The following is a 69,745-nucleotide window of genomic DNA, read 5'->3' on the forward strand; positions in this document are numbered from 1 at the left end:
CTTGGACCAATTGACCATTTGCAAGAATTCACTTGATGATGTGCTTAATGAATGTGAGAGTTGCTGATTTGATTGTGTGAATGCTTGACAACGAGTGTAGGAATAAAAAGAGTAAGGATAGGCCTAGAGAAGCTAGAGTGCAATAAGAGAGTGTGCTAATTTTGGACTATGAGTAAAATCTAGTCGTATGTGTGTTTCTTTTGGCTATGAGCTCCCACTATCAATCATTTTTCCCTATGAGTTCTAGAAAGTTCACTTGTGGACAAGTAAAAGAACAAGTTTGGGGGAGTTGATGTCTTGCATAATTGCATTGTTTCACCCATTCCTTTTCATGCATTTTCATCATGTAGGTTAGATTCTAGCCATGTTTAGGTTGCATTTTGCATACATAAGTCCTTATCAGGTATTGGAGCATCTTATGGAGCTTTTGGAGACATTGGAATGCATTTGGAGCTCAAAAGATGTGAAAAGGAGGATGATTGGACGAGAGGAGCCTGGAGCGACCTGCAGAGGTCGCTGTGAGACCTCGCTCCAGCCGGAGCGACCTTGACGACCAAAGCTAGAGCGACCACTCCAAGTCGCTCGGCTTTACACGGCTCGAAGACGAAGAAAATGCCTCCAGAGCAACCCCTCGCAGCGACCATCCGAGGTCGCTCCCAAGGCCAGAGCGACGTGCTGGAGCGACCTGCGGAGGTCGCTGCGTATTTCTTATTTGCGATTTCTTTTTTATTCAAGGACCTATTTGCAATTACTTATGTCGTTTTGGCACTCTGAAAAACCTAAGTTTAAGACATGTTGTAGCCACTTATGGCTAGATTATCTTTTGTTGAAGAGAAAACCACAAAATACTTTTGGAAAGTTCATCTTTTGGATTCGTTGTTCTCTTGTTATTGATTTCTTATTGATTTCCTGTGTTCGTCTACATGTTTAATCTGAAATCCAGTATGGGTTTAAGGTTTCTCATGAAGATTAGTGAGTAGTTCTCTTTTGAATTCATGGGTTAGGGAGACTAGGGTGATTAGGTTAGATCAAGGATGTTTTTAGTGTAGGTCTATCTCAAGCCTTGCTAGTAGAGTGTTCTTACAGCCTCTTTTGTTCTGATCATTCGAAAGTTGACCTCTAGACATTTTCCACCCAAAAGGTGTTTGTTGAAATGTCCGAGACAACTCTGCTAGGCTCTTAATGCATCTTGCCAAAGATATTTGTTGTTAAGAGTGTTAGGATAGCTAATAAACCTGTTCTTAATGATTGCTTTCATATCATTCAGCCAAAGAGATTTGATGTCTGAGATGTGTTGGCAAATGAGCATTCATCTAGATATAGAGCTTGCTTAGGATTGTGTTTAGGCTTAAGGTCATTTGTTTGATTCGTCATTTGTCATCTTTGTTTGATACTTGATCACCCGAAATCATATTCCCATGCCCATGAGTTCTCTTTCATCATTTTTAAGAAAGTCATTCATTTAATGCGCTTTAGTTCTATCTTGTCATCATAGTTAGTTATTGTTTCTGAAATCATTTTAAATCATTGGTTGCATTTAGATTAAGTAAGTGCTTGCATTCTTAGTGCTTGAAGTCCCTCAGAACTGGTTTGACATATTACTTCCATTTTACTATCATTTGACTTAGGAGTCTCAAAACTCCTAATATCAGTGGTCCAAGCGAAAGTTGAGATATTTTGTCAGAGAAAGGCGATTAGCTTTATATCATCCGCCAAAAAGGCACCGACTTGGATCACTTTGCTAGGATCGGTGTCGTCGATGGAGACTCCGAGCACCTCTTCTGCTTGAGGGAACACCTTCTGTATTGGCTTCGAGACAGAGTTGACATGCGACGTTGGTCGCTGTAGCTTGATGGTTGCGATCAACAGGTCTCAAGCGGCTTGCTGATCTCCTCGAAGAGTACGAATCTTTCGTCGGATCCGGGGAACTTGACGTATTGTGATGGTAGGTTGACGGTATCGCCTTCATCGAATGCAGCCACGGTGTTCTTAGGATTGCGTTGTAGGGGGTTTTGGAGTTGACGACCGAGAATTTGACGGTTTGCGTGATGCCACATGCAAATACTGGAAGGCCAATGGTGCCGATTATGACCTCGGATGATCCATTAAAACATGTAAGGGAGCGAGAGGACGGTTTCATGCTTCATGTATCGACGCCCATCCTGTCGAGGGTGTCTTGGAAGATCAGATCAACGAAACTACTCGTGTCGATAAGAAGCTTGGTGACTTGGCAGTCTCTGATTCCGAGTTTGACTAGGAGGGGCTCGTTGTGTGGTATATGGATACCAAGTGATCTGATGATCATTCTCGGGCCTTGATGGCCACTTACGCGAAGATGTTGCTTAGCGGTGATAGTCTTTAATAGATATGACAAAATCTACGCACGGCGGGGATCCGCCCATAATGACGTTAAGAACAGCGTCTTTCCTGCGGTCGAGCTGATTTCGCAAGTCTGGTTTTTTGGGGTTGAGCTTTTCTCGTAAGTCGACGGGTCGGGGCTTCATAAGGCTCAGGGCGTTTAATCGGCGAGTCTTGGAGAAATTAATCGAGTCGCGAAGATCGGATGTGTGGCTGACGGCGTCCATTGTCGGTTTGTCCTTTCATTTGAGGAGGTTTCTTAGATCGCTTAGCGACTGGCGACTTAGCTGAACGCACAAGTCGGGAGGAGAAGTATGCTTGGCTTCGTCGCACAAGGGTTCCTGCTGTGTCAGAACGACATTGATACGCCTCCTTGCTCGCGGTGACTCGCGATCGCCGGTGTTGCTGGTGGGTCTTGCCAAGACGGTTTCGGCGCGTCGTCGGTTTCTCGGCGACTCCTCATCGCTCGAGGAGTTGCCTTTTTCTAGTGATGTTGGAGTCACTTCTATGGATGCTGCTTGCCTCTCGTTTTGGGGGGCTTTGCCTTGCTTCCTTTGCGTTTTCTTATCTTTATTGTTCTTGCGGGTCCTCTTGCACTCGGCTTCGGCGGTTTGATCTCCAGCTTACCACTTGCAACATAGGAGAGGATTTGCTCGAAGAGTGTCTTGCATTCTCTCGTGTCGTGTGATTTGGCGTTATGGTAGTCGCACCATTTCTCGGCTCCTGTGGGCCTAGAGCTCGCTGGTGCAGAGGCTCCGATGGAATGCCATTGGTTTCTCGGTTGTAAACGTTCCACCCTTTTTCGCGGACTACAGTTTTTGATGCTAGAGAAGTCTCATCGTCGACGATGTACAGGAAATATTTCTTTTGGGTCGCCTTGTCGCTCGACGAGTGTTGACGTGGTTCTTGACGAGTATCCACGTTCTTCAAGCTGGTTTTGTCGGCTGTTGCAGCTTTGGCTGCGTTCAACTTGCCGATGAGAACTTTTGTGTCTAGGACCATGCGGATGAAGTTTTTAGAACAAACGATGGCTTTGGAAAGGGATGTTGTGGGGTTTCTGTAAAGATCATCACAGAAAACGGAGTGGACGTATAGCATGTTCTTGAGAGCCGCGACTGTAACGCTGTCGGGCATGACGACTTTCGAGACGATGGCCTTGAATTTCTCCATGAAACTTCGCAAGCTTTGATCTTTTCCTTGAGAAAGGTTCAACAGGTCTAACACCGTTGCGTCTTCTTCTGTAAACATGATGTAGTTCTTGAGGAAAGCGGATGACAAGTCATGGAAATCCTTGATGGAGTTCTCGGCGAGACCCGTGAACCAGGTGAGAGCCGGTCCTTTTAGACTTTCGACGAAAAGCTGACAGTAGCCGGCGTCCCGCTCTTCGTCGAAAAAGTTTGCTCGGCATACCGCAATGTTAAAGGACGTGATGTGAGTAGTTGGGTCGGTGAGACCCTCTTATGTCGGCTGTCGGAGTTTCTTTATCGGTCTTAGTCGGATGTTAGTTACAGCGAAAGAAAAAGGGGTCCGGAGGGTGTTGGCCAGGACTTGCTCGATTTGCGGTGCGGAGGTGGTGACACAATGTATCTTGGAGTGTATGTCCTGGAGCGATTGTTTAAGTGCGACGACTTCACGAATCATCTGCAGATCTGGATTCGCGGGGGTGAAAGGAGCGGCGTCTGGGTTCAGGGTACTGGAAGGAGCGCCATGATTCGCGGGATCGGCGGTTACCACGGTGTTGAACAGCTGCCTCCAGATGGTAGTAGTCAGTGCATCTGGAGCGCCGGCGAGAGGAGCAAGGAGTGCGGCGATGGCGGCAATTTGCTCCGTGGTTGCCTTCTGGGCAGCGTCTGTCGAGCAAAACGTTCCATAATGGTATCGACGAAAGCGGGTGCTATCGAAATAGATGTTACGGGTGTTGGTTCCGGCGCGTCGTGTTCCTCGCCAGAAGTGGAACCTTCGAGGTTAGGACTCATCTCTACTAACGTTACTTCGCTATGCCCCACGGTGGGCGCCAACTGTTTGATCCGAGTTCAGTCGGAAACTAGTAGAAAGAGAGACGAAACTTATTTGTGGGTTTAACAAAGACGTTTTATTGCAAAGAAAAAGTCTATCGGTTACAAAGGGAGAGTAAACGGTGAGAACAAGCCAGTGCTCGTAGAGCTGGCCGGAAAAAACAATACAAGGTAGCGGATAGAGAGAAATGAAACCCTAGTTCTAGCCGCCTAATGAGTGTGTGAAAGTGTCGATCCCCGTTTCGGTCCTCTCCCCTCTCTTTTTATAGCTCCTCTTCATGATTCGCCTTAATGAAGATGTATCATCATGGGCTTCCGTAATGGGCCGAGCTATAGGACTACTGGGCCGAGCGGTAAGACGCGACGTCTTTGTTCGGCCCATTTGGCGGCCAAGGGCTCTCCGGCTTCGTTGTTCGCCTTAACCCGATTGAATCTTCAATCATTAAGTGGACTGGATCTGTCTATCTAATGGGCCTTGTAGGTGATGGAATATATCCCCCTACAGTAAGTTTCCCCTAGTTCATTTAGACTGGTGCTAACTCCTTTACCTTCGCCTGAAAAGACTTCCATCTACCTTTTAGTTCGCCGAAATTCTCTTCTAAGCCTTCTTCCGAGCAATCATGCGATCTCTTTCCTCTTCTTAGATGTATAACACATTTTTAGAAAGATTTTATAGATTATTAGATTCACTTTACACTTCTAATTATCTTTTTATGAAATCTTTGATCAATTAAATCTCTTTTATGTTTTTCTTTCTATTTGATTTCAATGAAGATATTTCCTAAATCTACACAGAAATGTATTGTCTAAATCCAACAAACAGGCAGTTTTTGGGTTGAATAGTTGGCTTTAAAACAAAACAAAAAGACTAAACGTATGGTAAATTGTTATGCTTAAAAAAAAGTTAAAAGTTAAGACATGTTGAGAGATCTGCGTCGTGGTTATATGTTATATATCATATGATGGTGAGAGAAGGAGCAATTACCAGGACTCGAGATTGGTAAGCATTTTGTTATGGACTTTACTACGGTAGTGATCATGGATGGTGTTGGATCCTGCAAATTGAAACAGTAAGAGTATAAGTAAAGACAGCTAGCGTATAAAAATGAAGGCTCAAACTAAACTGTTGACGTATAAAAGGCTGGTCAGGCTCTAGGAACTGATTAAGTAAAATGGCAGTAGCTCTGTTGAATATCTTGCTCTCTACGATTCGTGATGATGGTTCACGTTTCAAGCTAGACAACGCGCTTATCCAGCTGTGTATGTGATCTTGTTGTCTTGATGTTTATCATCAACCCATTCACTAATCTCCATTTCCTCCTCTTTCCCATCTGTAGACGGTGCCGTGTAAGTAGTCAACGCTCGATGTAGAGTCGGTTTGACCCTCTGCAAGCATTGTCACTGAACATTATGAAGTAATAATCACTGCCAAAAAAGGGGATTCGCGAGTTTAGTTTTGTTGTTCCCTTTTTTACCTCAATGCTGTTTGATATAGAGTTATGAAGAAGAGACACACGTCGCCAGCCAGCGCAAGTTTCAAACTAGCAATCAATCTGAAAGCAATTTAACAGCCTTTAATGGTAATGTGGCAACGTAAAAGGACGACCTGCTCTTTGAGTTTCTTTAACCTCAGAAGTGACACGAGTTCAACTCTCTCTACGCAAATTTCATGGTGCTTAATGTTTCCCCCAGAGTATCTACTTCATGGCTAATGTGTATAAACATAAGCGTGTTTGTCCTTCTCCTGCACAAACAAAAAGACTCTCTCTGTTGGTAATCATATGTTATATATACTTCAAATGGTCACTTTTGACGAAGATCAGATGGCATTTAAACAATAACCTCAATCAATCAATCTCTAAATCATCATGTCAACACGCTTATGTTTATACACAGACTAACATAGTGAACAATATTCCATTAAGTAATATATAATAGTACCTGAAGGCGAGAGAGAGAGAGAGACGGCAATGTTGTTTGGTTGAGTAATAGATTTTGAACCCGTACGAGTCTTTCTCCTGATCCATTCAAGATTGGCAACAGAGCCTAAGAAACCGGAACAATCAATCCTAATAAGAAGAGTGATCGAAATTAAAATGAAAATTTCTAGAAGAAGCTTACGATCTGAAGAGGGATCGGATCGGATCGGGTCTCTAAGAATCAATTACTTTACCCCTTCTTGCCTATACGCCTCTTCACTTTTGGATGTGTTCGCCATTTTCTCGATTCGAATAAACCCTAAGACCGAAGCGACTTTGAGAAATATTATGGAATATATATGGAGAGAGAGAGAGAGAGCGAGAGAGAGAGAGAGAGAGAGACGATGTGGTTAAGATGAAGAAAACCCAAGGAGAGGGGGAGATTTTCGAGCGAAGAACATCACCCAACGCAACGGGGGGAAGAGATAATCATTCTGTAGAAGAAGGAGAGATCTTTATTTTATTTGACCGTGGAGATTAGATGATCGCTTTATTTTTCAACGGTCATGATTAAAACGTTAAAGCAACGGTCACATTTTTAAAAATTACAACAACTCTGTTTGGCGGCCAAGTTTATTTGTACAGTTGTATTTTTTTTTTGTAACCAAAAAAAAAAAAATACAACTGTACAAATAAACTTGTACAACTTTGCATCACATGTCACATAAAAATTTAACAAAATTGCATCATAAATCATGAAGTTGGCAAACTTTGCACTTTAAACCTTCATATTTAGATGAAAAGGGTTTGTTATTGTTTATGAAAGGTCACAATTTAAGATGCCAAAAGGTGTCAAGCAAGAAAGAAAATTTTAAGTGACTGGTTAGATAAATTTGTTAACCTAGTCTGAAAAGATTCAATAGTTAATCTTTTGAAAATATACAATATTTTTAATATTAAAAGGTTCAATGATTAATGGCAAACTTTTGAAAATATACAACTTGTTATTATGGAAAAACTCAATTAAAAGGTTCAATGTGGTTAAGTTTTTTGAAAAGATATAACTCTTCAAAGAATAAACACATATTTTGCTTAATTAAACTATGATGTTATAGTCAAGATGTTAAATAAAATTCTAGCCATTAGATTAAAGATTAAGAATAAACTTCATTGTTTTGATCAGGAAAAAAAAGAATTAACTCCATTGTTAGATTTTATTTTTATTTTTCTATTATAAATGATGACATCATTGTTTAGAAGAAATGAGTTTGCTATTGTTTGTGAAATGTCACAATTTAAGATGCCAAAAGGTGCCAAGTAAGAAAAAGAATTTTTAAGTGACTGTTTGATAGATAAATTTGTTAACCTTGAAATAGTTCGAAAAAAAAAGATAAGTTTGTTAACCTATTATGAAAAGATTCAATAGTTAACATTCATTGTTTAAGATTAAATGAGTTTGCTATTGTTTATGAAATGTCACAAATTAAAATGGCAAAATGTGCCAAGTGAAAAAAAAATATTTAAGTGACTATTAGATAAATTTGTGAACTTATTATGAAAATGTTCAATAGTTAATCTTCTGGGAATATACAATTTTTTTATTATGAAAGAAAACACATGGCCCATAAGCCACATGCTAATGTTTTCCTCCTAACCATCTTGATTGCTCAAGGGTTAATTAGTGCCAAGCAGAGGTAAATAGCTGGTCCAATTAGGAGTTCAAATTAGCGTGACAGTGAATCAATCATCAGATATTAGAAAGTCATGGGGGATGACGTCAGGTTTGTCTTGGTCGGAATGGAGTTTGCCGTAAGACTGTACGACCTTGGCGAATTCAATTTGCCGATGAGTCGCCATGAGAGAATTGTGAGAAAAGTTTCATATGCAAGATCCAATGTAAAATGATTGAGATACACTTGAAGGTGGCACATTCTTTGCTTGTTTTGCAAATCTCTCCCCCACAGTTGCGTTAACTGAGTCTTTCTCAGTGCTCTCCAGTCATTGCTTTCAAAAGATGGAGCATCACAAGTACAAAATGAATGCTCTCATTCTTAAAATGTGACAAGAGATCTTGTCCCATTGCCTTATCAACTTCTGTGGGACGCGAGAGTATCCATTCACTATGGAGGAAAAGCAATAATAGAAGACATGTGCAATGCAAACTTCAGCAAGAGAACTTAGGAAACTACTGGATCGTTAAGTACGGAACTGCTGCCTCTCTCTGCAACAATTGGGAGATCAAAAATATGCTGCTGGATTATCAAGGCGGCTTGCTACACGGTGATCTTTTTATGAGTTTAGAATCAAGGTTGAAAATGTGTTAATTTAAAAACACGATGCACTTGTGGCGAAAAAAGTTTTTTTCTTTTGAATAAATTTAACACATTAAAAAAAAAAGAGATTATCCACTAATGATTTGATCTGCTCAGTTAATGTCCAGGTCAAAAAAGTGTTTATCTGTCTTATTTGAGCATTATGCTTCCCTCTCGGAAAAGCATAAGGTAACAAAAAAAAACCATAATGTCCTTTAAGAGAAAGAGGTTTCATGGCGTGTTTGTACATATATTGATTAGTTTTGTACTACAGCATTTCAGCTGAACCGTTCAGCCCTGATCGCACTCTCAATTCTTCATTCACGTTCCTCTCAAGAGTCCCACTGATTCTCCACAACACCATCTTACTTTCCATTTTCATACCTTTGATTTCATAGAGCCTCCTAAGCAAACCCTTAACAAGTCTGTACTCGCAAGCCTCATACCAGTCCCATTGTTCCTCCACAATGCGTTCAAGAACTCTGAAAGCTCTCCTCACAAGCCCAACTTCCATTCCTCTCTCTACAAGCACTTTCACCGACTCTATCATCTTAACTGCAATCTCCTCAACAAAACCAGCGTGACTCGCTTCATTCACCAAGCGAATCACCACACAAAACCCACCCGTAAACGCCAAAACCCACCTATCGTGATCATCTACCAACACCGCTCTTGGTGGGTTTAGCCTTGAGCTTATCTCCGGAAGAAACCTACTTACAGCAGGAACCACAAAGCCTAGTTTACCATCATCAAACCGCATCGTTAAGCACTGGAAGATATAAACCGCTTTCTCGAATTCGCTTTCCGATGCGATGTAGTCCCATAGGTCGAACCACGGGTCCTCCCCGAAGCCGAACGTCTCCATTGCAACGTGGTAAACCACCTTACCGAGAATCTCGAACGTGTTCTCCGGCATTACTTCTTCCTTAAGGCAACTGATGAGCATCGGCTGGAGTTTCTCGAACTCCGAAACGTCTAAACCCCACTTCCCTGAAGTGTGATCACATAGCAAATCATGAAGTCTTCTCATCGCTATCTCTCTAAACCTATCATCATGTTTAGTTTTCGCAAAGGAACTCAAGATCTCTACTGCGGATAACGTGCACAAGTTAACGTACACGTCATGGTCTTGTCCTAATAATCCATAATCAAGGCTGAGTTTGAAACATGGATTTGGATTAACCAGCTGAGAGATCTTTTCCGCGGTTTCTCGTGCTCCAATCCATTTACACAAGGTTGCGTCTTTCGCAAGAAACTTCAAGAGACGTTCAAGCGCTTCTTTCAGAGACTTTTCCATCCCCATACTCACAAGCTTCTCAGCTGACTTGACGACGGTTTCGAGAATCTCAGATCTTTTCTCTGTATCTGAAACCTGAAGCCCTAGTTTGATAGCAGTTTCTAACCCCAAACTCCAATCATCGTCAGGGTGAAACAACACCTTGTAGACTTCTTCTTGAAGCTTAAGATGGACTATGTTAATGAAATCTCCATGGATTGGCGGCAAATCGACGAAGACGTTGAACGCTTTGAGTGGATCGGTGTAAAGGAGGGAGAGTATACAAAGTCCGAGCTCGTCCCATCGGTGGCCAGTATCAAACATCATCGAAGAAGCTACACGAGAAACGATGATTCTGAAGATACCGTTGTCGCGTTTATTCGTGGCGTTCAGCATCTTCAGGCAAGAAACAAGAAACGGTTTGATGTGGTTTAAAGCGACGGGGGAGAGGGAGAGTTGGAGGCCGTGTTGTTTGGTGAGAGTTTCGGAGAGGAGAAAGATCGATCGGAGTCTGGTGACGTTAACGGAAGAGAATCTATAGACCTTGAGAAGCATTAGGGTTAAGCAATTCGAGAAGTTGGCGACGCAGAAGTCGTAGAGAGCACGCGCGGTTTGGTGTTCGATGGATTGTTGGGGAGTGGTGAAGAGTTGGTCGACGATGATCGTTAGGGGTTCGTGGCTTGGAGTCGCGAGAAGATCCCTGGCTTTCGACATGGTACTTGAAGACTCGTCAGTTTGAGCCATTTTCCTGAGGAAGTTTTGGGTCTGTCGTCGGCTGAGAAAGAAAGTGGGGTTTTGATTTGATTACTTGTAGAAGAAGATTGCTACGAGAATTCAATATAAACCGGATTTGACCAAATCATATGTATCTTCGGTTTGACTGAGAAGAAACAGGGGAAAAATCTTTAACGGGAACCCAACATTTTACTCTATTCCTTTGATAAATTAGTAGTAGTTTGGGTTATATAACTCAAACTATGTGATATCCGCGCCTTGCGCGAAGTGAATGAACTAAATAGAAATTAGAAATTTTTAATCTATAAATATTAGAATGGTAAATGTTTTAGTCACAGATATTACATACATGTTATATAATGAAAGATTGAAGGACATTGTGCATATTATAGAAAGTAAGATTCAATTTTTTTTAAAAACTTGTGTAATTGATAAGGTGTAATTGAAGAAAATTTTGTAATGACATGAAAATATATAGCTTGGTTAATCATAATGATATGATTATGATTTGTAATGTATTATAAAAATAATAGGCATTTTTATTTTGGTCAAAAATATAGAATTTCATACCAAATTTAGTCAGAAAGAGATTGAGATGGAGTAAAAAACACGTAGAACATGTAATGTATATGTCACTAACTTTTTATGATAACATATAGATTGATATTCACATTTTTAATGTTTTTTTTTAAGTTTGTAATTAATACTTTTGTAAAGTATTAGTTGGTTCTATAATTATTTTTTTATTTAAAATCTAAATTAAAATAAATAAATTTAAAAATGATCGACCAAGTAAATTATTATTTTCAATATAATTTAGAATATTTGGAAAATTATATTAATTATTTATAGATTTATTTTTTATTTCTTTGTTAAACATTAACTCAAGAACAAATTAATAACTTACAGAGTTAATTTCACCTCGATTTGAAAGAAAACGAATATTATAACCGCCAAAATTTTAATCCGAATAATACCTAACTTTTAGTTTATAATTTTTTTAAAACTATTATAACTAAAATTAAACAAATATGAAACAATATTAGTTATGATATTTGACCATATTAAAGAATATAATAATTTATATGGTCAAACTTATTTTTCTATTAGCATTTATGTTGATTGCTTAGTTAAAAAATCTTGGGCTTAAATTAAATTAAGAGATTATCTATATATGTATATATGAATATAATATTTCCTTATTTAGTTTAGTCGAATATAAAAATTTTGAGAGTTTAATTTAAAGTAGATGAAATATCATAAAATTAATAATAACTCATAGAAAACTAATGCAAAAAAAAATTAGTATATTGTTTCATTTTAAAATAAATTACAAAAGAATAACATGTCAATAAATGAATAGTACAATTACATCAAATTGCATCAAGTTATAAATTTTTAATACAATATTTTGTGCAAATAAAAATATTATTATCAAACATCTATATTATAAAATAATATATTATACTATATATGTAAATTACAAAACATAAAAATATACATGATATTTTGATAAAGACCCCGTACAATAAAAAATACAAACATAGTCAAAACTTAAATAAATGAAAAAAAAACATTTCAGTTTATATAATTTAGCAAGACAAAGATTAAGGGGCATTCACATTAGAGTCGATTAAAACTATCACAATCGTTAGGCCAGCAGCTGAAGAATACTGATTCCCAAAACGTATGATCTTCACTCTAATCATCTTCATTGACTTTAATGGTTTCAAATAAGATACAACAGTTATGGCAACCATTATTATTATTAAATAGTTTATAAGGTTTCGGGGTTTAGAAAATGAATAAAATGAATGGGAGACGCGGGTCTTATATATGTTAAATATACCTAATCCAATATCAATTATATCTTCGAAAATATAAATATTAAGTGGCATATATATTTAACTTGACAATCACTCATCCATATAAATATTTCCATAACATAAAAATTTGAAATATATGCCAATTAATATCATAAATTTACCTTGACAATCACTCACCACAATAAATATTGTCAAAACATATTTTTTATGTGTAAATACCAAATTTAATTGCTATTCAAATCAAAACCCACACTCTCAGTTTAATTCGGTATATATGTGTAAACCCGTCAATTTTACTAATCTTAACATGTTTTTTATATAAACTTACATTAACCATAATAACATCAAGAAGTAAATCGATCTATTATTCTTATTCACCTAAAAGTAAATAAATTATTATATACATATTACGGTGAGAAACACGTTCCTCTTATGTGCATGGGATATACAAAAACATAAACGATATACAAAATGACCAACATCAACCAAATCTGGCCTAGAATCATATGCAACGACACTGTTTGATTCTTCTTTCTAGGCAATGGATAAATAATGTCTCTGCCCAAAAGGTGTTTCTTCTTCTTTCAGTATTGAGTTGTTTTTTTTTTTTTTTTTTTTTTTTTTGCTAAATTATAAACAAAAAAAATTGTACTAGGTACAGTGAAAGTTATTAGGGTTGAAATAGATCTGATCTAAGCAATACTAAAAAGTAAAATCTTTTTCAGTATTGAGTTGTTCTGTTCAGAAGAGAAAGCTTCTTTGTACCAGACTTAGAAGAGAGGAGTAACTTTGTCATTATTGCTTCAAAGACTGGAAGTCTAACAGATATCGACGTATGAACTGTTAAAAATGCATTGTATTATTGAAGGAAGGATCATTGGCTCTCGTGTAGATACTCTTAAAAGTTGGTGAAACACGTGTATTAATCAATTACTGTGTAGTCTCTTTCTGATTTTTTCCTCTACACAAGAGTTATTATTCAGCATCAAAATCAGGTTCTAGAGGCTTTTTGCAGATTCAACAACCTCTTTGAACTCTCTGAACTCTTTAGTATGCGACCTTTCAATGCATTAGCAGCAAATCTTAATGAAAATATTGTTTGTGTAGTCTAGAAGAAGACTGTTCTTGTAAACACTGGAATCATGTTGTCTTCCTCCTCAGCAGCATCATATTCATTTTAATAATCCATCTCGTCTTCCTCTTTTTTAATTCATCTCAGTTCAGTGTTTTTCCTTCTTGAATGTCAGCGCCAAGCAGCTTGGATGAAGGGGGATAAACCCAAAATAAATATAGATATGCTCTTAAGCTCACGCAAAAGAGCTTGCTTGTTTTTATACTTTGCAATCTTCTTAGTTAGGATCAACCAAGCTTATGACAGGAACACATAACTGGCTAACCTTCTGGTAGAACTTGAATTTCCACTCGAACGTCGCATACACATAAGAGTTCTTACGCATCTCAATCTCTTCAACCAGATCAGCAATACACTCCACGCCATCGAGATGCCTGAACACAAGCAGATAAAACCCGAACGACGGAGTAGATATCCCCATATAATATGTATCGAGTTTGCAAAAGAGATCATCGAGACTCGAGAGACAATCAGCTTAAAGAAGAGTGGCCTGCTTCGATATCAACTCGAGTTCGCCCGACTTGTCCGTAAGTGAAAGTGTAACTCGCGTGCAAGGCTTGTGTGAGCTTTTATTGCGTCGACAAAGCTATGAAAAAAATTAGCTGTGAATGTTTTATGTAATATAAGCAATAAAGGAAAGAAAGTTAGGCAATAAATGTTGCGTTTTTTTCAAAACGCTCACAGACTGACACGTGGAATGAAGCCTTCTCATGCATTCTGGTGAAAACCGTTTAAGGAAAGCCTTAAAAATGTTTCTTCTTTAATATATAGGGGATTCAAATACCAAACCTGTTTTAAAGCTAAAACAATTTCGTTTTGGTGATTAGCGGTTAACTAATTTTTTGTTTATAGTCAATGTCATACATTTTAAAAAGTTTAGGTAATTTATTTGAATTATAATCGAGTTTAGTTGAGATTGTGTTTAGAGTTTATTACTTTTTAAATTGTACTAGGTACAGTGACAAAAAAAAATTGTACTAGGTACAGTGAAAGTTATTAGGGTTGAAATAGATCTGATCTAAGCAATACTAAAAAGTAAAATCTTTGACTAAACACAGCGCTTGCATTCTGGCTTCCACTATCCACGGTGGACAAAGTTAATCGGTCTACCTACTCTACCCCTGTAAGGAAAGACCTAAGACAAGACGTTAAGGGTTTAAAAGGTATTTACTATAAAAGTCGACAACAAAAACAAGATGACCGTTTGATAGATCCGCAAATCTCAAGCGTTTCAAAATCATTAATTGAAGTTTTTTTCTTTCAAATCAATTCACAAATCAAAAAGGTTGCAACTTTATTTTCTTCTTACTTTACGTTCCCAGTTCCAACGCTCGAAAACAATTCAATTCGAATCTGATCCCCCTATACGAATTCGCCAACTTGCATTATTATTGATCTGATGCTCTCTCTCTAGTAGTCGCGTAAAAAGAAAGAGAGAGGGAAAGAATGTTGATGGCGAATTGTGGAGCTGTGGAAGAAGACATGACGGAAACTGAATCCGATGTGGTGTTAATGGCGGCTACTTCTACGCCGATGACTCCGAAGACGAAGAGTATGGTGGTAGTGAAGGAAGATGAAGCTCATCACCCTGACGCGTTTCACGTCTCGGGACCCAGAAACGTAGCTTCTCCTAACTGGAGAGATCTCATCAGTTCCAGTTGGTATCATTCCTCTCTCTCTCCCTCTCTCTCTCTCTTACTACAATATCTGAAACTAGTTTCTGTTCTTACGTTTTCTTGTTAAGATTGGGTTTCTACGTCTTTGAAAAAAAGAAAATGGTAAACTATTTCCCAGAGAGAATGTGAAAGCCCCGTGGCCACTCTTGGTGGAAATCTGGTGTGGTGCGGATTCGAATTCGGGTCCCTTGGGAATCCACGGAGCGCCTTGACCACCCGACCACAGACGCTTGGTTTTCTACCTCTTTGAATCTCAAGACATTGCAGCAGAACCCTGTTTCTGTTCTTCGGATCACAAGGAATTCAAACTCAGAGTTGGTTGAATTTTATTTATTTATTTGTTGCTTTAGACTTTGAACATGCTACACTTAGATGGTGTCTGAAGTTATTAACTTTCATGTCCTGTGTGAACTGAAAAGTTTCTAAAAATAACTACTTTTTTTTTTGGGTTCTGCAAGTATTTACTTTTGATGAATCTAAAAATGTCTAATGTTTTAACCTTTTTGGTTGATTTTCTGTGGTATTGTAGGAAGGATCCGAACTACAAGAGAACAGTAATGGCATGCTTTATACAAGCAGCTTACTTACTCGAACTCGACCGACAAGAGAACAGAAACGCTCAAAACGCTCTCGCACCCAAATGGTGGATTCCTTTCAAGTACAAGTTATCGCAAATGCTGACTGACGAGCGAGACGGATCCATATTCGGAGCTGTTCTCGAATGGGACAGATCAGCTGCCATGTCTGATTTAGTCGTCATCAGACCAAGCGGGGCACCAAAAGCAGTGCTCGCTCTCCGAGGAACCATTCTAAAGAGCCTTACGATGAGACGCGACATCGAAGATGATCTCCGGTTTCTTGCTTGGGAGAGCCTTAAAGGCTCGGTGAGGTTCAGCGTCGCTCTCGAGGCGCTGCAGTCGGTAGCTAAGAGATACGGGAGCGGTAACGTCTGTGTTGTTGGTCATTCTTTAGGAGCTGGTTTTGCTTTGCAGGTTGGTAAGGCCTTGGCTAAAGAAGGGCTGTTTGTGGATGCTCATTTGTTCAATCCACCTTCTGTATCTCTCGCTATGAGCTTGAGAAACATCGGTGAGAAAGCTGGGTTTGCTTGGAGAAGGCTCATGTCGATGCTTCCTCAGAGAAACGAGCCTTTGATACTAAATTGTAATGAAGCAGAGATGGCTCCTCGTGGTAGTGGTTCAGGTTTTAGGAACTGGGTACCGAGTTTCTACGGGCAGAATCAGAAATCTTCAGTGGATTTGAGAAAGTGGGTGCCTCATTTATATGTGAACGACAGCGACTACATCTGCTGCCACTACACTGAACAGGATGGAGTTAATGAGAAGAGAGAAGTGAACGACAAGGAGAACAGCAGTCCTGGTGTGAGCACTATTCCTCAAGCAGCAGCAAAGCTTTTTGTGATGTCGAAAGGGAAACAAAAGTTTCTAGAGGCTCACGGGTTAGAACAATGGTGGTCAGATAATCTAGAGCTTCAATCAGCTATTCACAGCAGCAGGTTGATCAGTCAGCAGCTCAAATCATTATACAGTATCAAGTAAACATCAGCATGTTGGTAACACTCCATCGTTCAATAAACATATTTGCTCTTTCTTGTTTTTCATCTAAGAACATTTATTCCAGGAAATGTAAACGATATCAATGTAAGAAAGATCAGTGGTAACTGATCTGCCGCATTTTGTAGAGAAATAAGCTGAAGGTAACTTCTATTTTTTACATAACTAGTGAACAAAAAGAATCCAAGCAATGTGAAGATTTTTCAGATTTGGAATTAAATCATTGGACTAAAAGTCAAAGAACTTAACAGCTGTATAACAATCATACGGGGCCATGTGCTTTCCGACCAACATTATTATTTGAGATATGTTCAGACAAGACATACCACCAGATTCCAACTCAAATATGCAACAAGCCGGTTTGAGATTGCAGACACTGAAGAATACCCTGTTCCCAGATTCAGTTAAATCAATCAAACACTTGAGAGAAATGACCAAGTGCTTGAAGTTTTAGAGGACATGATCAAAAGTTGTGAAGGATCAAACTCTGATATGATTAGCTGCTAAGGAAAACATAACAGAGAGGATTACAAACTCTACAAAGATATTACTTGCCTACAGAACTAATCAGCAATTAAACTTTCCCCCCTACACAATCAATGAACAATCAATCATCAAAACAACATATAGAGAAAAGTGACACAACAAGATTCATCAGTGTTCCTTACATACAAGTTAATAAACGTATCCACAGTCTCTTATGGCCTTGCAAAGACGCCCCAAATCTTACTCCGAGCAAGATTCTCTGCCAATTTCTTAGCTCCTTCAACATCCATCTCCACAAGCTTTTGTAAATGCAAGCAAGCACCAGCAGCAACGACTTGTTTCCTACATTTCTTAGAAGTCACAAGCAGTTCCAACGCAGAGACCGTGTATCTCTTATCCAATTTCGTAATCTTGGGGTCCAAGAGCCGAACAAGACTGAGTACACCCTTATCACTCTTCCTGAAAATCTTTCTGTTGCTTGTGCACACCAATAACGTTGACAGAGCTTTAGAAGCCGCTTCTTTCTCTTCCATGGCTTTACCATCTAACATATAAATCAACGCACCGACGCATCCGCTTTCACCAATCTCTCTCCTGCTTTTCGAGGTGAACCCTAGCGAAGAAACAGCTTCCGCAGCTGCGATTCTCACACCAAGAACCCCACAACTCAACACCGGAACCAAACGTGGGATAAACCCTTCCGAGACAACAACTTCTCTCACAACGGAACACAAAGCTAGATTCTTCAAAAGCACAACCCCTACCTCAATCCTCTCAGCATCATCGGAAACAGAATCCCAGAAACTCTTTAAACACTTAACCCCTCCTTCCCTAACAATCAACACCATCATCTCCTCATCCCCAGACGCTAAATTACCCAAACACCCTACAGCATTCTCCTTAGCAAGAACCGTACCGGAAGAACCGAGAGAGACAAGAACAAAAACAGCCTTCTCCTCAACGAAACTCTCTTTAATCTCACCAAACAAAGCCAAGTTCCTCAACACACCAGCAGCAAAACCTTGAGAAGCAGGAGTCCCCGCCTGGCAAATCTCAAGCAGAGACGAGATCCCTCCTCTACAACCAATCGCTCTAGCGTTCTCCTTAGACAACGAACTCAGCGCTTGCAAAGCTACACAAGCCTTCTCTTTACCGAAACCGCTTCCCGATTCAAGCACGCGAAGGAGATGGTTCAGTAGAGATAATCCTTCAGCTATCAACACGTCCTTGCTGCTCTCCATAGTCGAGATTCTCGAAATCAACGATACGACTTTCTCCTTCGTGCTCTGACTAGTACAAGAATCGAGGAGGCGGACGAGAACGGGAACGACTCCTTGAGATACGGAGATCATTAGGTTCTTATCGTCTTCTCGAAGCAACGAATCAATCGCGGAGAGCTTCGATTCGGCTCCGCCGATCTGTAATCGGATGACTAGATTCCTCGCCGCGGTTGATTCCTTCTTCTCCGACGGGATCGAAACGGTTCCGGTTCTGATGAGAATCTCGGCGTCTTTGACGTGGCGATCGAGTCTCGCCGTGATTGAGTCGACGTCGCTCTGCGTCTTGAGCTTTCCGTCAGGTAAATCTGGTCCCTCGCACCTCGCCGCGACGGAGGCGGCGTGGAGTAGCGTCTCTCGGAGGGAGGCGAGGAGATCGAGAGATAGGTGGTTGGGGAGATCGGGGAGGTGAGTGTTGAGATGGTGGAGTTTGAGGCGGATCGAAGACCATTTGGATTTGAAGCTGAGGAGGTTGGGGATACGGGAGAGGAGTGAGGAGATTAGCTCCGTTAAACTCCCGTCACCGTCGTTAGCTAACGGCATCGGAGTAGCGGTGAGTGTGGAGAGAGAGAGAGGGGTGTGAATTAAATTAGGAAGTGAAGCTGCTTTGCTTTGGTTTGTGCCAGTTGGGAAAATACAGAGGGGTAAGTGAGTGAGTTCCAAAGCGCGTGACTTTCTTTACACTTTCTTCGTCAACCCCCCAATAGAATCTCATGCATGTTACGTGGAAACACACAATATCAGTACTGTTTTCTAATTAAAAAGTTTATTATTACTTGGACTTTTTGTTTTTGGGGTCTAATATTTGGACATTTTCTGTAACGATTAAAATGAATCATACAGATTGTAAATGTTTACAACATTAAAATGGTATTCATGGTTGTATTTTGGAAAAACCAAAATAAATATTTGTACAATTTCTTAGAATGACCCATAAGCAGGGGAAAATAATTTGTTGGTTTGTAAAATAATACTACAGTAAATAGGGAATACTAATTTGGTTTGAGCAAAGAAACAAAACAAAGATGGTGTGAAAACGACTTGAGAATGAATGCTATTTAAGCATTTGGTCAAAAGATGTTACTAAAAACAAAAAGGCTTCAAAGGGTTGGTAACTTGGTATAGTGAGTTGACCAATGGCTGAACGCGGCTCAGATATTTTTTATAACGCATTGAACTTCAAGTCTCCAAATGAAAAACTAAACCATTAGAAATTTAATTATTGATAATTGGGCCTAATAATTTTAAGCGAGAAATATGTTACAACTGGAAACTTTATGGGCTTGGGCCAAAACCAATAAATGGTTTTTTGTCAATAAATGTTTTAATCTCCAATTTTATCAAAATTTTGACCTAGGGTTTGATTGGTAGAGCATTAGCATTAGCATTATGCTCCACATTATCCAATCAATATTTGTTAGAAAAGCATTTAGAAAAGCATTTATTAAATGCTAATGCTCTCTAAATGCTCTCTGGCAAATGCTCTTATATGAAGCTTTTGGAAGAGCATTTGCATTTATAATTTATAAATTTAAGAAATAAATATAATTAGTTCATTTGTTTGATTTAATAATATCATAAAATTAGTTTTATATACAGAAAATAAAATTTTGATTTTTTTTTTTATAACTCCATCTTATTATTAGTAACATGATGAACATACATAGTCTTTATGCAAATGCATAGTAGCAAACCGAGGAACAAAATGATACGAAATAAAAGATGTATGAATTGGTAAATCTGCTTTTGCAAAGCTATCAGCTACCATATTTCCTTGCCTGCGTATCCATCTGAGTTCTATGTCTTTGAATTTTTTCATCCACCATCTGATTTCTCGTACCCAATTATACAGGCCAAACTGCAAAGTCTTTGAAGTAATAATATCAACCAGCTTCTTGTTATCTCCTTCAAATATTATCTTTGTGAAACCACGTGACCAACAGAATTGTAGAGCCATAAGGTAGGCCTGAAGTTCTGCAGCCAACGCAGATTCAACTCTCTGGCTTTTTGCATGACCTGCAGTAATAAACACGCCATTAGAATCTCTCAGTATCCATCCCCCTTTTGCCGGTAATTCTGGGTTGATAAAAGATCCATCAAAGTTGCATTTGCTCCATCCTTCTTCAGGTCTTCTCCAGTTTACATGGCTCGTATTGAGTTCAGAAGTCCTTGAAACTGTTACTTGTTGTTTGCAATTGACTGTTGACCATTCCATAACATCAGTTCTAGCCTGTTTTAGAATAACCCACCATTGAAGATTCTTCTGTTGATACATCAATAGATTTCTGCTTTTCCAAATTCTCCATAAGATACTAATAGGAAGGTCCTTGATAGTAGCCAAAGATGCTGTTGTATTTGCTTGAATACAAACTTCTATTTTAGCTTCCAATGAGGCAGTAGGATCCAAAATTGTATCATTAGCTACACCTGACGCACGCCATATCCTTTGAGCATAAGGACAGTCAAAAAGCATATGCTTCTCTGTTTCCATATCTAAGCAACATCTTATACACTGATCAAAACGAGTAATGTGCCTTCGTTTTAAATTACTACCAACTGCAAGTGATCTAGAGAGAGTTTTCCAAAGGAAATGATTAACCTTAGGAGGAGAACTGCATTTCCAGATCTTTTGTTTTAGCAGTGGATCACCCCAAGTTGGAGAAATAGGTGTATTATCTGGTAGGTGAGTATTGAGCCAGTAACCCGATTTTACTGTGTAAATTCCATCATCAGTATAATGCCATCCCAACAAATCCAACTCTGCTCTAGAACTGATTTTCAACCGCAATATTATCTCAACATCTTCATCAACAACCTTTCCTCGAAGTTTATCTAGATTCCATCATGTACCATCTGCTTGTACATAGTTTCGTACACTTTCTAGAGCTTCTGCATTTGCAATAGCTCTTGGTGCTCTCGGTGGGTGTGTAGGTAGCCAAGGATCTGCCCACATACTAACAGAGGATCCATTACCAATAATAAACCTCAGACCTTTCTTCAGTAGATCTCTTCCAAATAATAGAGATTTCCACGCATAAGAAGCCTTTTTCTTTAAAGATGCAGTCAGTATAGATCCATCTGGAAAGTAACGAGCTTGCAGTAAGCGAGATAGAAGACTCTGCGGTTGTTGTAATATTCTCCATACCTGTTTCCCCAATAATGCTTGATTAAACTTCTCAAGATCTCTGAAACCTAAACCTCCTTCTTTCTTTGGTACACTGAGTCGATCCCAACTGTACCAATGCATACCCTTCTTATCCCCAGAACTCCACCAGAAATGAGCTAAAATACTGTTAATTTCCTCACAGATATTCTTCGGCAATCTAAATACATTCATGGAGTAAATAGGCATTGCCAAAGCCACAGCTTTAAGTAAAACCTCCTTACCACCATGCGATAAGAACTTCTTATTCCATCCTTGAGTTGCAGCTTTAACCTTGTCAATAATATATCTGAACATATCACTTTTCTTTCTCCCAAACTGCTCAGGCAATCCCAGATATTTGCCATTTCCTCCTTCATTATGGATGCCTAACAAGCTGCGCATTCTTCTCTTAACATCATCTGAGACCTTACTTCCAAAAGTAATAGAAGATTTTGCTAGATTAACAGACTGACCAGATACTGATTCATAGAGAGATAGTATCTGTTTTAACTTCCTACCCGCCTTAGGATTAGCCAATGAGAAGAAGAAAGAGTCATCTGCAAATAGAAGATGATTCACAGCCGGTGCACGCAAAGCTATTTTCACTCCTAGCAGAGAACGATCATTCATAGCTCTGTTCATAAGATGTGATAAGACTTCAGCAAAAATTATGAATAGATACGGAGAGAGGGGATCTCCCTGTCTTAATCCCCTCTGTGGTATTATATGACCTTCAGGAACTCCATTAATGAGCACTGCATAATTCACAGAAGACACACAAGACATGATCCACTTAATCCATCGTGAATGAAAACCCATTCTTTTCATTGTTTCCTCCAAAAAACACCATTCTAGACGATCATAAGCCTTTGTTATATCTGTCTTAACAGCCATATATGATGTAGCTTGTCGTTTACGTACCTTCAGACTGTGAAGAATCTCGTGAGCCACTATTATATTATCAGATATCATTCTTCCTGGAATGAAGGCTGTCTGATTTTCTGTAATAATACCACTAAGATGGTTCTTGAGTCTATTGATAAGAATCTTAGAAATAATCTTATACACAACATTGCATAAAGCAATGGGTCTGAACTCAGACATACCAGTCGGCGGGTACACCTTGGGTATTAAGCAAATATTAGTTCGATTCAGAGCTTCATCAAAACCATCATCATTGAAAAATTTCCTTATCTCTCTCATGATATCATCTTTGACCAAATCCCAGTGTTGATGATAGAAAACAGCAGGAAAACCATCTGGTCCTGGAGCTTTATGAGGACCAATTTCAAAGATAGCTGTTCTCACTTCCTCTTCTGTGATATCTCTGATAAGATCCTCATTCATAGTATCACTGACTCTTTGAGTGAAATCTTGAAAAACATGAGGGAAGAACGTACTGACATCACTCTGTGAAGCATAGAGATTGTGAAAATAATTGGTAGCTACCAGTGCTATATTCTTATGTCCTCTGTGAATCACCCCATTATCATCTTGGATAGAAGAAAGGGTACATCGTGTTCTCCTTGCTCGTGAAACACTATGAAAGTATTTTGTATTTTTATCACCTGCTCTCAACCACATCACTCGGCTTTTCTGCTTCCAAAAAATCTCCTCCTCAAGATAAGCCTGATTTAAGTCTTCTTTAATCATACTTGTTTCCTCTTGTGTGACAGTAGTAGAACTCATAGCAGTATCTAGCTTCCCACGAAGAATTTTAATTCTTTCCTCTGCATTTGTTCTGTTACTTCTTTTCCAAGTAACTATTTGCTGTCGACATCTACTAATTCTCTGCATAAGAGGAATCTGAACAAAGCTTGATTGACCAGTTCCCTTCCATCCCCTGTGTACTGTTGAGCCAAATCCTTCCTTGTCTACCAGTCTACTATCATAACAAAACTGTCTTCTTGGTCTTTCTCTTTCAGCAGAAAGATATGTAACTAGTGGTCGATGATCAGATTCTCCCAGCTCCAAAAAAACTGTCTCTGATGCTGGAAATTCCGACAACCAAGTAGGATTAGCCATGACTCTATCCAGACAACATTGAACCACATCATCACCCCTTTTCCCAGCCCAAGAAAAACGATTTCCAACTGTAGGAAGATCAGTAAAAGCACAACTCCTCATCATTGCTCTGAAATCAGAAAAAGAAGCTTCAGGTCGTATTCTTCCTCCAGATTTCTCGTGATTACCCAATATTTCATTAAAATCTCCAAGAGCCATCCATGATTCATTCCTTCTGTTGACAGCCAAACGCTCTAACTTCTCCCATGTATGATGTCTGAGACTTGTATTTGGGTTACCGTACACAAAGGACAAATAGAAAATACTTTCATTGATTTGAACTTTACAATCGATCAGATTAGGAGAATGAAAGAGGACTTGCAACTGTACATGAGATTTCCAATAGATAACTAAACCACCACTAAAACCCAAAGGAGGAACTGAAAAATAAGATAAGCAATCTAACTGAGCACCAACATCTCGAATGAGATCATCCTGCTGTTTTGTTTCGGAGAGGCATATTATGTCCAGGAGATACTTCCGATTTATCTCCTTAAGGCGTCGAACTGTCGAGTCATTGCCTAGACCTCGGCAGTTCCAACAGGCTGTCCTCATGGTGGTAGTGGTGGTTCAGGGCCCACCGCGCCTCTCACCATGTCAGTTGCATCATCAGTCTCCTTATCATCCTCCATTGCTTCTGCAGGAGCCTCAACCGGTGACTCTCTCAAACGCTTTGCAGCACTGGTTCCACTAGTCTCTCCCTTTTCAAACTTAGAAGCATTACCATTTGCAGAGCGCAACCAATCTTTCCTTTTCAAACCGATATCAGCGTTGTTGTAGCCTCTGTTGAAAACAGCTGGATCCACAAGGTCTCTCTCCATCTCAGAAGTAAACATGGTTGTCCTTGCAGGTCCATTCCATAGTTCATCATCATCATTCTCTTCTTCTAGAGCAGCTACATTCCTCTCGTACTCCTCTTGAATCTGATCAGCCACGGGATCTGGTTCTGCAACCTCATCTTCATCACCTATTTCCTCTATGATAATCCCCTGATTTGGAATCATCTCCACTTCATCATCCGCTTCGTCATTGTCCTCTGCACTATTGTTTCCATCATCACCACCAGGACCAGGACCTCCATTGTTGATGACGCACGCTCCTGTGTCATGAGTGATTAGCCCACAAAGTTCACAGAAACCTCGCAGTCTCTCATACTGAAAGCGTAGCAACGTATTAACTCCAGGAGTGAACTGAAAGTTTCTCTGAAACCTCAACGGTTGATTGATGTTCCAGTTCAGCCTGACCCTGACGAAATCTTGTCTCCCACCATTCTCTTCATTGTAGTCCATCTGGATGTATTGTTGTCGCATAGCACGCGCAACATTAACAATTACTTCACGGTTCATGAACTGCAGAGGGATTCCTCTTATCTGTATCCAAAAAGGAATGAAGTTGAGAAGCTCCATATCCATTAAAGGAGTCCATCGCTGAAGAACCAGCATTCTCTCAGCATAAGACCAAGGACCCCTTCGAATCACTGTTTCCATGGCTTCCTCCGAAGGAAACACAAACTGGAATCTTCTGCCCTCAGTAATTCTTCCCCGAACTAAACCTTCCAGACCCCAAGTGTGAGGCATCACCGCTAAGATGGCACGCAGATTCTGTCTTCTTGGCATCACCGGACGCCCCACCAGAATAAATCTGTTCTCTGCAGCCGCTTGTTGTACTACCGCCTGAGGCATTACAAAAGGCTCATCATTAACCCCCAGATCGATGTCTTGCATAGCCCTTCTAATACCATCAGCCATTATGAACACACAATCCGAAAATTTCCAGAAGAAAAAGAGTAATTTTGCAAGGAAGAGTGAAAGAAAGTGAGAAGTTGCTTGTCTTTCAAATGGATATTTAAACCCAAATTTTTCCTTCAAACGCAAGATAACTGCTTCATCATGAGAGATCGTGTGTTCCCCCACGGGTATTATTGATTGAATTATTTGTTAAGGATTTGAGATAATTGAAACCCGCATTATAGTTTTGTTGACTTAATTTGTATGCTATATATTATTTTATTCAAACTAAACTATTTTTGGTTTAGATTAGGTATTTTGGCATATATTATTCAAATTTATATGTTATCTATTATTTTGTTTTTATATTTATGAAATTTACAGTATATATAAATTTTAAGATTTTTAAAGTAATTTAAATGGGTTATTCGAACCGAACTAAAATTAAAAAAAATACCGAATAGAACTGAAATATTTAACCGCGAAAATCCGAAACTCGCATAGATCCTAACAGAAACCATATGGGTACTCGAACGTCTACCCCTATTTTCTATATAAAATATTTTATAGACTTGGATACATTTATTTGGAACCAACGAACCAAAACCAAATGTCAACCTAATTCATAAATAACCAAGTAAATCCTATATCTCTAAAACCAAAAAAAAAAAAAAATTGAACCAGAATCATAGGTATCCAAAATTTTAAAATAAAATTATATACCCACAAAAATTAATTGTATTTAATTTCTAAATAACTAAATAGTCTAAAAATACTGATTATTAACTAAATTAACCAAATATCTGAATCGCACTTTTTTCAAAATTTCAAGAAATCAATACTCTAAATGGGTCATATCCAATCTGAAAAGATACCGAATGCCCGGGCCCATCATATACAGTAGAAGGAAAATACAAAAAAAAAAGATAAATTACTTATAATAACACACATCTTTTGTGTAATTACTAGAATAACATACAAAAACATAGAAAGAAAGAAAAAGCAAGTCAAAGTCCAAAATACCCCAATTATAAATGAATTAAACCAAATTTAAAAAAATATTCCTAAACAATTAAAAATACAGGGTAGTAATTAAAAACAGTCATAAACAAAACGAAAAAAAAATTCCCTTTCGACAGCCTCTTTTACATGAACCCTAAATCTCTTGATTAATCTCTGCGTTTTGACTCGATTTTGCCCAGACTCGATCTTCTTCTCACCCTTCTCTCCCACTTAAAGTTTTGATTCACAAGGGTAATGAACTTGAATCTTTAATTTTCTAATTCAAATGTAGATTTATCTACTCTTTCATGGCGATTGGGATTTTGGTCTAACTTTAGAGTGTGCACAAGTGTTACACAACTATGTTAATGTCTGACTCTGATGTTTTCTTTGAGACTGTTAAGATCGCAACATAGCTTACACTTTGGTGTATTTTGTAAACGTAAACGGTAAGACTTGCTTATTGCTCTGGTTCAATCATTGTTAATCGTTACAAAAAGAATCGAGACACAAATCTTTCTATAGACAGACAACTATCATGACATTTTAATTGAATGTAGTAGTGCTATAATGGTTCTTGTCTCAATCTCATTGTGTAAGATCTATAACAGCTTCTCAGCGAGCTTTGGAACAATATCCTTTTAATTTCAACCCCAAAATCGTGTGTTTCAACTTGCAAGTTATGAAACCATGTCCTCCCCAAATCTCCTCCTTCACTTTTGTCTCTGCAGCCAAACTCTTTGACGTTGTTATCTTTGTGAAGAAACTCTTTGATGTTGTTGTTATCTGGTTCGGTGAACTCCTCTGTGAGTGAAGGGTCTAAGTGACTGTTTGGCAAGTGCCACTGAGACATGAACGGATGATTAGAAACAGTGCAACTTTTGCTTTAACCGGCAGCTGTCAATAGAGCATCTCTACAAATAAGAGTCAGTTTTGTATAACTCCTTGAAAGTCTGTTTTAACGTCCAGTAAAATTTGCTATCACGTAAAAGTTAGTTTTGTATTTAGCTTATAAATCTGTAATGAAATATACTGATTCAAAAAGTTTGTTGTTTATAAAAAAGAAAATATAAGTTTGTGATCTCATAACCACGAAAATCTGCCAGATTATAAAAAGTCTATGAGAATAATATGCATGCCATTGTAAAAGTCTACGACATATTACAAACCTGTCATCATAAGTTCAAGTAAGATAATATAAGTTTGCCATCATGAATATAGAAAATCTGCCGAGATATAAAAAGTCTGCCAAAAAAATCATAGATCCGAAAAAAGTCTTCCACATATTAAGAACCTGCTATCATGGGATCAAAAATCTGTTATAAAAATCTGCCAGCTTAAAAAATCTGCTAATTTGAATATATATGTTGTAATGTATGGCAGATTTTTTATAAAAGTCTATAACGATACTAAGTCTGCCGTGATAAATCTGCGGGAGAAAATAAATTTGCCAGAAATTAATAAATTTGTCATCATGTATCGCAGGTTTTCAACGGCATAATTTTTACCAATTTCGAAAATAATTGTGTTTTTAAAATAAAATAGTAATGACATTTTTGGTAAATATAAATTTTGTTAACAAAGAACGGGAGGGTAATTTGGGTACAAAAAACAGTCTTGTAAATAAAAAAAAGAAGTGTTAGCCTAGTAATAAAAACAAAGATTAGTGTTATTTGAGTAATCTTCCTAAAAAAAAAGTCTCACCCAAAAAAAAAGCCGAGACTAAACTCGGAAATTAGAAAATCGCTTCAACTCGAGCGAGCGAAAGGGTTTAAGAGAGATGCAGAGAATCTCCATTTCCATCTCCACAATCAGAAGATTCTCCGCCACCTCTCTCTCCTCGTCTTCCGCTTCAAACCACTTTACCCTCGCCGGTAAGAAAACGCTCTTCCCTTTTTTTTTCAAATTCGGACCAGACATTTCGTGGTGATTTTCGATTTGATGTTGTTTTTGGTAGATCATCACCGGTTGTTGAAACAAGTTGTTGAATCATGCAAATCTCCATCACATTCCAAATGCGTTCTCCAAGCACATGCTCACATCTTCAAACTCGGCTACGGAACATACCCAACTCTTGTCGCCTCCATCCTTACAGCTTACAGACGCTGCAACCTCTCACACATCGCTCGCCGCCTTCTCATTTACTTCCTCTCATCCTCTCCTAGCGTCTCTAACACAAACCTAATCATCGAGAGTCTTATGATAAACGGTGAGTGCGGTTTGGCTAAGAAGGTTCTTCGTAAAGCGAGTGATAATAATCATAATGTCATCACTTGGAACTTGATGATCGGTGGTTACGTCAGGAATGTTCAATACGAAGAAGCTTTGAAAACTCTTAAGGATATGCTTTGTTTCTCCGATATTAAACCGAATAAGTTCAGTTTCGCTTCCGCTTTATCGGCTTGCGCTCGTCTTGGAGACTTGCATCATGCTAAGTGGGTGCATTCGTTGATGAGTGAGAGTGGGGTTGAGCTTAATCCGATACTGTGTACTGCACTTGTCGACGTGTACGCGAAGTGCGGAGATATTGAAGCGTCCAGAGAGGTTTTCTATGGAGTTAGAAGAGACGATGTGTCTGTTTGGAACGCTATGATCACAGGTTTCGCGGCTCATGGACTTGCCACAGAAGCGATCAGAGTGTTTTCAGAGATGGAACATGTTTCGCCGGATTCAATAACGTTTCTTGGGGTGTTAACAGCGTGTAGCCATTGCGGTTTGCTTGAAGAAGGGAAAGCGTACTTTGATCTGATGAGTCAGAGGTATTCAATAGAGCGGAAGGTTGAGCACTACGGAGCCATGGTTGACCTGCTAGGACGAGCAGGGAAGGTAAAAGAGGCTTATGAGTTGATAGAATCAATGCCTGTCGAGCCGGATTTGGTGATATGGAGGTCTCTTCTTAGCTCCTCTAGAACTCACAAGAACCCCGAGGTGGCGGAAACCGCGATGCGGAATCTTTCAAAGGCGAGGAGTGGAGACTATGTGTTGCTCTCCAACATGTACAGCTCCACGAAGAAATGGGAGAGCGCAGAGAAGGTGAGAGAGCTGATGAAGCAAAAAGGAATCCGTAAAGCGAAAGGAAAGAGTTGGGTGGAGTTGAGAGGAGTGATACATCGGTTTAAAGCAGGAGATACATCTCATACGGAGACAGAGGCTATATACAAACTGCTGGAAGAGCTGATGCAGAGAACAAAGTCTCGAGGCTTTGTGCCTGATACTGATTTGGTGTTGATGGATGTTTCTGAAGAGGAGAAAGAGGAGAACTTGAACTACCATAGCGAGAAGCTTGCGTTGGCGTATGGTATCTTGAAGAGTAGTCCAGGATCGGAAGTTAGGGTTCAGAAGAATATAAGGATGTGTAGTGATTGCCACAACTGGATCAAATCAGTGTCCAAGTTGTTGAATAGAGTGATTATAATCAGGGATCGGATACGGTTTCATAGGTTTGAAGATGGGTTGTGTTCTTGCAATGATTATTGGTAAGACAGGAGAAACCGTCCCTGAGCCTGATGTTAAACTTCTGGTCCAGTGAGTGTTCGAAGAATGAAGCTGAGCTTCTATAGATTCTTGTCTGTTTCTACAATCTGAAACATTTACTTTTAAGCTTCGTTTTGGTTTTACGGTATCCCTACATATTAATCCTCGAACATTGCAACATTGTTGGTAGCCACGTGTCATATGAGAATTATTCTGAAGATTGTTAGAAAAATAAGTTTGTCCATCTACACATATATTATAGTTTTTACTTTTTATTAAATAACTATTAAATCAATTATTAATATACAAAAGAATATTTTCTATTATTTTCTTAAATAAAAGCTACGGAACTTCCTAATATGATTGACATATATATCACCATTAATGATTATGAATAATAAAGATTTGATAATAATTTTTTATCCTTTATACTTTTCGTTTAATTTTATTTGTTAAAATAAATTAAACAATCACATTAAGCATATAATAAAAAGATTATATTTTTTCTTATATGTTGTATTTCGAATTTTTTAAAATGATTATAAATTACTAAAAATGGTACAAGCCTCACATTGAAAATTTTGTGATCAATGGTAACTTTTTTTCAGTTCAGCCTATCGTTTTTAATGGGTCTTGAACATTTTTAATGATTAACTAAATAAATCACGTACATAAAAGAAAGTGTTTTGGTTTAAAAATTGTTGCATACCCAAAATCAGTATGAACCATCGTCACTTTCATTTAAAATTTGGTTACAATAAAAAATATATGGTTGGGAAAAAAATCTGAATCCAAATAACCGAACCAAATCCAATCTAGAAAATAGTATAGAACTTTAATCAATTTGGTTAGATATCTGAACATGTTTAAAATTTTGGTATCTAAAAACCAAAACCGAATCCGATTCGGACCAAAATATTTTGGGTATCCGAGTATATTCGAACCAAATTTATATACTTAAATATATTATTTAAAAAATTAATATCTAAAAGAAATATACAAAATACTTAAGATGTTTTTAAATTGTCCAAAATATTTAGAAATATATAAAAATAGTAAAAATTATATATTTAAAATAACTAAACATTACTCAAAATACCAAAATACTGAAAATATCTATTCATTTTCTATCCAAATATTTAAGTTAAACCAATTTTTATGTTAAATTTAAGTATTTTGGTATACATTATTCAAATTTATATGTAACATATTATTTTTTATTTTTATGTTTTGAGAAATTTAAAGTATATATGAACTTTAAGTTTTTAAAAAAATTAAATGGGTTATCTGAATCTAAGACCAAACTGAACATATAAAGATTCGAACCAAATTTGCAAAGATCCAAACCGAACCTAACCAAACCAAATGATACCTACCTACATGTCATCCCTAATCAAATGTAAAAAAAATTATTGATAACAAAAAAAATGTATTATTTATTTAGATACAACATATTTAAAAAAGTTCACCCCGCGCAAGACGCGGTTTATCATCTAATTTGAAAGTATAGGAGGAGGTTGTGGTTTCTGAGGTTTTGGTTTTGTGTGGTTTATACGGAAATCTAAATGTTTTAGAGACTAACCATTTTGTCGTAACACATTTATGAATATGTAAAGGGTAAAAATGTTAAAATCGGAGAAGAACAAAATTCCGACCTGCCGGGGATATTTTGTAATATGTAAAAAAGAAAACTGATATTATGAATTAGATATTTTTGGTAATTTCTCCTCATTCTTTTTTTGTTAAATAAAGCAACATAAGTTTATCATGTAATTAAAACATATTTATAAAAATTAATGATATTGCATAATAAATATTTAATAGCAATTTGTATGTCATCTATCATTTTTCTTAAACTTAATATTTTTAAAATAGAATAAAAAATTTTACTAATCATATACTAAAATTTCAGATTATTCGTATATATAATATTTGGAATTTTTCAAAAAAGTTCACACTGAAAATTTTGTAATAAATAACTTAATTGTTTTTCAAAAAATACAAATGATGATAAACTATATTATATTTCGATGTTTTTAAATATGTATCATACTTCAATTTATAAAAACTAATTATATTTTAACTTGAAGAATCATTAAAATATATTTTCTTGTTTTAATACTTTTCATTTTTATGTATTTACTTACTATTTTGTAAATATTACTTATTATCTAGATTGGTTATAATTATTTACAAGCTCTTTTGTGATAGAAACTTTTTAGGATTATCCTAAGGTATTTCTTTTTATACTTTCTTTTTTTCAGTTTAACGAAACTATATTCCTATGTGGCCAGGAGAGGGCCACGGACGGTAGTACCACTTTTGTTGTTCGTCTCATTACAAAATACAAACTTCGCCGTCTTCCCTCATTCGCCGCTACCCAAAAGAACAAAAACGCAAAAAAAAATGGCCAGCCGAAAAAGTTTGATCAACGTCCATCGGATCATCCGCTCCACCGCGGTAATTAGCCGGAGATCCGTCACTCCTGCCGCCGCAACACGAGCCCATCCCGTTTTCCGGTAGTCAAATTTTGTCATCCCCGTCTGAGAATATGATTTTGTTTCGTTAATTTGTTTCCGTTGATTTGCTTTTTAGAAATCGAGTTGATTTGGGGGCGAGGTTCTTCTCCGGGAACACGACGAGTCCACAAAACTTTGAGATTGATCTCTCTAACGAAGAGAAGAAGAGGATAACGATCAACAGGTATGGTGGTCCATTTACGAACAAGAAAATATAATGTTTGGTTTGGTTTATTGAGTTCTTTTTTCGTGTGAATAGATTGTTGTATAGGAGCAAGCAACGAGGTTTTCTGGAACTTGATCTGGTTTTGGGTAACTGGGTTGAGGAGAATGTTGATTCCATGGACGAAACCACTGTCAAATCCCTAATTCATGTCCTCGATTTGGTAATGTTTCTTTTGTCTCTATTTCATCTCTCATAGGTTTTTTTAAATTTCATATAGTTTTCTTCATATGAAATCTCATTTTTGTATATGTAATCTGCCCATTATTTTGAGAATTGTATAAGAGTTTCTGTAGTTATATATATCTGCTCACAACTTTGTTCAAAAAAAAAAAAATATATATATATATATATATATATATATCTTCTCACAAGATCGTGGGGTTAGTTTTTTTTTTTGAATAGTACGGGTTAATTGTTTAGTTATATTAATGTGTTGTGGTAGTTATGAGACTGTTTGAGTGATTATAGTCTCGAAATGATGTTGTATAAGAGTTTCTGTAGTTAAATGATTTGCCTTAGTTTAGAGAACATACACAATAGTACAGATTTTCTAAAAAGCAGATGGTGAAAACATGATTCTGTTAGTGACGGCCTCTATGAATCGTGAATCTGAAACATAATCTATTGGCTCTCTGCAGGAGAACCCTGATCTGTGGAAATGGCTAACTGCTCAGGAACAGCCTCCGGAGATAGTGAGCTCAAATCCGGTGAGACTTAGTTAACCTCTTTGATTAATATCATATTTATTGAAAAATCAGAAATATTCAATGACTTGATCAAGCCTTTGTTGTGATGATTAAAAGGTATTCTTGGCGTTGCACAAGAAAGTCATGACGAATCTGAACAAGCATGCAGCACCAGAGACGCGTGCAGAAGCTGGACAGCCCTGGGTCAAAGGTTGGGATGATTTCAAGAGAGGCCGTGACGCTCCCATCTCAGGGAACCAGTGAAAGAAAAAACTCATTCTCTTCCTTACAGAAGTCACAAACTGCAAAGACAGGCTTATATAAATGTATCTTATAAAAATATAATAATGTGTGGCAGGCCGTGAAGAAGGCCGGAGCTATAAATGTGTCTCGGTAGTGACACGATGAGATAGATAAATACAGTCTTGTTTGTGCAAGTTCTTGATATGTTAGTTATGTGTTTGTTGAAATTGATGTGTTTTTATTTCAGGCAATAAGTCCTTTTGCCTCTGGCTCAACTTTCTTGGCATATGCAGAACTAGTTACTTCATTAAGAGTCAATGTTTCCTTGCCATTACTGTATTTAAGTCTGTGAACCAGTGAATCTAACTGCATTAGGTCATGAATAGCTTGATCTTCATAACTTACACTAATGTTCAAGTAATACCACAAGCGCACAAGCACATAGAACTTCTATCTGCACTATACAGGCAGAGTAGTCTCTTTTTTTGACGCTGATTGCATTGATAATCTAAAAGAGTACAAAAACCTCCAAAAAACACACCTCAAAAAGGAGGATTGGGAGGGAGAAGAAATAGAAAGGACTACAGTGAGAGTTCAAATAAAACGAAATAAAGTAAAAAATCGGACACACCAGTAGGTTCTCGTGCTGACCGTGAAGAGATGTCAGGAGGAAGACAACTCAGATTAAGGAAAGCTCAGACTAGTGTTGTATATTTCTTCAAACTAGATTTTTTTCTTCCCCAAGTATATTCTTGGTTCGACGATCAACAACTACATCATCTTTATCATTCACATTTTAGCACTCTTCTTTTTTTTTTTTGAGCAAGGGCTTCTTAATTTTTAATTTTAGCACTCTTCTTCCTCATGATTCTTCTATAACAATTTTTTTCAGCAAATGTTTCTTCCAAAATACTCTCAATATCCTGCGTATACAAAAAATACAATTTAACTCAAATTCGGTTATACATACTGATACTTAATAACACATAAAAGAATGTATTACCTTAGTTGTGTTTGCATCTGCATCGTCCACCTTCTTACAGTAATGGACCTAATGGTTCCTCAATACTAGAAATTGACTCAAATGCCAAAAGCTAGAAAAACAACAACATAATGAACAAAGTTTACTATGTTGTACCAAGTTATACATATATAAATTGGTCATTCCGCGAATTTTTTTGGAAATACCTTCAAAAGAATACTAAAGGTTGAAATAACTGATTTGTTGCTGCAACCCTTGGGACTTCTCCAATAACCAAGACACATCATCCAAGTTCTTCTGGAATGCAAAACATTCTCAGGGGAATGTTGTGCACATATCTAGATCATTGACAACTTTGAGGAAGAAACCTTCCACAGACGGTGCATCTTTTCCAGATTTTTTGGTCCCATGATGACATTGGACAAGAAGTACAAAACTACTATCTTGAGGTTTTTCATTGCAGCAGCTTCTTCCCCACAAAGTCGAATGTTATCTTCTTTCATGTTTCAAAATGCTTCTCGATGAAGGATGTACTACCCATCCGTTCATAGTTGTTGGGATAGTCATGGCAGTTTGGTCCCAAAATAAGACTCATTTATCTGAGAGAGTTTCGGATTGGAACACTAATGAAAATTAACCATAACTCCATTTCCTTCTGTACTTTAGCTGTCCTAAGAACAAGCATCCACATTCCCATCCACTTGTGTTGTGTTTTTTTTTCAAATGAAATAAATGTTTCAACTATGTGTGCTTGTAGAACCAGTCCATCTCCGTCTGATTCAACTTCTTCGTTAGAAGACTTATCGTCTTAGTCTCTTACCGATGTAACACTTAAATGAAATGTTAATTACTTTCACATACTCGAGTAGAGGAAAGTACATTTTCAAGAGTTTCATTGCTTCAATTTCCTCCTCTGCAACCTGCACTCCATACAAAAATAAAACAATCCAATTCAAAGCTTTTACTAAGTTGTACATAGGTATACAATCAAAAGTTTTACTAAGTCGAACACACTTAACTATCCAAAAGAATTTTAGTAAACAAAAGATTTGGGCCATGTTCGTTTTTTATGCTGGATGCTGTATATGAATGTAAATATTCAGATATTGTTCGTTTCGAAACAATTACACTATCATCTAGATGATACATCTGGATGTAAAATCCACAACATCTAGAAAATTTAGATATTTGATATGCAAAAAATGTAAGGTTGGGATTCAGCATTTGCATCTCAAAATTCAAAAGACTTAAATACCTTTCAATATGAATATAAAAGATAACTAGTTTATATTAATTACTAGTGATGTTCCGGCGGTACGCGCCGGGTTCGTATGTTATACTTTTACATAAATATATAAATTATTATATGGTCTTAACAAATAAAATATGTTAAATATGAAAATAAAAATATATTAAAAATGATATTTTCTGATCTTTATTGATATTGGTTAGTGATCTTGTTTGAAGCTGTTTAGTTCAAAGTGGAATAGGATAAGTGGTTGTTTACTAATCGATTTAATAAAAATAGAATAAAAAGCCGATAGTCATAAACAAATTTGATGTTTTATATAGAAAACATATTTATATTATTAATTATTAAAGTAACTATATATGAACTATAAAAATTTTACTAATATATTTAGTTCAAATAATAGAAAGATGTAATATTGTTCAAATTTTATAAATTTTATAAAAAAATATGGGTGAAGTGTCATTTTTTGATAAAATAATTGGTGAGTATCTAATATATATTTTTAAAATTACCATGTTGACTTTTAAAATATAGAGTGCGAATTGTATTTTGTTACTTTAGTTTCAAGGTCTCTCAAAAAGATGTATCTTAAAATAAGAAACATAAAATTATTTTCTATATTAGTTTTGTTATAATGGAAGATTTTGTGTGTGTTCATAACGAAATTCTTGTTTGTCCACCTTTATTTAGAAATATCAACGAATCTTAATATGAATGTGAATATGTTTTTTAGCTAAAAACTATATAAATGGTTTCTAAACTCCTCTATTCAATTGACAACTTCTATTTTAACCGGAATGGAATAATTTCACCAAATCTTCTTAGTAAAAAAATCAATTTGTTAATTAGTAAATGAGATGTTAGCATCTATAACGATCATGAGAAAGACAATTTCTAACTATTTGTGACATTCGGACTTGCTGACTTGTTGCTCATTTAGTAATGGTTTTGAATAAATGGTTAGTCTGGTGCAAAGGATTAATGGTGAGGGTGGTGTGTGGTTTACATCAATTTTAAATAACTTTAGCAACCAGACAACGTTTTTAAATTTCTCTCAGATTGGAAGTAATGATTCTTTTTTTGTTTGATTAAGTTTTAAGAGTATATTAATCATGTTCACGGTTTTTAAAATGTAAACACAGATAGCATGCATCAGGGAAGTTATTGGTTTCCTTGCATATTGTAACATGGGAAGATACCATAGAGTTCATGTGCCAATACCAATAGATCAAATGTTAGTCTTTTGGACTTGAATCGTCATCAGTTACTAAACATTATTAGAGTGGGATGAGTGGAATTTCTAGATTGATTATATGGCGGTTACGCCGATTGCATTAAAGAAGGGAAATCGTAGAGACTCCATTTTCCATCGTCAACATCAAATATAAAGAAATCCTATAAACCAATGTTTTGACACCCGACCCGGACACTGAATCAGACGATTTACCGGGTCTTTGTATCATTGGATCAACCGTGGGTGAACCGCGGTTTAGTAAATGAATTAGTTTTATTATAAGATAATATATTAGCTATGAAAATAAATATATAAAAACTAAAGTTAATATTTTAAATGTTTTCAAACATAAAGTAATAGTTTGGATATGTATCTATTTTATGTTTAATTTTTTTTGAAAATAATTAACTTTAGTTTCCATTTTTGTATTTTTATTTGACATACAAAACATTAAGAAATAGTTAAAAAATATTTTTTAAAAATATGTAACATAAGAGTTATGAAATCTAAAGAAAATCAAGACATAAAATTCATAATAAATTAAACTTTCAATCTAAAATTAAAACATCATTGTAATAAATTGTCAATAACAAAAATAAACTAACACCTAGTAACAATTAACACCAAAACTCATTAAATAAAGTTGAGAAAATTTTTAATTATTAAAAGGAGAATGCCACATGGCATTTTTCCCCTCAAGGAGAAAAAAAAACTCAACTTTATTATATAAGATTAGTAGGGATTATTATATTTTTAAGATATTGGAAAATAATTTTTTTCCTCAAAACCATAAAATCACTTTTTGAAAAAAAAAAATATTTTTTACAAAAATAGTAAATCGTATTTTTCACTAAAACTGTAAAATCACACTTTCTCGTCAAAACCGTAAAATTACGTTTTCTCCCAAACACACACAAAATTGGGGTTCTTTTCCAAACCCGCAAAATTGGATTTTCCTGCCAAAAAATATAATCAAATTATCATGTCAAAATTTCACAATCAAATTTTCCCACCAAAACCGAAAAATTATGTTTCCTCGTCAAAACCCAGAATAACGTCTTTTCCGCCAAAAAAGGGGTTTCCTATCAGGTTTACCTGTCAACACCGGAAAATCGTAAAATCAAGTTTTCTTGACAAAATCACCAAATTGAAATTTTCCGCTAACACCACAAAATTGAAGTTTACTACTAAAACCACAAAATCGCATTTTTTCATAGGACCGCAAAATTGTAGTTTCTGCCAAAACAATAAAAACATCTTTTTTTTTTGTAAATCTGCAATTGTGTTTTTTTCAAAACCACAAAATTAAATTTTACGTGAAAAATGAAAAATCTTATTTTCCGGCCAAAATGCAAAATTGGTTTTAGATATGTTTATTAGAATACAATAATTGATTTTGTTAAGAATAAAAAGCATGTCTTTTTGAAAATAAGATTTTTACTTTTCGTGAAAATTTTAATTTTATAGTTTTGACGAAAAACACAATTGCAGTTTTGCAAAAAAAAAAAAAAAATCCGAAAAACACGTTAAATAATCAATTATAAAATAAAAACTAACAACTTTGCATTTAGATATTACATCCGGCTGATAATACAAAGTACAAAAAACGAACAATATTTGGATATAATATCTAAATATTGGATTAACATGATACAAAAACGACATTGGCTTTGGTATTCATGGCCATTGAGATTTAGAATTACAAAAACAATAAGGGAAATGGACCGTTCACATCCTTTACTTTTTTAGAGAAACAATAATGCATTAGATAGAAACACTATAGGGAACACCCATTCCGGTGACACCGGGTTTAGGGAGGGGCCTCAACAGCTCGTACTTAACAACACCTGCTCCAGCTCTGTTCTTTAGAGAAACGTTCACGTTCCTCTCATCTATCACCTCTTCTAGATGCTGGAGCCTGCCTTTGAATCGTTTGTAGGCATCAAAGATGACAGGATCGTTGGCCCAAGACGATTCTGGCTCTTTTCCCAGATACTCTTCGTCTGGTGAATGGGTCGAAAGAAGATCCAGAGTCACCATCAGTTGCGTCGCCTGCTTCTGCGACGGGAATGTCTTCAGCAACACCTTCTCTGGCTCCTCATAGAACTCTTTTAGCTCTTCCTCTGTTGGCTCTTCCACTGGCATTCTTATCCTTGTTGTGGTTGGTCGGTTGGGAAAGTACCCTCCATACCCGTACTGTCCAAAATTTACAGCTGCATGGTGACCTGAGGCCACCCACGCAATCGTAGTCACCACGCCTATCAAGTCATCTTGTGTTCTGAGGACAGGCCACCATGGTTCGTCTTTCTTGTCTCCATGCCCTATGTTCCTCACTTCATTCCACCATGCTTGGAGTTCATCATCCAACATGATCATTGCCACATCTGGATAATAGTGCTTCACATATTCTGTGATCCATTCCTTAAGTGCATCCCACAACATTAATCCGTCATTTGCAAATGGGTAGTCTGGTATCGTAAGCCGCAATCCATGTTCTGCGGCCTCATCTTCCACAGCCATCCCCTGTCAATGGACAATTTTTAATGTTCCAATGCTTTTTTGTTTGCTTAATTAGCAATTTAATTGTTGTGTGAAAATATATACAAAATATTTCACAAGAGAGGCAGAACCCTAAAAATTACCTGCTGATGAGGTCTGCAGGTAAACCTTCCCTGTCGAACCTCCATAGTTTAGCATAGACGTCCGAACTTAGCTCTAGTGAATATTTGCCTGGCCAGAAACACGTTTCAATGATTCCACCTGCGTTGATGAGACTTTGGCGTGCGCGAGCGTTGATCTCCATGGTGTAGCGGAAGTGGGGATGCAAAAGCCTATAGATAGGATGCATGGCACTTAGTTGTCTGTTTGCAGCTATTATGTATGGTTCCATACAACAATGAGTCCTCAACCTGTAAAAATTTCCATCTCCATTACTAGTTAGCGATATAGTAACATATGTGAATGGAATTAATATGTACTAGAACTTGATACGTGACCTCCGGCGAATGTTTGATTTAACTTGTGTTCAACTTAAACTCTGATGATTTTATAAAAAAAGATTTCATGTATATTTTTTATATTTTGTAATTTAAATATATAGTAGAATATATTATTTTATAATATAGATGTTTGATAATAATTTTTTTATTTGTACATAATATTATAATTTAAAAAATATAACTTGATGCAATTTGATATAATTGTACTATTTATTATTAACATTTTTTTGTTAATTTATTTGTAATGAAACGACATACTAATTTTTTTTATTTTTTGCATTAGTTTTCTACGAATTAATGTTAAATTTATGATATTTGTCAATAAAAGGAAATACTTAATCTTCAGTTTTAGTTTGAACTAGAACTTGATCTGTGCCGCGCCCATGTAATGTAACATGTGCTAAACGTAAATTCATAAACCGATGGTTTTATAAAAATTTATGATATTTTTTTTTTTTTTTTTTGGAAAACTGAACTCTCAAAATTTTTATATTTGACTAAAATAAATAAGGTAATACTATATTTAAAAATGTTTTATATAATATATATCATATACTTCAGTTTGTGTTTTTATTTTCACCATAAAAAACAACAATCATTGTAATTAATTAATTTAAATTGATTTTAATGCAGTGATAGAATTTTTAAGTAAAAGAAAATATAAAAATGAAGTAACTAATTTATTGTAAATGTAATAACTGAATGTATTAATAAAATAAAATATTTAATCTGCTCTATGTTTCCAAACAGTTTTCATTTATTCTGTTATCAATATTTCTAAATAGTACCAAAACATATTTCAGTTTTAATATTTAGATAATATAAATGCAGTTAAATTCAAAACTTGTTATCTAAAAAACCTTATGTCTGAGAGTATATTCTATTGGGTTCAATACCAGTGAGAAATAAGCTGATGATAACCGGCATCATGAGCAACAGCGTGAGTCTTAGCAAGCTTCCATAGCCAGCAGGAGGTAGCATCATAGCCTGGTGTGAAGACCTGTCTCCATTGGCGCCTGTTGACATCTTGGGGGCGAGTCAACTCAATGGCAACAGGCCTCAATGTGCTATCATCGCTGAGGAAGAATAGTGTTCGAGAAGCATATAAGGTGGTATCATCCAACTCTCTCACTTTGTTCACATACGGTAGAAGCAAATCGTGATAATCCAACATGAATAATCTCTTATTCGTTAGGGCCTGCGCACATATATTATTCATTACGGAAATCCTCTATATGCAATTATTCATATATGCTTTTTTTTGTTAAACATGTAGATATTAAATCTTACGGCATCAACTGACATGACTCCTCTGATTTCTTTTTCCACAATGTCCCGAGTAATGAGTGACTTGGGATCACCATAAACCGCCGGGTCTAGTTTGCTTTTCAACGGCCACTCCTAGAATAACAATGACATCTTAATCTCATTAAAACCAGAAAATGTTTTTTCCCACCCACCGACCATTACACATGCATGGATCTTGCTTTATCGGAACAAGCATAACACTTAAAATATTACTTAATGACGTATATAGAGCTCACTCTAACTAGCTGAATGGAATATGGATTAAGGCCTGCAAGTGTCTGGCGAGCAAACTCGTCATCTCGGATCCACGAAAATCTATCCTCTAAATCAAAAGTCAGAATGAAAGGAAAGTCAGATAAAATTGTAGTAGACTAGTAGGTGAATTAGATTAATATAATGGAGGACTAAAGAAGAGACAGGGAAATTGGTACTGTTAAGAAGAATAGGGGGGTCAAACTGGAGAAGATTATTTGGAGCTTCGGCAACAACTTTGATTAGTTTGGGGATCATAGGTAAAAGGCCAGCTTCCTTGGGAATGTCGATGCCAACTTCAAAGAGATCTTCTATGGACTTGAAGTGTGGAAAAGGCAAGTTGGGATCAAGCAGAGCAGCCTCTATCTGTGGGAACACGGCGGGAAGAGCTGCTAAGACGGCCTTGCCCGTGAATGCAATGTTCTTTGTTGTAGAGAACTCCTCGTCTCTGGGGACATAGAACTCCCCTTTGCGTTTCTCTGAGGAGGGATCTTTGTCGCAGGGTTTGCGACCAGTCTTGCACCGTCTTGGGTATGGATGAGAGAGGCCTCCCATAACAGGACGGGAAAGTTTTTCATCTTTTTCAGGGTCACCCACATCGTTGTACACATCATAGTCATAAACGCGTTCGTACTTGGCGAATTCACCAACTCCCTCGCGGTTGTTGCCCTGCAAGGTCTCCAGCTCCTCCTTCCGCAGCTTTTTAAGAGGTTCTGGAGTTGTCCAAGGCAAGTAGGACTTGTTGGAGAAAAATATCCGCTTGGTTGGGTCGACAGACTTGGGGGTCACCCATGAGTTACATGTAAACGTAACGGAGCCGCTGGGTAACTCAAGCTCCATCTCCTTGATGAACATTTCTCTACGGTGCTGGTTTTGAACCCTGATGGCCCCCACGGTTCCAAAGTCTTCGGGCATGTCGAACCAGTGGCGGAGCCAGCGGAGAGATTCACCCGGGGCAATACAAAGTTCGGACATAAAATCAGAGGGGGCATTAAATTTTTTTTTTAACACTTATCCACACAATTTTTGAAAATTCATGTGGGGCAGCTGCCCCCCTTCCCATCCCTCTACATCCGCCACTGTGTCGAACACGCACTTGTACTTCTCATTACGGGATTCGAACCAGACACGTTGTACATAGTCTTCTACTGGATCCTTCTCCATAATCGTCCCTGACAAGTGTGCACGTGGGGTTATAATTACTGTTACTATGAATTGAGACATGGTTGCATTTACCTACTCTACTCCAAATATGATAGCTAGCTTCCTTTTTCTTCTTATAAAACCAATGTTTAAGAAATAGCTAGGCGGAGGGCTTTAAACAAATTTGTGAATTTATACTAATATTAAAAGACTAAGATAGCACTTAAATTTTTTCTTTCACAAATAGCACACAAAGAATAAAAATGATCAAAATGTTTCATTAAAAAAATTAATTTATATTTATACCTCTAGAGTTAACTAATCAAAACCCATGGTTTAGAGTTAAGGGGTTTTGGAATTAAGGTTTCAAATTTTATAAAATAAAAAACAAATACTAAAAATTTAAAAATAAAATATGAAAAATAGTTTCAAAGTCTTTTGACCTCTTAAATGAAATATTTTGGTCATTTTCTTTTTTGGTGATATTTTGTGACAAAAACCTAAAAAAATGTTATTTAGAAGAATTGCCCAATATTATAGCTTAATTTAATATATTTAGACTAATTTAGATTGATTCGTACAGATTTTAATCGATTTAAAACAGTTTAAACCAATTTAAATCGTATAAATCGGTTTTGAATTGGATTTTAAGAAGATGGTTTTGGATAGGACCTAGTTGCCGTACACCTAAGCGCGTCTAGACAGATTTTTAGAATCTTGTATAAGAGAAATATGTTAATTTGATATATTTTCTACTCACTGGTGTCAGTCTCGGCGCTAACAAGCTCGACGAGCAGTGATCTGCCGCGGATATCTGTAATGACATCGAGAGGTCTTGACCAACTTAGGCTCTCCAGCAGCGTCCCTTCTTCGGCGGTTAAAAATCCCTTAACTTTGATTTTCTGAACTTTCTCTTTCAGTAATTTACCTGTCTGTGCAATATTGGACTGTGAGGCTGTGCTGTGTGTTGTGCTCAACGTCTGGAGACTTGGCGACTCTTTACAAAACATATTTAATCTCTTTACTTATGTTCTGCATACCATCCTCTCCATCCCGGCTTCATCTCTTTATACACGTCTAAATATAACCCTAGCGTTGTCTTTTCTAAAAATAATAAAAATAAAAAATAAAACCATAAAACTGGTCTACCTTTTTGTTCTTTTTTCCTACTATATCCATCTAGTTTCCACTATATGTGTCTTTATATTTTTTAATAAATTTTATCTTTTGGTAATTTTTTTGTCAAGTATTATTTTCTGATAAAATTATTTTTATATTATTTCAGAGTATTTCTCTGTATAGTTTTGTGGTTTATTATTAAAATATTTATAACCAATCTCATAAAAATAATTTAAATGATATTATTATAACTAAATTGATGATTTATTATTGAAATATTTCCAGTAAAATATTCTTTAGGTTCACTGGTGGTGATCTATTATTGATATATACACATTGTGATAAACATCGCACATTGCTATTAGATATTATTACTCAAAGAATGAAAATCATAGGTATACATATCATCACTTGCTTAGAGCTCGAAGTTATTTCATGGGCAATAAAGTGCATGTTACAGTTATTGACGTGCCATGCAGCGATTGTAAAAATCTAATCTCGATGATTCAAGATCTTGAAATATGATCTAACTTTTCCAACCGAAGGAACTGAGTAAGCTGAAGAATAGATTTACATAGATATCAAGATAGTAATATCTTTTCATATGAACTTGCGCTGCATTGATTGTTCTTTTTTCCTTTTGATTTCCTAAATTACCTTAAGTTTGAATAATATAATACCCGTTTGATGAAAAAATTATACAATAGTATATATTTTTCGTTCTATGAAAATGTTATTCTGATATTTTTACATAAATTAAAATTGGTTATAATTTTTATTTACTTGATAATTATAATTATTAACTAATAATTTTGAATTAAATAAAATTATTTATAAAATAAAAATAATTTTACAATTAAAACTAAAATGTAAATTATATAAATTTTATTGAAATTTTAAAATAATAAAATTTATATAATAATAAAAATATTAAAATGATACTATTTATGAAAGAGTGTGAATATATAGTACTTTAAGTGTTTACTAGATTATGATTCGCTCTTAAAAAAGTGGGTATTTTTTTAAAAAAATTTACTAATTAGTTTTATATTTATATTTTAGTCATATTTATGTTTTTGTTTGTATAATATTTTTTAAATAATTAACAAGAAGTTTTATTCTGTTTTATTAAAATAGTTGGATAACATATATATCACTGAGTCATAATGATGTTTTAATAGAAAAGAGAGATAGATAATAGTAACTGTTGTATTCGTCAAAAAGTAAGAATTTGATGTGGGTTTAAGGGCATCTCCAACCCATTGCTATATTTACCTCCAAATGCTATAATAGAGTAAAAAGTGCTACAACACATTGCTATATCTACCTCTGTAATAGAGGAATGCTATTTTCACCTCTATAAATAGAAGAAAAAATAGCATTCATCTATTATAGAGACATACTTTTTTTATTTCAAAACAGTCCTTTAATTTTTAAACTTTTATAATTATATCAAAAACAATTATTTTTATAAGAAAATACAGTTTTTATAAACATAAAATGACACTTTTGATTTACCTAACAAACTTTTTAGTGAAACTTTTGTTTAAACAAAACTAAAAATGTATGAAAATCTTATAAAAGTAAAATTGAATAGGGTTGATTTGCAACTTATAAAAATAAAAGATATTTGTTGTAAAATAAAAATAGAATCTTTTAGGAATATTCCTTTTCTAAAAATAGAGGAATACATTAGAGAAAAACACATCTCTATTTTAGAGATAGAAATAGGGAAATACATTGGAGAAGGTCTAAAAAACCTCTTAAAGCTATTTTACTACAAAGACCGTATAAGATTTCACTCACGGAGAAAACTTAAACCAAAAACTTGTTACTAATACCACGAATTTGGTTGATATGTAATACTCCCTCTGTTTCTTAAAGAGTGTCGTTGTGATATTTTTCATACAGATTAAGAAAGTTGTTGAAATATATGTAAATTGTAATTAATTATACCTCTTTGACCAATAGTATTTTAGATAAATAAAATTATTTATAAAATCAATGCAGTTTGCAATTAATTTTCAGCTGAAAGGTAGTATAATTTACATTGGAATTGTAAAGTAACACTCTTTGTGTAACAAGAAAATGAACTTAGAGTGACACTTATTATGAAACAAAGGGAGTAGAATAGTTGATCATTTCTCAGATAATAAATCAGCAAAACGAATTCAAAATTCACTTTTAATGAGCGTGTATCAGCAAAATGAATTCAAAACGAATTCATTTCTCAGATTATTTTGTTTTTGTTGTTTTCAAGATGAGCGAAAAGGAGAAAGCGCACGTAGAGAAAGCGTACGTTTTTGTTGTTGTTGCCTAATTTCAACTAAAATATTACCCCCACACCATCCTTGGTACATTGACGAATAAGCACCTCTTCTTCTGTCTCCCGTGAACGCTAAACAGTACCTTTTTTAGCATTGAACGAAGACATAAATAACTTATACGGGACCAGCTGCAATTCTAGTACAGTACTCATGTTGAAACCTCAATCAATTTCAACACACGTTTAGGTTCGTTCGTTTCGGTTTGTTTGTTAATCGTTCTCTCTTCCTAACTTAATGCGGAAGTAACAAGCAAGTGAAGAGAAGAATCTGACACATAGCAATTTAACGACTTTAGAACTTTGATATAAGATACTTGTGAGGCTTCGACCCAGTTTTTTTACTGCCGGTACATCTTCAGTTTGCTTTCCTCGATCAAACATGATTCATACCTTATTTTTCCTTAACTTAGGATTTTTATCCAGTTTTCTACTATAATACATAAATCAACTTTTGAAGAACTTAAATCTAACAAGAAAACTATTAAGACATATTCATAAGAAACATTATGATGGTCTGAATAATACTTAGACAAAATAAGAGTACAAAGCAAACAAAGTAAAGTAAGAAAACAAGGGAGTTCAAAATCTTCTCTCGTATGATGCTCATATCTCTTTTTACAATCCTAAGCTTTTTCTCTTCCAAAGTGACTAGTTTACTTCAGGGTAATACAAAGTTGTTCTTCTAAAACATTTGTTTTCCCTAATAAATAGTCTAACAGACGGTCTGGGACTCCTAGTGCAACTTTTTGGAATTTCTCGGTAAAACTTGTAATTTCCTTAAATCATCCTTAAACTTGCGGATCGCTCGCCGTTGATCGACGCTGATGGTTATCCATCGATTGATGTTTATAGTGATTTGTCGCTCAGCTAAGTTTTCATAAAAAATCCAAAATATCTATAACTACAATTATGTCTAATGGTACATGGACCTGTAAAAGACTCTAAAAAGGCTCCAAACATATATCAAAGACTATACAAGCATAAATAAATCATGGGTAAAAATGAGTAAAATCCATGACATATCACACAGCATGTTCCACCAATGAAACTTCATGTACATAACCAATCTCGGCCTCAACGATCTTCTCACCATCTATTACAGCCGATTTTATCTTTTGCATATCCAGATTTTTGGTATTGTTGCTAGACACCAAGTTCTCAATCAGATTCCTAGCTTCCTCTAGGGTCCTTGTCTCAAAGTTTCCTTCACTTACAGTATCCAGCATTATATATTACCGCACATCAATACCCTTGTAGAACTTCTTCAACAACTGAATCTCCGTAAAACCATGATGTGGACAATCCTTTTAGTATCTCATAAACCTGTCCCAAGAGCTTCTAGATGCATCAATAGGTCCATAAGAGAATGTCCAAATTTCATTTCTTATCTCTTCAGCCCTTGCATCATCTAGGAATCTAGTCAGAAACGCAATCCTGACATCACTTTAGGTAGTGAGAAATCCTGGTTGTAGGAGCTTTAGCCAACTAAGAGCATTCCCAGAGAGATATTATTTTGACAGCTTGCAGATGATGTAGTCTTTGGTTGCTTTGCATGACACAAAATCTTCAAGTATCTCGATATGGTCCAGGGAATTTTCATGAGTGCGGGAACCGAAATTCGTACTGTCGATTTCCGTAAAATAAGAAAAGTAAAGAAACCCTAACTTTCCCAAAGGTCTGGATTCTCGGCGAGAGCCAACGACAAGTAACCAAATAAACACGGAAAATATGTAAAGAAAATAAAGTGAGTTTAGAAAAAGTATATCTTTATTTCGAATTTGCTTATGTGCGTTCCAGAGACAAAATCATACATGAAGCTTGTCTGGAAACATGATTACAAAGGAAATCGCATGATACAGACAGTAAAACCTAACTAAGTTATCAAGCATAACCCCATATGTCAAGAAAAACCTATGTGAGCCGCAACTCGCTTAGCAATAGATAAAAAGATGCAAAAGGTTTAAAAGATTTCGGACTGGACCTTATGAAAGGATGGCTACGTACCCTTTTTGAGAATCAATCCGAACGTATTTCAATTAGAAGAGTGGAACAAGAGATTGAACTGCCGTGCAGGACATAGGAAATGAGCATGTCGAGTATAATCCTAAAATTCCTAACTGTAGAGAATTATGTAGTCTAAAGAATCGTGCCTAGCGCCTCTCGCCTTGGCATCCATTATATACTTCTTCTGAGTCGGTTTGCCCTTTCCTTTTCTGCCCAGTGTCAAGTTTATCTACTCGCGGAAATATTTCATTTTTCTCGATCTTCATGATTATCCCTTGAAACTTAAAATTTATCTTCCAGACTTGACATTTATCTTCTCTTACGAATAATAGATAGACCGTCATAATATCCTTGGGTTCAAATTCATCTAGAATTGTAAATGGCCGTTTTTTGACTTAAACGTTTTTATGATTTTTCCAAAAGAGAACCTTTGGTATGAGGTCGTTTTTTTGTAAAATAATTTAAATCACTCGTATAGTTGAAGCAGTTTTGGTGTTAAGTTAACCGTTGTCATTTTATACGATCAATTTGAACTTGCACGAGAAAATACGTCTTTGCAGTTTTTATCGCAAAGTTCCAAATATAACTCTAATCAAGACAAAACAAGAGATAGTTTGATCGAGACCCGAAAGTGGAAGTTCCGGAGATGAGAATCCATGGCGTGGGACTGATCCAAGTCGCCTGATGGTGAATTGTACAAGACTGATCCAACTCACAATTGGGTGAGTTGGATTGGTCGATCCAACTCGCCATTGGGCGAGTTGGATGAGTTGCGTCCAACTCGCCCAAAGGCGAGTTGGTCGACTAATCTAACTTGCCATAGGGCGAGTTGGACGCAACACATCCAACTCGCCCAATGGCGAGTTGGATGTAGTGCGTCCAATCTCGTCCGATGGCGGGTCGAATGATGCTGTTTTGATCGTTTTGATGTTCGGGGATCGGCTGTTCGAGGGTCTTATCGTTTAATACTCTTAAAAATACGATGTTTTAGTTTTCCAAATTTTTATTTTCTTTTTAAAAAAGGTTTTTCGGGAACTTTCCGACTGTGGTTTCATCGTTACCGATTTTGCCAACAGTTCATTAAGAGTAGTATGATTCTTGCGGGCGAGTTATGTTTTTAATCGGAATATACGGCTAGAAATGCTTTTCCTTTTTCTCTCGAAAACTTTTGTCGAGGTTATTTTATTGCGAAGATTAATCTTATCCTCATATTCCTATAATGTGTTGGACTTTCATTCTTTATTCCTCACGAGAATGGAATTTGATAAGATTGGGGCTGCGTTGCGGGCTTAAAGTGAATTGTGGAGTATATAGAACTTGATCGATTTTTGTTATTGTGGAGTTTGCGTAATCATCACTTGGAATTTTTAGACAAATCACGGGTTGTTGTTTAGCCGTTAAGTCATTGGATGGAGTGATGGTCGCTCAAATGTTTTGGATTGGCATGAAGGTTGTGTTCAGCCGCATAGCCGAGGAAGTTGCTGATCATGGATTAGACCATGGTATTTTCGTGTTAACATTAAGGTCATGTTAGTTTAGTCCTTAAAGGGGATGTCGAATTCTTGTTCGGATTTTTATGGAAAGGCGCGATTGGCCGAGGGCCAGTGAGCATTTGTGGAGATTGATAGGCCAAGTATGCCGAGGTTTTCCGTGTTAAGATGGCCGATGGTTGTAGAAAACTATTTTCCACTTTTGGTTTCATTTATACGATGAATGTTTTGTATAATGTTTCCTTTAGTCGTATGAAAATTGTTTTAATTTTTTCTTAGGAAGACGAAGCCTAAGAAGTTTGATAAGAACCCGTGCGGAATCAGTTGCGGGATGATTGCATGCTCGGATGTACCCGAGGCAAATAAAAGGCAGAAGACAGCGAGCCGCATGGCTAAAGGAAAATATCTGTTAGATTTGAGTGTGAAGAGATAAAGTTTAGATTGGTCATCCAAATTCAGATCATATAGCTTCATGTTTTGCTATACGAAAAACACTTCTTTGTATAACTTGTTATGTGTATCTTCGAAAGTTGCTTCGTATGACTTGATCTAACCGTACGAAGGATTATTCGCGTAAATTTTACAAGAAGGGCTTCTCATAGAAATAACTGGAGAGTGTTCTCGCAGATTACTCGTTGACCAGAGCTCACGAAGTGGCGATATTTTCGTATAACTGTTTCAATATTTTTTTAAAAAGGCTTTCCATAAAAATTTCTGAAATTGGTTTTACATAAGTTTGGAAGTTTATTTCGTGAAACTGTTCTGCTTTGTTTTATGAAAGTTTTCTGAAAAAAAATTCCATGGTTTGTTTTTGTTAAATTATTTTGCTTTGTTTTACACATATTTTAAGTAAAAACTTTTTGAAGTTAGTGATATGAAAGTTTTTTGTAAAATTTTCCTAATTTAGTTTTAAAGAAATTTATTTCATAAAACTGTTTGCTTTGTTTTACGAAATGTTTTCGAAAAATCTATCTGAAGTTAGTTTTACAGAAGTTTGTTTCGCAAAACTGTTTTTTCGTAAATCTTTTCGAAAGAATCTTTTCCGACTAGTTCTTGTTTGAACATAAATTACTTTATTTCCTTTTTTGGGAAGAAAAATACAATGTTTGTCCTATGTATCTTTGTTTAATTTGGCACCACGTATTAGGTCTTGAATTATCATCCGAAGTTTGAGATTCGATCCGAGATCCGCTCCGATCAAAAATGTAGGATATCCAGATAGTTCGAATCCGGATCCTGATAGTGTAATAACAGATCCAGCGAAACCAGATCCGGATTCGGGTAATAGGAAAATATAGGGTCGGATACCCGAGATCTGTAACTGTTATTCACGTGTATACTAATTTGTTTTGAGTAATTGAAACCCAATATAATAAAGCCCATTTAGTAACTTGCAATGCAATCATTGTATATAAAGTCCAATTTCAAGATTTAATAAAACAAAATAACTCAGAAAAACTCAACCCACCAAAAAGAAAATTCGCCCAATAATCATAAAATATCTCATCAACTCGAGCAGAACCTTTTCTAGCTGGTGGACGATTCCTTCGGACTTCCCGGCTGAGTATTGAGCTTTAGAACTTCGACTGATCTGAACCCATCGAACTGAACTAACCTTGGAAAATACCTCCACTTGATTACCAAAGAATATGAACAGAGTGGACGTATTGATTTGGGCAGAGCTTCAGCGTAACAATCACAGAAAATATTCGGTTGGACAGAACTCACATTCCCGCTGAATTATCGGTCTTCGGAAATGAATATACTCTCAAAATGACTTATTTCTCTCTCTCTCTCTCTCTCTCTCTCTCTCTCTCTCTCTCTCTCTCTCTCTCTCTCTCTCTCTCTCTCTCTCTCTCTCTCTCTCTCTCTCTCTCTCTCTCGCCACGTTTTTGGAGTGCTTTAGGTGTGTGATAGATGAATGAAACTAAAGGAGGGGCTGGGGTATTTATAGAATCCATCGACCACTCATAATGAACCACACCGGCGCCCGTGTGTCAGCCCGCATGCTTCCGGTTGCATGCGCGGCGACACACGGGCGTACATATGCCCTCATGCATGTCTTAGACACATGTAGGAAGACAACTCCACGTCCAGATGTCTCTCAGCATGGCTGGAGTGCATGTGTTGCGACACACGAGTTGCTACATGTCGATCATCATACTTCAGTTGCAGATATCGCGACACTTCGAGCTTCTGTGTGTCAAGCTGCATGTGATGCTTCCATGCGCGACGACACCTCGAGATTCTGTTGACACTCAGCTGCTTAGACAGTTGCCACCATGTTCTTATCCTTTAGATCAAGCCACCTCGAGCTTCTCGGTCGATTTGCGCGATTCCGGTCTTCCTGGCATATTTTCGACCCGCGATTGATCCCGAATATTTTTCCGCTACCGTTCTGAGACTCTGAATATTTTTAATAAACTCCAAAAGAATTATGAACTTGAAAAAATATATAACCCGAGCCTCCGGTTTCCTCGAAAAATCCGCAATACCAAATTTACGGTTTTCGCCCAACTTTCGCTTTTCCCGTCGCGCTTCGATCCCATCGTGCTTGCTTTCCGTCCTGCTTAATTCCATTGCCGCTTCCGACTTATGATGTCTCTGAAATAATATTCTGCTCATCGAAGTTTAGCGGAAAAATTCGTGGTTAAGAAGTGTCATGCTTCTAAAATGTTGAGCTTCTAAACCGTCGTGCTTCCAAAAATATTATGCTTCCAAAACGTCCATCTGATCAATCCAACACATTGTCTAACTATGTTCGAGCTGCTTATTCGACTCATGGCTCGCCCACGATCAATTCTTCGACCACGTTGTACTTCGAAATTTCTCGATCGATCCTTCTCGCCCGCGATTCGACCACTATGTTGATGCTCTACCAATCTTCTATTTTCTCTGATCCAGGTCCAATATTTTGTGATGGAAACTTCGGAGGCATATCTCCTCATACTTTGATTCCCAAAAGCTCGGCTTCAAATTCTGATTTTGTCGATCTCGACCATTTTATCCATTCGGATGGGTTATTACACTGCAGCTCTTGATCCCCGGTACAAAATGAGATGGGTGAAGTGGATGATTGAAGAAACTTATCCAGCACCTGAATCTAGCTGTTTGATTAAGAAGATCACTGATGCGAAAAAAATGTTTAAATATTATAAATCAGAGTTAGAGTTGCAAGATTCACTGGAATCTCCCCAAAAGAAAGGAAAATCAGCCTCAAGCTCTAAGGAAAAGGAGAAGAGACATTTGTGGATGGACGACATGTTTGATGATGTTGAAGACAGCGAACAGAGAGAGGCTTGAAAAACAGAGCTAGAGTATTATCTGAGTGATGCCCGCAAAGATAGAAAGGATCCAAGTTTTAATATATTACACTGATAGAGAGTGACGGTTTCTAAGTACGTATAAAGTTGTATCAATGATGGCGAGAGATTTGCTTGGTGTACCCGTGTCAACTGTTGCATCAGAATCTGCATTTAGTGCAGGGGGTCGGGTGCTAGATCGCTTTCGGAGTTCGTTAACACCTCGAACCGTTGAAACTCTCATTTGCACTCAGGATTGGTATTGTGATGATGACGAAGACTTAAATGCAGAAGAATTGGTAGCTGACCTTGAGAATATTGAATCAGGTATCCATGTTCTATTTTATTTTTGGTTGTACTAGATTTTAAAAGCTTTGTTATTTACTAATGTTTGTTTTCTCGTACAGAAGTGCAGACTTTGCAGATTCATACTTGAACTGAGTGTGTGCAACATCAGTAAGGTATGAAAAATGAAATTTAGTAACAATGGGTTTAGATTTTTTTTTTTTTTTTGCGTATGATGCCTACGTGAGAAAAATCACCTTGACAATTAGCTTAGTTCACATTTATTGGTTGTCTATTTCTTTGTGATGTATATATATATAATATGAAACTCTTATTTCAGATTGTAAGGGAAGTTTTTTGAAGGTAAATGGTAGTTGGACTTGGACGAAATTCTCTGCGTGAATATTTTGACTTAAAATCTTTTTTTTTGCTTGATCATCTTTATGATTGGTGATGTATAAACACGATTCAGATGTCATTTTGTGGTCCATTTATCATATTTTATTAGAAAGAGTTTGAGATTTCATATTTTTAAAATATACAATTTAAAATACGGATCAGATCCGAATACTTGCGGGTATGTGATTTATCTCCGGATATCCGCTACTCCGGATACCCTGGATGCTCGGATCCGAATCCGGATAATAAAATAATGGATCCGGATCGGATACGGATACTCGAGTTATCTCGGATACCCGGTCCGATTCCAGGCCTACCGCGTATGAAGAATTGTTCTCTCAACATTTATGGCTCATTCTTGTATATGATAAGATTTTTGGGCAATTTTAGTCGTTGATAATGCTATGACAGATTTTGACCCCAATAGTTAGTTTCTAAGCTCGTTTGAAGTACGTGTTATTCTGGCCTGGTGATGATAAGCGTTTAAGCGGGATCAATGGCTAAGTATCAATATTTGGTCATGGATAGTCTCGAGCGCGGTGGCGTATGAAGACAAAGTTTTGCTGCCCACGGTCCAAACTTCCTTGACTTGATTTATTATTATTGGATTGTGTATACACCTTATGAAGGCTGCTTACGTATATTTTTCAAATGAATCAAGCCAGTTGTAGTTCGCTTTTTAGTTTTGGCTTGTATGATCTGTTTTCCTTTGGAATCCATGGAACCTTTACTGCCTAGTTATGTATTGTGCTAAGGTCTTAAATCAGGGTGTTGCTGATGGCATTTTATGTCGGAACTTTGTTTCGAACTTATTTTTAGGCTATTTATTGGACCTTTCAGACTTCACTAAAATCACCCTTACGTTCATGGTCAACTTATAACCCCTCTACCATTCACAGCTACTGGGCCTCCCACGCCGTTGGTTAATTTTCATGAAGGCTTGAAAGTACCGATTACTAACCATGCAATTAACAGATGATATTTCTCCATATTGTGCCCTCACTCACACGGTATCGCCAATCACTTCCTAATAAACCACATATTCTTTAATTATTCTACCCGAACCCCGTTTAACTTTAGAGGTTTAAATGGATGGTTGACCAAAAATGTAAGTGCACTTTCATGATATATATAGTCAAATCAATTCTCTAAACTTTCAGAAATTGGGATGTTACATAACTCAGAGTGCAGCTATACATTGAGAGAAAGAGTGTGAATTGTCATCTAATTTCACTTCGATCAGCGAATCACAATACTTAGTGTTGCATAAGATGAGAGTGTACAAGGGTTGTATGTTCACATAGCCTCATAAATGTGCAATTACCAACGAATAGACATTTTAAAATCTCGTATCGGTATATCTATACCATACCTGAAAATGTTTCATACCAATGTTCTGAGTTTAAGACTACGTTACATGGAATAGTCAGTGAATTTAAGTTTCTCCCTCTGGAATCGGAAGCAGAAACAGAAGCATCTGTAATCGTTCAGAATCGCATGAGAATCATGATTCCTAAAAAGTGGAGTTTAGAAATGCTGTGGAAACGCACAATTCAAAGTTGGAATCGTGTTGTTTATAGATCGGAAATACTTACTTCATGGCCGACGGCTTTACAGTGGAGAAGATGCAAAGGTCGTTTGTGTTGTTCTCGTAAGCTTTCTCTATCTTGACCCAAGTCTTTTTTTAGATTATAAACCCACTTTGATAAATACACTAGGACTTAATAATATGAAGATTATGTTATTAATACAATAAGTTTGCACGTATGGAAAAAGCCAAAGTGTTAGATCTTCTTTCCTCGGTATAACTACACGTACAACCAAAAGAAAATTTCAAATTGATTAACCTAAGTTTCTTATCTATAGTTTTATCTCTGTCAAATTACTTGTTATTCAGTTATTGAATCCAGGTGAAGTTCACATAGTTAAAGAAAGCAAAATAAATAGAGAAAATTGGCTTCTATGCCATAAAACCAGTCTCTAATTAGAGCTTTACCTATGATTCGACATTAATAATTTTATACCGAGAATAACCCTATCAAAGCTATGAGAGAAGACTGGGTGACTTTGTCAGGTCCCTCTGTGTATGTCAGAAAAATTCCCCTGAGACAGCTACCTGTTGGTTGCGAAGTGACATAACGAGTGAGACTATTTCATTTCAAAATTCAAAAATCATAATTTGTGTAATACACCTCTTCTTTTCGAACTTCAACCACTTTTTTAATAAACCAAAGATTACTCCCTAGATTTACTCTTTCTTTGGGTTCTTTGATTAACAAATTTCCGATACTAATTTAAGATGTTAAGCTTTTGCTAAGTTTTTTTATCACTTTGGTTGAATATTGTAGCTGCTTATTTTTTCCAGTTAACATATGTATTTATATGCTACTATTATTATTAACACGCTAACTTGTTTTATAACATACTAAATTCTTTTTTTTGCTCGTTAAAGTTAATATTAGTTAGTTAACTTTATGTTTAGCAGTTAAATAACGTGTTAGACCAAAAATAATATTGAATTATATAGTATATTGTTAAGTTACTGATTTGTTTAACGCATTATAAATCAACATAACTCGATAATAACATTTGTAACATGTTAAGAGTTTGTTAACTCGCTAACAATTTGTGTAACATGTTAAAAAATTTGTTAACCCGCTAATAAATTTTGTAAAAATGATGATGGTCAAATTTATTTATGAGTTCTAGTGTGGTTCTTTAAAAATAAAAAAAATTGTAGCACCTACATTGTTTGTTAACAGCTCTGAAAGTTACATATTAGAAATATATTCTACCTTCCATCTTCTTGACCATAGCATCTACACTGCTTTTTTTTTACACTGTTGTACGCAACAAACCAAGCAAAATCAACGGTGCAGATTACTCCTAGCTGTTAACCTACTCTGACACAGATGACAATCCATAGCTTTGGTGTATCTTTTGGAGTCAGATAGCTCTGACACACACATCAAACATTTTCTCCCTTGGGGAAGGGCAGGAAGGTAAGTTGTTGTGCATGAATGTATGGCTTGAACTTCTTATGTCTTATCATGGGCAAGTTTCTAAATTGGGTTTCCACTAAGGGTAGTTAACAAATTGTCCCAAATAAATATTATAATTTATTTTAAGAGTTTTTAGTTTAGATAGTGTTTTGGCTTTTTCCATGATATATAAATATATATATATATTATAAAATATATATATTAGGCTTCCGACGCGTATTCACTTCCTAATCTTTTTTGAAATTTTCGTTTTTTGTGCTTCTAAACGTTTCCATTTTCGCATACCTGTTTCCAATTCAATGTAACATATGTTTATGATAAAACCTAGGTTTAAATCGATTTAAGGTTTGCGATGGCTATATCCTCTATTTTGAAGCCTACAATAAGTTCACAGCTTAAATGATTTGCTTTGATCGTAGTTTCTGAAAGATAAACCCAGATGATACAAACAGAAAAATCAGATATTCATGTTTGATTAAAATCATAGGACATTAATAGATTTAAGAGGCTCATATGAAATTTCTCCTTGAAAGATAGTTAGCTACATCGAGACACAAGCAATTTTTGGTGGACGAAAAAAAAAAAAGATGGATCTGGCCGATGGCTGTAAATATATCGTCGAATCAGCCTGTACTGAAGTAGGCCCAGTAGACACGTCATTTCCTTTTCTCTAAATAAGCCCAATTGTAAAGGGACCAACCGACGCAACTGAATTTGTTTAAAGAAACTTTTTTATTTTTCCCCTTTCTTTCCCAATTCCAAGCCCTAAAAATTTCCGAACTCGCTTTACGACAGTCGCCGAGTGAGAGAGAGATGGCGCTGCAAGATGAGCAAGAGCACGAGGTGTACGGTGGAGACATCCCAGAGGAGGACGAAGGCGAGATGGAGACGGACGAGTATCAAGAACACGCCGGAGAAGAAGAAGAAGGCGCCGCCGCCGCCGCCGCGGAAGAGGAGGAGGAATTTGAGCCAGGCTCTGCCTCTAGGGTATTCTGATTTCTTTCGATCCAGCTTTTTACTTTTGAATCATCTCCCTGTATTTGATTTTAGTGAGTTGTTATGGTTGGTGATTAGGATTTAGAGGAGATGAAGAAACGGATTAAGGAGATCGAGGAAGAGGCTAGTGCTTTGCGTGAAATGCAAGCCAAAGCTGAGAACGATATGGCTGCTTCTCAAGGTTTCTGCTTGAATCTTGACAGATTAGGTTTTAGAGCATGTCTTCTTGATTAGGAATATATGTACTTGGAATCTTTGACATATTAGTTTTAGAGAATGTCTTGTTGATCATGATACCTTTTACTACTCTCAAGATATTTCCTTTAATTTGAGTATGAGAAGGAAATTTAGTTAGTAATTTTCTTGTTTTGGTACTTGAATGATTAAAACCTAATGCCCTTTGTTTGGTTGCATGTGAATGAAGATCCATCAAGTGCTATTAGTGCGGCAGAGAAGGAGGAAGTGGATTTGCGTTCTATTTATGTTGGCAATGTGAGGCTTCAACTTTTTTTAAAAAATTTGCGTTTATATTTTTTTTGGCATCAAGTGGAACCTTGCTTGTTGCAGCTAAACTACTTAACCTTGTAAATACGTTGAACATTACCTCCAATCTTGTTAATTATCTGCAAAACAAAGCGTTAGTCCTCAAATTGATTCTTTAGTTTCCCTATGTGACTATTTGGTTTTTGTGTATGTTAGGTGGACTACGCATGTACTCCAGAGGAAGTCCAGCAGCATTTTCAGTCCTGTGGGACGGTCAATAGGGTTACGATTCTGACAGATAAGTTTGGCCAACCCAAAGGTTTTGCGTACGTGGAATTCGTGGAAGAAGAAGCCGTTCAGAATTCTCTTGTTTTGAACGAGACAGAACTGCATGGTCGTCAGATAAAGGTGGCAAAACTCGTTCAGTTAGTTGTGTGCTTATAAGCTAAAGATTTGTCATCCTCACACTTTGTTTCGTGCATCTTTTTCAGGTATCTGCAAAGAGGACTAACGTCCCCGGAATGAGGCAGTTCCGAGGAAGGCGCCCCTTCAGACCCATTAGGGGCTTCATGCCCGGACCTCCATTTTATCCTCCATATGCTTATGGGTACGTTTAAAGAAATTTCACTAGTGACTGATTCGGTCCTTTTGTTTGATTCAGTTGTCTATACATATTTTCATCAATGGTTGTTGATAAGTGGTGAATGGGTTTATGGTATGTGCAGGAGAGTTCCCAGATTCAGACGGCCAATGCGCTACAGACCATACTGATTGAAGCAAATTGGTGTTAAAAAGTAGCAGCTGCCTTTTGTTTGAGGAAGGCTATTCGCATCAACCTGGTACATCAGGCGCAAAGTTGCTTCGCTTAAACAGAGATGGGTTTAAGAATTTTAGGGAAGAGTGAGGCAAAGGAGAGAACTGTGTTTAGATTTTCTGTAACGATATTTGATTTTCTTTTTTATTTTCTTTTTTATTTGTCATAAAACTCAAAGCTTTCTATTGAGAATGACCTTCACGTTACTGAAGAACTTACAAAAATTAACGTTACTGAAAAACTTACAAAAGTTGCGATTTTTATAAGTTACGGATGGTACGAATTGATGGCACATGTACATTCTTCAAGAAAACTAAAATACAATGGTGAAACAAATCACATGGGATCGAGTTGAGTTATTAAATTATAAAGAACAATATTAATTTTTGTTTTACAATTAGATAAACAAAGATATATAATGGGTAAGGTTTGTGACAAGAGAATGACAAGGAGAGTGTTATTCTGGATAAAAATTGTAATTATGAATAATAAAACTCAGGTTTGTGACAAAAAAAAATGAATAATAGAATTCAGATGCCAAAAAAACAAGATCTCTCAATTTGAAGGAGACCAAACATACAAACACTGTAACTTTTTTAATCATTAGATTTTTGATCACTAATATAGCCAGAATTGAAAAAAAAAAATTAAGATGTCACATATACAACTCTTTTCTTCAAATATTTTTTTTTTGACTTGAATTTAACATGTAATTTTATCTTTGTTTGGAGGAACCTTCATACACTGGAAAAACACAGATCTAAAAGAGTTTTTCTTTTCATTCTCAAAGTGATCTTTACAAATAAAAAAATGAAGGGAAAAGGATTAATATATGTCTGCTGTCTAAATAGATGACTGGTCGACAACATAATGTAATACACTAATCCTTTATTTTTTAAAACACACCCCATATAATATACTAATTATTAATATTTTTTTTTGTCAACATATACTAATTATTAATTAAACTCCTAATTAGTAATTTTTCTAGACAAGATGTTTTTATTATTTATAGAATTGGGTTTATAAAACATACTTACCCTCGAAAAGGAGATATTTCTTAATTAAGAGACTCGTTAAACCTCTTTTACAACTTTGATTCGGACAACGCTTCTTCTTCTTCTGACCTCCCTCTGGCGCCGCTTACTCAACCTCACGGTGTATAAAACCTCTCTGGCAAGCTTCTTCTCATTTCTCGTTTTGTTTCGTTTCTAATCGCCAAACTCATCTCTCGTTAACAACAAAGGAAACCCCTAATCTCGTGGGCTCTTGTTCAGTCGCACAATGGGTAATGACAAGGACCTGAAGAAGAAGAAGAAGAGAAGTAGAAGCAACGAGAAGAGTGTTGAGCTAGTAGTAGTAGCTAATGAAGCGAAGCAGATTCAACAGCAACAACAACAACAAGAGAAAGTGATTGCTAATGAAGAGAATCAGAAGCCGAAGCAGCAACAAGGGAACCCAAACCCAAAGAAGAAGAAGAAAAGCCAAGAGTCGTATCCGTTCGGAAACTACAAAAACTACTATGGCTATCGAGTTAGTCACATTATTACTTCATTTTTGTATACTCTCTCATCTTTCTTTGATTTGATGTTGTCTGCTGAGCTGATTGATTTTGGACAAAACCCTTGTAATGGTGTGTTAAGATAAGCAATGATATGGATGAGGATCCTCGTCTTAAAGTGTTGAATAAAGAATGGTTTCAAGGCAAGGACTGTCTTGACATCGGCTGCAATAGCGGCATCATGACTATCCATATTGGTAGTAACTGTTTTTCTTGCTGTATTAAAGTCTGAAAAACTTTCTCTGTTGTTCTGTTCCTTTTGGCGATACTTTGAAGCTGTTAAGTTAGCATCTACCATCTTTGTATAATCGTCTTCTCTAATCTCTTTTTTTTTCTTTTTTTTTTTGGTTTTCTTCAGCTAATAAGTTTGGTTGCCGGAGCATTCTTGGAGTTGATATTGATTCAAGTAAGAGCCTATTTGTTTTCATTTGAGTTTTTATTGATTCATCTAAGTCGATTTAATTTAAGTAGCTCATATCAAGAGTGAAACACAGAACATTATATACTTTTTATCCTTTTTGCTTAATCAATCATCAGTTCCTGTGCGTTGTTAAACTAGTTTTTTTTTTTTTAATTGAAGGTCGCGTTGGGGATGCTCAATGGCATCTTAGGAATTTTGTTAGGAAGCAGAATCACACCAAGGCAGGTGAAAAGAAATCTAGTGGTTCGAAGGAGGAATCTATTTCTCTTTCTAATGGTGAGGCCAACACAGGCAGCAGCGGAGAAACTAAAGACCTGTTTCAGATTGTGTCGTTTCAGAAAGAGAACTTTGTTCACACCCGTAACCTTGACGACAATCGTTATGATACAATTCTATGGTAAAATCACTTTCTTTTTTCCCTTCTTTTTACTTGTAAGTTTAGCCTCATCCAAAAGAACAGAGTCGCCTTATATGAAATTTCAACGGTAGAACCCAAAAGCTTCTTATGTCTTAATCTTGATATTGATAGTAAGTTCCTTTTTTTTGGGGTGTGCAGTTTGAGTGTGACAAAGTGGATTCATTTGAACTGGGGTGACGATGGTTTGATCACTTTATTTTCGAAAATCTGGCGCCTTCTTAATCCGGTAAGTCTTACTACTTTACTATACTTTGAGTGTGCCCATTTTCTTTTGTATGCGCATTTGAACAGCTGTTGGCTTTGCTTTTTTTTTTAAGGGTGGTATTTTTATAATGGAACCTCAGCCTTGGAAATCTTATGAAAAGAACCGTCGTGTCTCAGAGGTGTGTATTTAAATACACAAAAAGTTTATTTCTGATGTTTCAGAGTGCAACAAGCTAGCTATGTGTTATATAGTTTGAATCTGTGTTTGTCTCCTGTGATTTGCAGACAACTGCAATGCATCACCGAACCATTGTTTTACGTCCAGAGCATTTCCAAGAAATACTTCTTGATAAGGTATTGTCGAGAATCCTATTTTGATCTTATAAAATCTGTCAGAAACTATGTGCAGCACAACTAATTTTCTGTTTTAGTATTGGCTTCTTATATTGTCATTTGATATTGTTTTGAGGTGGGATCCTCATGTTCTGTTACTTGTGTTTTTGGCGCAGATTGGGTTTAGAACAGTTGAAGATCTTACGTCAAGCTTGTCTGGTGTAAGCAAAGGATTTGATAGACAGATCCTTGCATTCAAGAAATGAACATAACAAACATTGTCCTCTATTTTGCCTCACTGGAGGAGAAAACCAAGTTGATCCAGTAATTAAAATTGTCCTCTATTTTGCACACTGTTTTAGCTAATAATGTGAACAAAGTTCATTTCAGAAAGTTTGAGACTGAGAGGAGAATCAAATCATAGTAATAATCAATGTTGCATGGAAGACAGTTTAACAAACGAAATCAAAACATCAGTCAGTAGACAACATTAAGAGTTTTGGAGCTGGAACTATTAGAACAAAAAAAAAACAAAAGAGTTTGGATTCCAGCAACAGAACTTTCTAGATACTTATCTAAGCGTCTAGGACCATTTCAGTTCTTTAAGTACACTAGCCTTCAAACTCGCAGCCCTAACCGCAAGTTGACTCCCATCTTCCAAAAGACTCCCATCTTTTTCCTCGACGTCGTACTCGTTCACCTCTTCTTTAGCGTCAAACTCCAAGACAATGTAGCAAAACCTTAATGTTAAAGAGAAAATATGATTTAGTTTACCTAGCTAGTAGTTTAACAAATATAAAAACAAAAAAATGGAAAAAGAAATCGTACCCGAGATAGTTTTCAGTGTCGGTTTGTTTGGGAAAATAGAACTTCAAAATTTTTCCACACTTTTTGAAATGATTAATCAGTTGTTTCTTGATGCGATCTAATTCCAAGTCTTTGTTGTATCCACTAATGAAGAAGGTGCTACTACGACTACAAACAACAAAACACTAATATTAGTTGAATATTAAAACTGAATTTTAAAATAAGAAAAGACTGAGCGTTCAACTTACGTAGAAGACATTAAACCAATATTGATAGGTTTACCAAGAAGTTTTTCACCATGCAATTTCATTACCTTAAACACGAAACAATTTATTGTCAGAGAACACTAACTACAATGAAATTGTGAAATTGTGAGAAACAGACACTCACGTCTTCGACTTCAACATGAACCGAAGAATCAAATTCAAACCAGCCATTCCTCATTTCACCACCACGTGGGTGTTGTAACACTTCTGGTTTAATAACCACCTTTTTAACTTTGCCAAGTTCTCCAAAGAAATTCTTACTGGAAGATAAAGAGGAAGACTCAGTCTCGAAATCTAACATACAACTATTTAAAAAGAAAAAAAAAGATAAGAGCTTACATATCATGTCGTTTGATGTCAACGTGCAAATTTGACAGACCAAATGCCCCTGGAATAACCATCCCAGACCCTTCAAATTGAAAATTAGACCTTGTAGATTCTGGATCCTGTTCTGGAGGTGGATCTGTGGCAACAAGACAAATCAAAACAAAGAGTTAGGGAGATTAAAATAAATAACAAGCAGCGATTAGGAAAGAATTTAGGGGAGAAGAGAACAAAAACTTCTCAACCTGAAGAGCTAGCAACATTTGCATCTTCTGCCCCCTGAAAACTCTGGGATTCATCGAGCTCCATCTGGCGGCTCAAACGGCGCTTCATGCGACCTGTCTTGCCAATCGAGTAAAGAGATCTTAGTTTGTTTGAATTTCTCTCTTCGGCAAACTCCTTCGGCGAACTCTTTTGATCCGAAAACAAGGGTTTCGTTCCGGGACCAAAGTTATGTGTTCGGCTGAATGAAATTTTGGGGCCCAATGGGAATCGGCAAATATCTGTCAATTCTAATTAAAACGATGACGTTTTGAGAAATATTTGTAAAATTAAAAATTTGCGCTTCAGAAGAGATTCGTTCTCTCGGACTATGGTCTCTTTCGAGTACTCTAAACCAACTGGACTACTTCCCTTTCCTTGTGAGATCGATATATCAAAACGTATATATATACTTATACTTATACACACATATATATATTAATTGTTTTTAGATTTAATGTATATAAAAACATCCATAATATATATATTACTTTTAAGTTGGTTTAAATACTTGAAAATATATATAAATAGTCAAAAGTAAAAATCTAAAATAGTTAAAGTATATTCAAAAACCAAAATACTTAAAATAACTATTGTTCTCTATCCAAATATTTAAACCAAACAATGTGTTAAGTTTAGGTATTCAGACATATGTTATTCAATATAGTTTTGTTTATAGATTTTGAAAAATTTAAAGTATATAATGAATTTTAAAATTTTATAAATAATTTAAATGAATTATCTGAATTCGAACTGAACCCGCAAAAATCTAAATCGAATTCAAACCTAAAATTAGAAATATACGAATGGGGCTAAAATTTTTGACCCTAGAAAACCGACCCCAAACATACTTGAATAGAGCCCGTATGGGTACCCGAACTCCCACTCCTAGTCCCTATTATATATATCATATATGTGTTATCATATAATTAATCGTATTTTTATGTATCATCATATAAGTTATCATATAACCAATAGTATTTTATATGCACCATCATATAAATAATTACATATATTATATTTTTAAAACTTAATATGAAATATAAAAACCATAATTTAGGTTGGTATATGAAATTGGACTTTGTATTGTATGTTTCTGATATTTATTGATTTTTTTTTAATATTGGTTATTGGAAAATATTTTAGTAAAAATAAAATTTTGAATATATGTATATTTTTGAATCAATTTTTGATATAAATTATTTTTAAATTATTTTTTTTGATTTGAAATATGTATATAAAGTTAAAAAATATTTATGATTATTTTAGACAAAATGTGTTTTTAGGTAATTATATTAGCTTATTTTTTTTATATTTTAAAACTGGCTCAAATAGAAAGTTTTTCATAAATAATAGATTTCTAATTTTTTAATAATATAAGTCCATTACTTTTTATTCTTAATATACTCACATACAGTGAAACCTCTATAAATTAATAATGTTGGGACTATATCAAAACTATAATTTTTTATTAATTTATAGAGATTATTAATTTATCGATATACTAATTGAACTAAAAACTCAATTTGAGACTATAAAATTATATTATTTTATAGAGATTTTTAGTATATATTAATTTATACAGTTTTAGTTTAAAGAGGTTATATTGTACATGTTTCCAAACAACATTATATTTTTGTTGTTGATATTCATGTTTCCAAACAAACATTTTTAAACTGCTATTTTTGTTTCCAAACAAATCTCATTTTATTTAAATTGATATCCATGTTTCCAAACATATATATTTTAAGCTGTTATTCATGTTTCCAAACAAATTTAATTTATACTTCAATTTTAATAATATAAACTAGATCTTGACCCGCACAACCGTGCAGGTGATTTTTTTTATACATATAATTAATTTTACATAATTAATTTTACTATTTATCATATTACTAATTGTTTAATATAACATTTTAAAACACAACAACTTTATAGTTCACATGCAATAATTTAATTTATTTGTTTTAAATTTTCAGTGATAGCATATTTGAAATCATGTGATACAAAATTCAAAAATGAAAAATATTATTGGTTAAAGATAGTTTTTAGTGAAAAGTATTATATTAAATTAATTTCACAGTTTAATACAAAATTGTACATGAGTTTAGTTATAATTACAAAATTAATTAGATATTTTAAAAGTTTGTTTAGTTAAAATGACATATAAATTTAATTTTAAAATAAACACAACATTAACTAAATATATTTTAAAAATTAAGTAAAAATGAAATATAAATTTATTTTAAATAAACACGAAATTACTTAAATATTTAAAAGATTTGTCTTAATGAAAAATGAAATATGTATTTATATTGTAAATAAAAAGATATGAAAAGATTTTATTCAGATATTCAGAGTAAATATAGGAATATATATTTGATTTGTTTGTTTTAGAATAATTAAATTAATTTAAATATTTATACATAAATTAATTGAAACAATTTTCTAAGAGGTGATCCAAATTAAAACAAAAAATCACACATGAAAGAAGTCATGAATTCTATTTTAATAGTATACTAGATACTGACCCGCCCTCTAAGAGGGCGGGAATATGTTTTGTTTTATTTACTCCCAATATTAAATATATTTGTATATTTCTTTATAAATATAATTATGATTTTATTTGTAAATATATATATATTTTTTATATAATTATATCTATGTAGATAGAGTATACAAATATTTTTAAAAACTAAGTATAGTTTTAATAGATACCATTATGTTATTTAAATTAAAATTGCATGAGTTGATTTCATATATAATAATAATAACAATAGTATTAGACATCATTACAAATAATGTCACACGAAACAAAAGATATTAAACATTACAAATTGTAATGCAATAAAAATGGGTTCCGTAAATCATGGCCCATGGCCCAATAATTTATCATATTCCGACAAAATATGAGATTGTCTCAAACCTAATCTTCTTCTGTCGGTAGGCGATGGAAACAAAGCGAGACTATCATTTTTTTCTGATCAAAAGAGCTTCATATTGTTAATCAGCATCTTTTTCTTAAACAAAAAAGAGTTCAATAGCGAAATCGTTTCTGTTCCATAGCGATCCATCCACAACGAAGACATCGGATGTTGAATTGAGTGATTCTATTTGAGATGAGCAGTGAGAGCATCATATTGTTTATCAGCATTTTTTCGAAAAAAGAGTCCAATAGGCAGTGTCGATTCTGTTCCACATCGATCCATCGTCAGTCAACGAAGACATGGAAGTCATGTATCTTAATGATCCTTCTTTACTGGGTAATCTCTCTTTCCCGGTAGATCTACAACATATTGCTAATTATTTTTTGATATTTTTGAAATATGATGATATTTTCTCTCTATTTTTATCCCTGATTAAAATTTTTATAATGTTTTTCAGTGAAGTCTTGTATCTGGATAAAATACAACTAATCGAAGAAGCTTGAAGTCTAAAACACTAAAGATAAGATTTCTCATCTATCTATTGTCCTTTTAATCTCCATCGGAACTTTATTAATCATTGCAGTTTATATATAATGTCACAATACTAATATAGTACTATATGTTATATTTCTCTAGACATTGTATAGCAGGATTCCAAATTCGTTTCAATCATCAGAAATGGAAGCAGAGGTTGAAATGGAAGCAGAGGTTGACTATCCGAAACAACAGCAAATGCCTTTCTTCAGATTTTCTAAAACGCAGTAAGTAAAACCTCATAAGATATATATTTTTGTACATAGTTAGTTGCTGAAACTAATCTCTTCGTGATAGCTATACACCTGATAATCATAGAACGGTTAGTTATAATGGTCTTTATATATTAAGGACTTTGTTCTGTGATGATGACATAAACTTTTATCAAATTTTTTATTTTAGCGTAAACATACATTTTTGTGAATAGTTAGTTGATGAAACTAATCTCGTCCTAATAGATATATACCTGATGTAGATAGAACAGTTTAGTTAGAATGATTTGTATATATGCATGATTTAGTTCTGTGATGTTGACATAAACTTGTTCCAATAAAACTTTGGCGTAAACACACACGCATATTGTGTCTAAAAATATAGAAGTAGTCTAAAATAAAAACATAAGTTCGAAACTGAAACAAATTTAGAGATTCTAAAAAATCTCTCTGAAACAACATTTTTGGTTTTTTTCTGAGGCTTTCCATCCTCGTCAACTATCAAAATCTTCAAACCTTTTTTCGAGGTGACTCTTGAGATAGCAACTTAAAGTTGTCCGTGAGAAAAAAACTGGTCTAGGTAAAAATATACCAACATGTGAGAGTGACTGTCCCTGACTATTATTAATGGTTATAGCAAAAGCTACAGCAAGTGGCAGCTGCCTTCTCTTCATCTTGAAAGGCAACTTCTTGTCTGAAGGGATTATTGCCAATCTAGGAATCAATACAACTTCCCCAATTTTCTTTCCTGTAATAATTCTTGCCTTCACACAGAGCTCATACATCTCTATGATTTGCAATCTAGTTCCATTCATCAATCCTCCATCATGATCAATATTTCTGAGCAACATTACTGGACATCCAATCTTTAACCTAAGATTATGATTAGGTAAACCTGAAATTTTGATACTGTTGAGAAAATCTGGAGTGAGAGCTTGATCATTAACCGATCCAGTGTCTGATGGGTCGATTCTGTCGCAGCTTAAATAAGTCTTCTCTTCTCCTGCATGAAAAACGTTTTTAAAATATCAATACTTGTTCTGAAACACAAATAAATGCACGAGTAATGCTAGAATAACTTAGGAACCTTGAAGCTTATCCAACATGTGCTGGTTTATCTTGTTGACATCCTCATTTGTTGGACATAAAATAGCTCTTTCTTGAAAGAAATTAGGGTCTTTTTCTGTTGCAAATCTAAAACATCTCCATAGACTTCTGTGCTTATCGATTGAATTGGATCATCTGCATCCATAATTAGAATCTCATCTGGAATAGTGATTAATGCATCACCATCATTGTCTTCACCAACTTTTCCGTCTCCAACATCCAAAATCCACTGGAAAAATTCGTTCAATTCTTCTAACTCCTGTTTAGTCATATCACTTGAAAGCAGCCTCATATTCTTTGTTAGTTTGAGTACTTTGCAATGTTTCCAGAGATAAGAAGAATTTAGGGATTCTAAAACGATTTCAGTTCTTGAAGCACCATGGATAACTGGCAATACTTGCCTGAAGTCCCCACCAAAAACTACAACCTTCCCAGCAAAAGGTTTCTTCTCTTTACTCCTCATAATGTCTGCTAAACTTCTATCCAATGATTCAAAGCAGTGTTTACTCATCATTGGGGCCTCATCCCAAATTATGATAGAAGCTTCTGTCACCAAATTAGCAGCATCTGAACCTGCTAAACTTCCTTTATTTGCTGGCTCCACAACTACTGTAATGCGATCTGAACCTTTGTTGATATACTTAAATAAGTATTTGATTGATCCTGATTGATTACACCATTCAACGTTGATATGAGCTCTGTAGCGAAGAGATAGTTCTTTGTTTTAGGGTATAACATATCTATTATCGCATTTGAAACCATTCTTTTCCACAAATCGATTGTTATCCCTTCTCTTGTAAACTGGAAAACCTTCCTTGTTCACAGTTGTCTTTTCTGCGAATGTCTTTGGAAACATCTTTGAGCATTTACCATTTTCCATACATGGTGAGCCCATATTAACAACTCCACATGGACCATGAATCATCATGTCTTTAATCACTTCATATAGTTGTGGTTCTTCAGATTTGTCTGGAATCTCAGCTGAAATTAGCTTGTCAATATGATCAGTTGTAGGAATCTTAGAGGTTGGATGCATGAACAATAATATGTGAGCATGAGGCAAACCACATTTCTGGAATTCGATAGTATACATTGCTGTAAAAAAAAAAATCAGAGTAAGTATGTACACGCTAAGAACTCTAAAAAGAATCAGCAAAAATCGCATATAGATATTTACTTACATGCCACTGTCTTCCCTAAGAGCTCATTGTCAGTTAGATCAGTCATAAGCGAATCAAGCTTCATTTTGAAAACTCGACAAATAATCTATGGTCTATCCTCAGGCCTTAAGTTTCGTTTTGACAAAAACCT

General features: G+C 35.7%; 10 protein-coding genes and 1 long non-coding RNA gene across 12 annotated transcripts in view; 6 read left to right on the plus strand and 5 right to left on the minus strand.

Moving 5' to 3' along the window:
• Nucleotides 1-8,828: 8,828 nt before the first annotated feature.
• Nucleotides 8,829-10,865, minus strand: LOC108837799 (uncharacterized). The gene has a single exon (XM_056992670.1). It carries the CDS (start codon nt 10,622-10,624, stop codon nt 8,873-8,875), a length of 1,752 nt encoding a protein of 583 aa, XP_056848650.1. The 5' UTR covers nt 10,625-10,865; the 3' UTR covers nt 8,829-8,872.
• A 3,926-nt stretch (nt 10,866-14,791) lies between these two features.
• LOC108842535 (GDSL esterase/lipase At4g10955) lies at nt 14,792-16,975 on the plus strand. Its single transcript, XM_018615476.2, has 2 exons — nt 14,792-15,234; nt 15,779-16,975. Exons 1-2 carry the CDS (start codon nt 15,020-15,022, stop codon nt 16,803-16,805), a joined length of 1,242 nt encoding a protein of 413 aa, XP_018470978.1. The 5' UTR covers nt 14,792-15,019; the 3' UTR covers nt 16,806-16,975.
• Nucleotides 16,976-17,298: 323 nt separating this feature from the next.
• Nucleotides 17,299-19,218, minus strand: LOC108842533 (vacuolar protein 8). Its single transcript, XM_018615472.2, has one exon. It carries the CDS (start codon nt 19,124-19,126, stop codon nt 17,519-17,521), a length of 1,608 nt encoding a protein of 535 aa, XP_018470974.1. The 5' UTR covers nt 19,127-19,218; the 3' UTR covers nt 17,299-17,518.
• A 5,125-nt stretch (nt 19,219-24,343) lies between these two features.
• LOC130508511 (uncharacterized) lies at nt 24,344-25,540 on the minus strand. Its single transcript, XM_057004061.1, has one exon. It carries the CDS (start codon nt 25,538-25,540, stop codon nt 24,344-24,346), a length of 1,197 nt encoding a protein of 398 aa, XP_056860041.1.
• Nucleotides 25,541-28,217: 2,677 nt separating this feature from the next.
• LOC108824045 (pentatricopeptide repeat-containing protein At5g50990) lies at nt 28,218-30,278 on the plus strand. The gene is made up of 2 exons (XM_018597376.2): nt 28,218-28,395; nt 28,479-30,278. The coding sequence occupies exons 1-2, from the start codon at nt 28,302-28,304 to the stop codon at nt 29,999-30,001; spliced, it is 1,617 nt and encodes a 538-aa protein (XP_018452878.2). The 5' UTR covers nt 28,218-28,301; the 3' UTR covers nt 30,002-30,278.
• A 2,034-nt stretch (nt 30,279-32,312) lies between these two features.
• Nucleotides 32,313-33,948, plus strand: LOC130502676 (succinate dehydrogenase assembly factor 2, mitochondrial-like). The gene is made up of 5 exons (XM_056997461.1): nt 32,313-32,514; nt 32,591-32,698; nt 32,774-32,900; nt 33,379-33,447; nt 33,544-33,948. The coding sequence occupies exons 1-5, from the start codon at nt 32,402-32,404 to the stop codon at nt 33,688-33,690; spliced, it is 564 nt and encodes a 187-aa protein (XP_056853441.1). The 5' UTR covers nt 32,313-32,401; the 3' UTR covers nt 33,691-33,948.
• A 4,794-nt stretch (nt 33,949-38,742) lies between these two features.
• LOC108827411 (lipoxygenase 2, chloroplastic-like) lies at nt 38,743-43,893 on the minus strand. Its single transcript, XM_057002498.1, has 8 exons — nt 43,600-43,893; nt 42,787-42,868; nt 41,876-42,618; nt 41,681-41,766; nt 41,427-41,537; nt 41,033-41,334; nt 39,780-40,046; nt 38,743-39,661 (listed from the first exon to the last, which is right to left on the minus strand). Exons 1-8 carry the CDS (start codon nt 43,847-43,849, stop codon nt 38,902-38,904), a joined length of 2,601 nt encoding a protein of 866 aa, XP_056858478.1. The 5' UTR covers nt 43,850-43,893; the 3' UTR covers nt 38,743-38,901.
• Nucleotides 43,894-57,504: 13,611 nt separating this feature from the next.
• On the plus strand, nt 57,505-59,265 carry LOC108825670 (polyadenylate-binding protein 1). The gene is made up of 6 exons (XM_018599005.2): nt 57,505-57,753; nt 57,841-57,943; nt 58,187-58,254; nt 58,462-58,653; nt 58,737-58,852; nt 58,971-59,265. The coding sequence occupies exons 1-6, from the start codon at nt 57,580-57,582 to the stop codon at nt 59,014-59,016; spliced, it is 699 nt and encodes a 232-aa protein (XP_018454507.2). The 5' UTR covers nt 57,505-57,579; the 3' UTR covers nt 59,017-59,265.
• Nucleotides 59,266-60,143: 878 nt separating this feature from the next.
• On the plus strand, nt 60,144-62,399 carry LOC108840202 (probable RNA methyltransferase At5g51130). Of its 2 annotated transcripts, XM_018613036.2 has the most exons (9): nt 60,144-60,235; nt 60,337-60,592; nt 60,703-60,817; nt 60,979-61,026; nt 61,201-61,438; nt 61,598-61,685; nt 61,777-61,842; nt 61,949-62,017; nt 62,173-62,399. In XM_018613036.2, exons 2-9 carry the CDS (start codon nt 60,344-60,346, stop codon nt 62,260-62,262), a joined length of 963 nt encoding a protein of 320 aa, XP_018468538.2. In that variant the 5' UTR covers nt 60,144-60,235; nt 60,337-60,343; the 3' UTR covers nt 62,263-62,399. The 2 variants fall into 2 exon arrangements, with proteins under 2 accessions (XP_018468538.2, XP_056853446.1); XM_056997466.1 differs by having other exon boundaries at nt 60,152-60,592.
• A 5-nt stretch (nt 62,400-62,404) lies between these two features.
• On the minus strand, nt 62,405-63,868 carry LOC108840450 (nucleolin 2). The gene is made up of 6 exons (XM_018613277.2): nt 63,639-63,868; nt 63,409-63,532; nt 63,194-63,329; nt 63,052-63,116; nt 62,825-62,971; nt 62,405-62,736 (listed from the first exon to the last, which is right to left on the minus strand). Exons 1-6 carry the CDS (start codon nt 63,724-63,726, stop codon nt 62,580-62,582), a joined length of 717 nt encoding a protein of 238 aa, XP_018468779.1. The 5' UTR covers nt 63,727-63,868; the 3' UTR covers nt 62,405-62,579.
• A 2,738-nt stretch (nt 63,869-66,606) lies between these two features.
• The window catches only part of LOC130508144 (uncharacterized), an 8,714-nt gene continuing 5,575 nt past the window's right edge, over nt 66,607-69,745 (plus strand). Inside the window, exons 1-2 of the long non-coding RNA XR_008942739.1 lie at nt 66,607-66,917; nt 67,039-67,342. This is a non-coding gene — a long non-coding RNA (uncharacterized LOC130508144). The remainder of the gene's footprint in view (nt 66,918-67,038; nt 67,343-69,745) is intronic.

This window comes from Raphanus sativus, chromosome 2 (assembly GCF_000801105.2).
Source record: "Raphanus sativus cultivar WK10039 chromosome 2, ASM80110v3, whole genome shotgun sequence".
NCBI lineage: Eukaryota > Viridiplantae > Streptophyta > Magnoliopsida > Brassicales > Brassicaceae > Raphanus > Raphanus sativus.

Coding starts and splice junctions, on each gene's coding strand:
- LOC108837799 (XM_056992670.1), bottom strand. CDS start 10,624: ATGGCTCAAACTGACGAGTCTTCAAGTACCATGTCGAAAGCCAGGGAT.
- LOC108842535 (XM_018615476.2), top strand. CDS start 15,020: ATGTTGATGGCGAATTGTGGAGCTGTGGAAGAAGACATGACGGAAACT. Junction 15,235..15,778: donor GATCTCATCAGTTCCAGTTG/GTATCATTCCTC, acceptor GTGGTATTGTAG/GAAGGATCCGAACTACAAGA.
- LOC108842533 (XM_018615472.2), bottom strand. CDS start 19,126: ATGCCGTTAGCTAACGACGGTGACGGGAGTTTAACGGAGCTAATCTCC.
- LOC130508511 (XM_057004061.1), bottom strand. CDS start 25,540: ATGGCTGATGGTATTAGAAGGGCTATGCAAGACATCGATCTGGGGGTT.
- LOC108824045 (XM_018597376.2), top strand. CDS start 28,302: ATGCAGAGAATCTCCATTTCCATCTCCACAATCAGAAGATTCTCCGCC. Junction 28,396..28,478: donor AAACCACTTTACCCTCGCCG/GTAAGAAAACGC, acceptor TGTTTTTGGTAG/ATCATCACCGGTTGTTGAAA.
- LOC130502676 (XM_056997461.1), top strand. CDS start 32,402: ATGGCCAGCCGAAAAAGTTTGATCAACGTCCATCGGATCATCCGCTCC. Junction 32,699..32,773: donor AAGAGGATAACGATCAACAG/GTATGGTGGTCC, acceptor TCGTGTGAATAG/ATTGTTGTATAGGAGCAAGC. Junction 32,901..33,378: donor TAATTCATGTCCTCGATTTG/GTAATGTTTCTT, acceptor GGCTCTCTGCAG/GAGAACCCTGATCTGTGGAA.
- LOC108827411 (XM_057002498.1), bottom strand. CDS start 43,849: ATGTTTTGTAAAGAGTCGCCAAGTCTCCAGACGTTGAGCACAACACAC. Junction 42,869..43,599: donor TAGCGCCGAGACTGACACCA/GTGAGTAGAAAA, acceptor CACACTTGTCAG/GGACGATTATGGAGAAGGAT. Junction 41,335..41,426: donor GAGTCATGTCAGTTGATGCC/GTAAGATTTAAT, acceptor ATATGTGCGCAG/GCCCTAACGAATAAGAGATT.
- LOC108825670 (XM_018599005.2), top strand. CDS start 57,580: ATGGCGCTGCAAGATGAGCAAGAGCACGAGGTGTACGGTGGAGACATC. Junction 58,654..58,736: donor TGCATGGTCGTCAGATAAAG/GTGGCAAAACTC, acceptor CATCTTTTTCAG/GTATCTGCAAAGAGGACTAA. Junction 58,853..58,970: donor TATCCTCCATATGCTTATGG/GTACGTTTAAAG, acceptor TGGTATGTGCAG/GAGAGTTCCCAGATTCAGAC.
- LOC108840202 (XM_018613036.2), top strand. CDS start 60,344: ATGGGTAATGACAAGGACCTGAAGAAGAAGAAGAAGAGAAGTAGAAGC. Junction 61,027..61,200: donor TGGAGTTGATATTGATTCAA/GTAAGAGCCTAT, acceptor TTTTAATTGAAG/GTCGCGTTGGGGATGCTCAA. Junction 62,018..62,172: donor AAGAAATACTTCTTGATAAG/GTATTGTCGAGA, acceptor TTTTTGGCGCAG/ATTGGGTTTAGAACAGTTGA.
- LOC108840450 (XM_018613277.2), bottom strand. CDS start 63,726: ATGAAGCGCCGTTTGAGCCGCCAGATGGAGCTCGATGAATCCCAGAGT. Junction 63,330..63,408: donor GACATCAAACGACATGATAT/GTAAGCTCTTAT, acceptor TTTATCTTCCAG/TAAGAATTTCTTTGGAGAAC. Junction 62,737..62,824: donor GACACTGAAAACTATCTCGG/GTACGATTTCTT, acceptor TTTAACATTAAG/GTTTTGCTACATTGTCTTGG.